The sequence below is a fragment of the Peromyscus eremicus genome, chromosome 9, assembly GCF_949786415.1.
Source record: "Peromyscus eremicus chromosome 9, PerEre_H2_v1, whole genome shotgun sequence".
Lineage (NCBI taxonomy): Eukaryota > Metazoa > Chordata > Mammalia > Rodentia > Cricetidae > Peromyscus > Peromyscus eremicus.
Window position 1 is genome coordinate 67,714,340 of NC_081425.1, and position 69,348 is coordinate 67,783,687.

The 69,348-nt window shown below is 48.5% G+C and overlaps 3 protein-coding genes, 1 non-coding gene and 1 pseudogene across 5 annotated transcripts in view; 1 reads left to right on the top strand and 4 right to left on the bottom strand.

Moving 5' to 3' along the window:
- Window positions 1-8,935: 8,935 nt before the first annotated feature.
- On the bottom strand, window positions 8,936-10,740 carry LOC131918981 (mRNA export factor-like; annotated as a pseudogene).
- A 4,023-nt stretch (window positions 10,741-14,763) lies between these two features.
- On the bottom strand, window positions 14,764-14,836 carry Trnar-acg (transfer RNA arginine (anticodon ACG)). Its single transcript has one exon. It is a non-coding gene; the product is annotated as a tRNA-Arg (tRNA).
- A 309-nt stretch (window positions 14,837-15,145) lies between these two features.
- Window positions 15,146-25,032, top strand: Prmt5 (protein arginine methyltransferase 5). Of its 2 annotated transcripts, XM_059273648.1 has the most exons (17): window positions 15,146-15,292; window positions 15,914-16,032; window positions 16,340-16,425; window positions 17,167-17,301; window positions 17,754-17,866; window positions 17,988-18,037; window positions 19,462-19,625; window positions 20,121-20,282; window positions 20,888-20,965; window positions 21,054-21,112; window positions 21,196-21,318; window positions 21,397-21,572; window positions 22,487-22,596; window positions 22,812-22,905; window positions 23,050-23,166; window positions 23,439-23,503; window positions 24,282-25,032. In XM_059273648.1, the coding sequence occupies exons 1-17, from the start codon at window positions 15,183-15,185 to the stop codon at window positions 24,432-24,434; spliced, it is 1,914 nt and encodes a 637-aa protein (XP_059129631.1). In that variant the 5' UTR covers window positions 15,146-15,182; the 3' UTR covers window positions 24,435-25,032. The 2 variants fall into 2 exon arrangements, with proteins under 2 accessions (XP_059129631.1, XP_059129632.1); XM_059273649.1 differs by lacking the exon at window positions 15,914-16,032 and having other exon boundaries at window positions 15,204-15,292.
- Window positions 25,033-53,516: 28,484 nt separating this feature from the next.
- On the bottom strand, window positions 53,517-57,091 carry Rem2 (RRAD and GEM like GTPase 2). Its single transcript, XM_059274439.1, has 5 exons — window positions 56,989-57,091; window positions 55,519-55,863; window positions 55,236-55,309; window positions 54,128-54,335; window positions 53,517-53,797 (listed from the first exon to the last, which is right to left on the bottom strand). Exons 1-5 carry the CDS (start codon window positions 57,089-57,091, stop codon window positions 53,517-53,519), a joined length of 1,011 nt encoding a protein of 336 aa, XP_059130422.1.
- A 6,623-nt stretch (window positions 57,092-63,714) lies between these two features.
- Lrp10 (LDL receptor related protein 10) overlaps window positions 63,715-69,348 on the bottom strand; it is a 6,221-nt gene continuing 587 nt past the window's right edge. The window contains exons 2-7 of the mRNA XM_059273651.1: window positions 69,151-69,195; window positions 68,402-68,537; window positions 66,359-66,549; window positions 65,229-66,246; window positions 64,899-65,028; window positions 63,715-64,769 (exon numbers count right to left, since the gene is read on the bottom strand). Coding sequence (XP_059129634.1) covers window positions 64,182-64,769; window positions 64,899-65,028; window positions 65,229-66,246; window positions 66,359-66,549; window positions 68,402-68,537; window positions 69,151-69,195 — 2,108 coding nt within the window. The 3' untranslated portion in view covers window positions 63,715-64,181. The remainder of the gene's footprint in view (window positions 64,770-64,898; window positions 65,029-65,228; window positions 66,247-66,358; window positions 66,550-68,401; window positions 68,538-69,150; window positions 69,196-69,348) is intronic.

The window sequence follows — 69,348 nt, forward strand, 5'->3', positions numbered from 1 at the left end:
GCCAGGTGTGGTCCACACCTTTAATCCCAGCACTACTCAGGAGGCAGAGGCAGGCAGAGCTTTGTGAGTTCCAGGACAGCCTGGTCTACATAGTCCCAGGACTCCAAGACATAGTGACAGCCTGTCTCTAGAAACAAAACAAAACAAAACAAAGAAGAAGAAGAAGAAGAAGAAGAAGAAGAAGAAGAAGAAGAAGAAGAAGAAGAAGAAAAGAAAATTCAAGGTTGTCCTTGGCTACATAGCAAGTTCTGCTTAAAAAGAAGAGGCGTGGTAAAGGAAAAAAAAACAACAACAACAACAAACCTCACAAGTGTATATGGTAAGAAAGATGGGTTGGAGAGATGGCTCAGAGGTTAAGAACACTGGCTGCTCTTCCAGAGGTTCTGAGTTCAATTCCCAGCAACCACATGGTGGCTCACAACCATCTGTAATGAGATCTGGTGCCTTCTTCTGGTGTGTAGGCATATATGCAGGCAGAACACTGTATACATAATAAATAAAAAAAAAATCTTAAAAAAAAAAAAAAGATGGAGGCACACCTGATAGCATTCCTTACACCCATTACACCCTTCTCCCCAGAATAACTGGAGTGATTGGGCACATATAGTGCCATACTTCTCTGCAAACATGCCTAACTATTATCTAATGCTAACCAAGTGTGTCTGTTTTATAATTTAACCATTCCCATCATGATAAATGTTTATTTAGATTGCTTCCAGTTCACCCTATTACAGAATGTTTTGTTGAATATCATTTCATATGTATCTTGCCCAATTGCCTTTCTTTATTCTTTTTTAATTTTTTTTTTCCCCCAGGTGGTGCTCGCCTTTAAGTGAGTTCTAGGACAGCCAGGACTGTCTCACCAAAAAAAAAAAAAAAAAAAAAAAAATTTTAGATTTATTTATTTTATTTTATGGGTATGAGTGTTTTGTTTGCATGTATGCCTGTACAATACGTATGTGCCTGGTACCCATGGAGGTCAAAAGAGGGTGTCTATCCCAAGGAACTACCTAATATGGTGCTAGGAACTGAACTCTGGGCCTCTGGAAGAGCTAGCTGTCTGTGCTTTTAACTGCTGAGTCATTTCTCCAGCTCCACATCCATCTTCTTGATTTGGGTGCTGCAAATTTGAACTCACACACTTGTACGTCAAGTGCTTTTACTGGCTAAGTTGTCTCCCCAGCCCCTGCCTTTTGCTTTTGGGGAGTATTATAAATTAATGTGTTCATTTATTTTACGGAAAAATAATTACCAAGTGTATGAATATGGTTGTTGTTTTTTTTGGGGGGGGCGTTGTGTGTGTGTGTGTGTGTGTGTGTGTGTGTGTGTGTGTGTGTTTGAGACAGGGTCTCACAATGTAGCTCTAGCTGGCCTGGAATTCTCTGTGTAGACTCACTGAGATCTTCCTACCTCCCAAGTGCTGGGATTAAGAGTGTATGCCACCATGCCAGACATGAATTCAGTTTTGTAGAAAAAAAACAAAACAAAACAAAAACCTTTCAGAAAAAGAAGAGGAACAGAAGGCGTGCCTACCCCTGAAGGAAACACTCTTTGCTTCCTGTCAGTCCTTCCATGCTTTGCGCATTTGGTGCTGCGGCGGCGGAATAACAAAAGGGACTTCGCAGGCAAGGTGAACAGCTAAGGTTTGGTGTTTTGGCTACCCTCTCCTCACACTGTTCAGAAGGCGTTACTGTTTCCCTTCCACTCTGCGGTGGTCCTAGCTCCCTTTATTCGCCTCCTGCCCGTCTGTTAAGTGAAGGAAATCACCTCCAGAAAGTGGAGTAAGATCACACTGGTAAGAAAACTCAGGGTTTTAGACACATAATATAGGCGTTCTCAAGGAAGGTTGAATTTGAAGCCTAGCCCTGCAGCATTCCCAGCCACCAAAGGTAGGAAAACATCGCCCCCTAGAGGCCAGCCTGGTCATCTTCAACGGTGAGCAGGCTTTCTGGGCACCCAGGAAGACACTGCAGCATCAATCCCGAGGGACCTCAGAGGGGTTTTAGGAAACAAGTAGGTTTCCTTTTACATTCTGGGTGAGATATAGAATTGCACAAAATGCAGTTTATTTGGGGATTTAACGACAAAAGTGTGGTCCAGAACCAGGAAGCCCAACTAGATCTTCACAGTTTGAGTCTGAAGGAGAGGCATTTTTTAGTGGGTTAGGACAAAAGGGATTTCGTCCTATCTAGAATGTACCTGGTTATCTTAAGCTACTATCAAAGAGGCAGGAGAATTTCTGGGCTGGGTGTGTCTGCACAGTTCCACATGCCGCTCTAAGGCCTCTGCGGTTTATAGTCAGCTTGGAAAACACACAGACTCACTCTGGGGCGAGCATGGTAGCTAGGATTCAAACGGCTGCAGTTGCCAGGCCTGGTGGCTCACGCTGTAATCCTAGCATTTGGGAGCCTGGGGCAGGAGGATCGTGAGTTTGGAGTTCAGCAGGGCTGTATGCAGAGACACTCAAATAAAAAGAAGGAAGAACGGAGCCGGGCGCAGGTCTTTAATCCCAGCACTCGAGAGACAGAGGCTGGCAGATCTCTGTGAGTTCAAGGCCAGCCTGGGCTACAAAGTGAGTTCCAGGAAAGGCACCCCCCCCCCCCAAAAAAAAAAAGGAAGAACGGAAGGAGAAAGGAGAGGTGAGAGAGAAGGATGGGAAGACAGAGGGAAAGAAAGAGGGAGACCGGAGAGCAGAATAGAAAGGCTTTCTGGTATTAGCACCAAGCGGTAAAACTAAGCTGGGGCTGGGTTGGGGGTGGGGCCAGTAGAAGCGGTAAGGGAAGGGCTGCTCCTCACACACTGTATGAAGGACCAGAAGAGGACCATGAAGTGCAGGGTTCTGCGGGAATTACCAGGAAAGGACTTACAACTTCCCCTTCCTGGGACTTCAGAACCCCAGGGAATATGGGCTGAAGGTTCCAGGCTCCCACCCGCCAGTACCGAGGATCCCGCGAGAGCCAGAGGGGCAGAGGGACTTTATCATTCGTACACAGGCATCCAGTCCATTAGCACTGCTTTCAGCCTTGGTCACAGACGCCTTTCTGTCCCAGTGTTGACTCCCGAGGGTCAAAGCGCTCAGAAGAAATGACTGCTGAGTGTTCAGCCTGTCACCCACCTCCCTGTCACCCACCTCCCTGTCACCCACCTCCCTGTCACCCACCTCCCTGTCGTCACCCACCTCCCTGTCACCCACCTCCCTGTCGTCACCCACCTCCCTGTCACCCACCTCCCTGTCACCCACCCACCTCCCTGTCACCCACCTCCCTGTCACCCACCCACCTCCCTGTCACCCACCTCCCTGTCACCCACCTCCACACACAGGTACCCTGAGGAAGAGCGTCAGAAAGAAAACAAGATGGATGCTGGGTGGTGGCGCACGCCTTTAATCCCAGCACTCGGGAGGCAGAGGCAGGTGGATCTCTGTGAGTTCGAGGACAGCCTGGTCTCCAGAGTGAGATCCAGGACAGCCAGGGTACACAGAGAAAAAACAAAACAAAAGAACAGCAGCAAAGATGGAGGCGTGCTGTGAAATGCTGTCATGATAGGACATGGCTCCTGAGCTTTGGTTACCTACACAAGACCTGCACAAGGTCACACCAGCCAACATTCCAGCATGCATGACAGAGGGGTTCATGAGCCCCACCCCTAGCTAAGGAGCTATTGGTAATTGATGACTGCCTGGGGTAGGGGGTGATTTTTCTTTGGGGATGTGGTTGCTGGTACATTACCCATCCTATAATGGATGGCCCCACACCCATGAGCGTGCAGGAGCCACTAATTGGACTCAATGGGCTCTTTAAAAAAATGAGGGTGGGAGGGGGGTGAATTCAGGGGTCCAGGGAGATTGGGAGGGAAGATGAAGGTTGGATATGATCTAGGTATACTGTATTCGTGGACCAAGTTGTCACAGAATAAATTTTTTTTTTTTTTTTTTTTGTTTTTTGTTTTTCGAGACAGGGTTTCTCTGTGTAGCTTTGCGCCTTTCCTGGAACTCACTTGGTAGCCCAGGCTGGCCTCGAACTCACAGAGATCCGCCTGGCTCTGCCTCTGGAGTGCTGGGATTAAAGGCGTGCGCCACCACCGCCCGGCACAGAATAAATTTAATATGTAAAGAAAGCAAAGGAAGCAGGCTGCACTTGTCATAGCTAAATCTGTACATTTTTGTATTACACGTTAGCCAACTCAGCATATTAAACATCATCACTCAGGGTTCTGGTTTTCATTTAATCCTAAATTTGAAAGGGACAGTGAGTTAGGGTCACTGGAAAAGTAGCTGTAATCACACTGGGGCCAGAACAAAGCCTGGTTAAAATCCCTTTCCATTAAACAAGGCTCCAAGGGGCTGGAGACATGGCTCAGCAGTTAAGAACACTTGTTGCTCTTGCAAAAGATCCAGGTTCAATTCCCAGCACCCACATGACAGCTTACTGTCTGTAACTCCAGTTCCAGGGGACCTGATGCCCTTTTCCGGCCTCCGAGAGTACCAGGCACACACATGGTACACATACACAATGCAGGCACAACACTTATACACATAAACAAACTAGATAACAAACCCAAGGCTTTAAAGTTTATTAGGTCCCTGATACTTTTCCTTTTTGTTTCTGCTCATGACAGTGTCTCTCTGTATAGTCTAAGCTAGTCTTGAATTTGTAGTAATCCTCCTGCCTCCGCCTACTAAATTCTGGGGTTACAGGCATGAGCCATCATCTCATTCTCATACATTTTATCAATAGACATTCCCCACATTAAAACTGAGCCAGGCTTACTTCTAGCACTCAGGAGGGTGAGCCAGGCGGGGTTACATAGTTTCAATCCTAATTCAAACAAACATAAACAAGAAGCTCACACAAGCATACACACACACCACCATCACCACCATAACAACAACAACAACAACAACACTGAGAACATTTAAAAATATTTGTAGGCTGGACATGGAGGTTCACACCTGTAATCCCAGCACTTGGGAGGCAGAGGCCAGACGATCATCAAAAGTCAAAGGCCAACTTTGCTACATACTTAGTTTCAGGTCAGCCATCACTACATAGCAAAACCCTGACTTAAAAAAACAAAGTAACTAAGATGTGTTTATTAATTCATTTCTCTTTTATCTGTGTTTATTTTTACTTTACGCATATGGGTATTTTGCCTGCCGCTATGTCTGTGCGCCATGTGCATGCAGTGCTGGAGGAGGCCAGAAGAGGGCAGCAGACACCCCACCCTCCACCCGGGGAAACAGCTACAGACCGCATGTGGTTGCAGAACCTGGGTCCTCTGCAAAAGTAACAAGTGCTCTTAACCACTCTATCATCCCTCCAGCCTCTTATTAATCCCCCCCCCCATGTTTTAAAAAAAGCCCATTGTGCCTTCTTCCTATTGCTACCCAGAGAGATGGTTGCCATTTTGGCATTGTGGTTGTCATGAGACCTCTTGTGAAGTCTAATTGTCAATAAGAGAACCAAGAAGTTCATGTGGCACCAGTTAGACCCATAACTGGTAAGCACCGAGTCATAGACATCAGGGTATGCAGACTACTCAAAGGACCAAAGACCAGTGCCTGACATCACTCCTGGGGGGACAGAGAACAAAGCGTGCATCGCCATGCCAGCAGCATCCAGAAGTTCTTGGTCCACAAAATCCAGGATGTCGAAAGTGCTGCTGATGTACTGAAAGTATTATTATTATTATTATTATTATTATTATTATTATTATTTATTATTATTATTATTTTCCAAGACAGGGTTTCTCTGTGTAGCCCTGGCTGTCCTGGAAGTCACTGTGTAGACCCGCCTGCCTGTGCTTCCCGAGTGCTGGGATTAAAGGCGTGGACCACTGTGCCTGATGCCTGGCTTTTATTTTTATTTATTTATTTAGCTTTGGTGACATTGCTTCATAGTTTAACAAATCACTCAGATGTCTAGCTTAATCAAAGGAGCTGGTTCTTCTCTCTGTGGCGACATTAAAGGAAATCTGGTCTCCATTAACAAAGGAGATCCTTAGGTACATTTTTGTTCCTGGATCACTGTTTTGTTTTTTGTTTGTTTTTTGAGACAGGGTTTCTCTGTGTAACAGTCCTGGCTGTCCTGGAACTCCCCTTGTAGACTGCACCAGGCCTTTTCCTTTAAGCCACCAACCAGCTCCCAAATCATGACACAGAGACTTACTATTAGTTTGGAATGCTTGGCCTCACTTAGGCTTGTTTATTGTTAGTTCTTTTAACTTAAATCAACCTGTTTCTCCTTATCAACTTTTTGCCTCAGGGCTTGTTACCTTTCTTACTTCTGTAGATTTTACTTTTATTGCTTCTGTAAGTCTGGCTGGCATCTGCCTGGCCTCTTGCCCTGGGTATGACCCTTGTTCTCTTCTCCTTCTTCTCTTGTTCTTTCTCTTAAGCCTAGATTTCTCCTGTTTATTCTCTCTGACAGCCAGCCCCGCCTGTCCTTTCTCCTGCTTAGCCACTGGCCATTCAGCTCTTTATTAGACCAATCAGGTGCCTTAGGCAGGCAAGGTGCAACAGATGCAACACATCTTTACATAAGTAAACACACATCCTTACATGATTAAACAAATGTAGCATAAACAAGTGCAGCACACCTTTATGCATTCAGAGTAACATTCTGCAGCATAAACAAATGTAACACATCTTTGCCTAGTTAAAATAATATTTTACAACAGTACACCAGGCTGGCCTTAAACTCACTGAGATCTGCCTGCCTCTGCCTCCCGAGGGCTGGGATTAAAGGTGTGTGCCACCACCACCCGGCTTCTTGGACCACATTTTGACAAATACTGTTGTTTAAAAAAAAAAGGAAGTGGGCTGGAGAGATGGCTCAGCAGTTAAGAGCACCGACTGCTCTTCCAGAGGTCCTGAGTTCAATTCCCAGCAACCACATGGTGGCTCACAACCATCTATAATGAGATCTGGTGCCCTCTTCTGGCCTATAAGCGTATGTGCAGATAGAACATTGTATACATAATAAATAAATCTTTAAAAAAAAAAAAAAAAGGAAGCAACGACCTTGGAATCAGAAACTAGACTCTTTTCCATCTGGCTCTTCCACAGTTAAGTATCACTTTACTCAAGATACACCTATCTCTGTTTTCTTACCTGTATAATGGACATTAATAATTCTTACCTTACACAGTTATATCTAGAGGACTGACGATATTTTGTAGAACACCTGATGTGCGGTAAAGCTTAATAAATGCCTGCCTAGGGGGATGGATGGTCGTGTTATTTACAGCAGAGGTTAGACATCCACAAAAACCTAGCGAGGAATAGGGTGAATGAGGCAGAGCAGCCAGGAGCCGAGCCTGGGCTTATACGTAACTTTTAGAAATGTTGTCAATGTAATATAAACATGCTCATCATTGAAAAATTGGAAAACGTTACTTTCTCCACACAACTGAGGTCATTCTGCATGCACAGTTTGTAATCTGTGTCACTTAGTGGTAATATTGTGAGCACTTCCCCACGTTATTCAATTTTCTCTGGCAACATTGACTTTAATGGCTGCTTAAGATGTCACTGCATGGATGATTTACTTACCCATTGCCACTCTCCGTTCTCTAACTTGCTTTGTGGTTTTAAAAAAGCCTTTAATGAGGGCCTGAAGGGATGGCTCAGTGGTTAGGAGCACCATGGCTCTTCCAGAGGTCTTGAGTTCAATTCCCCCCACCCCCAGCAACCACATGGTGGCTCTCAACCATCTGTAATTGTCCCGTGAGATCCAGTGCTCTCTTCTGGTGTGCAGATATATGTGGAGACAAAACATCCATATGCATAAGTAAAGCCCTCACTAAGCATTTATCTTGGTTAATCTTTTGTCCCAGTGTGTAAAAACTACCAAGGCTAGCTTTCTAGAAGTAAATTAAAGAGGATATGTGTAAACAGGGTTTCTTTGTGTCTCAGCAGCCGCTCCCAAATAACCACTCAGAGACTTATTATTAATTATAAATGTTCGGCCGATAGCTTAGGCTTGTCTTGAGCCAGCTCTTACAACTTAAATTAACCCATTTCTATTAATCTATGTGCTTCCCTGAGGCTCAGTTACCTCACCTATGAACTTTCCATGTTGCTTCTTTCATGTCTGGCTCAAGACCCTCTTCCTCTGCCCTTCTTATTCCCAACATTCTCTCTGCTCCGAAAATCCTGCCTAGCTATTGGCCAATTAACTTATTAACAATGAGAACAATGCATTTTCACAGTGTAGAGAAGGATTATTCCACAGTAGATATGTGTGGTGGGTTAGATAAGGATGACCCTCATAGGCTCATATATTTGAATAATCATCAGAGAGTGGAACTATTTGGAAGGATTAGAAGGACTAGGAGGTGTGGCCTTGTTGGAGGAAGTGTGTCACTGAGGGGTGGGATTAAAGGTTTCCAAAGCCTACCCCAGGTCCAGTTTCTCTTAGCTGCTGCTCCAGCACCATGTGAATCACTGTGCTCCCACCACGGACCCCATCATGACGGTAGTGGAGTAAGCCTCTGAAGCCAGCCCCAACTAAATGCTTTCTTTCATAAGAGTTTCCTTGGTCATGGTGTCTCTTCACAGCAATGGAACACTAACTAAAACACTATGTCTTTTTTTAAAAAAAATATTTATTTAGTTAGTTTTTAATTATGTGTATGTATTTGTGTCTCAGGGGGGATGTGCTCATGGTTGCAGGTGTTTAAGGAGGCCAGTGGCATCAGTTTCCCTGAAGCTAGAGTTATAGATTGTTGTGAATCACCTGACATGGGTGCTGGGAATCAAACTCAGGTCCTCTGAAAGAGCAGTATACGCTCTTAACCACTGAGCCATCTCTCTAGCCCCTGACAATATATCTTTTATTGGCCATATTCAAAATATTTTATTATACAACATGGTACAGGCTGATAGATGGTTTTTCAACGTTTTTGAGCTCACACACTGTTGAGCAATGCCCTGTCACAAGGACGTGGCGTTGGTGAGAATTTCAGTCACTTTAGACTTATAGGAAAGCTGTGACAGGGAGTGGAAAGGCAGGCAGGCAAGTAGCCAGGCATGTCTTTCTTCTAGAGGTGGAAACCCACATCCAACGTTGCTGGCCCATCCATGGCCGTGGACCCCAGTTCATGCAGAAATGAGGCAGAGTGGAGAGAAGACCCCAACAGCCCCCAGGGTCAAGACACTACTTTTGATTCCTTGACTCCAGCTCTTCGGCTGTATTATGCATGGAAATGTTCTTTTGGTGTTTATAAAGCTTCTATCATTGGACCAGTCATAGCTGGAAGTGATTGCAAATATGCTTCTCTTGTGATTGAAGCAGCAGGCCACTATGCATTGAGCTCACTGCTAGAAAGTCTTTAGTTTTATCTTGGAATCATTGTCCCAAAAGCTGACCCTACCATCAGACTCCACACCTGTCAGGTGCTGTGAGTCAGATGAAAGACAATTAACTGCTCCATTCATCACATATGTGTCTTTAAAAAAAATTTATTTATTTTTATTCTATGTGCATTGCTGTTTTGCCTGCATGCATATCTGTGTGAAGGTGTCAGATTCCTTGGTACTGGACTTACACACAGTTTTGAGCTGCCATGTGGGTGATAGGAATTGAACCAAGGTCTTCTAGAAAGAGCAGTCAGTGATCATAACCACTGAGCCATCTCTCCAGCCCCCACATAGGTATCTTGAGGAGCTGAAGTATTGGTTCCATTGGGCCAATGACATTGTTTGTTTGTTTGTTTGTTTGTTGATGTTGTTGTTTTTTAAGTTGGAGCATGGTGTTTTTATTGAAATGCCAAGACCGAACATGTTAGTGGGAATTCCCTTAATGCAATGTGCTCTCTATAGCAATAATCATAGCTTAAATCTCCACTCATTAATGGAATATTTGTTGGTCCCCTTTGCATGCTCTGAACTCTATTGCATCATTTATTCTCCCAGCATTCTTATAGGGTCTTTGGGGGACAAGACTTCCTCAGATGCTAACCAGAAATGAGGGTCAATGACATTTGAAGGTGAAAATTATCTTTGGCTGGATCTGGGGGGTTGATGTCATGAATAATAGTTCTCCAAAACCAATTGGCTTGTTCTGTTTGTCTTTAAAAATAGACACACGCGGGTGGTGGTGGCGCATGCCTTTTAATCCCAGCACTTGGGAGGCAGAGCCAGGCGGATTTCTGTGAGTTCAAGGCCAGCCTGGGCTACAGAGTGAGTTCCAGGAAAAGTGCAAAGCTACACAGAGAAACCCTGTCTCAAAGAAAAAAAAAAAAAAGACACACATGGATGCTGGCATTTCATGGAGACTGGCTTCCTGAATGTCAAAGGCTGATTCTCTAATAGATAGTCAAGTGCCTCTCTGCAGTGGCCACAACAGTCACCAGGTATATTACATGGTGCCTGCAAGGCCATCATAGTAATTGATAATCAGATATCCTAAACTTAAAAGTCTTATTGAAGTTCTTGGTCATCCCTGTAGTTTGGGGCTTTGATCCAGTGTATGGTAGGTAGTAACAGGAGCGTTATGCTGTGATCTGGATAGCCTTGGCCTGGATGCTGTTCAGGCCCCACATCTTGGCTGTCTTATCACACGATGCCATAAACACATTTCTCCTACCCTCACTCTAGCAGGTGTCCAGCAACCACCCCATGTGTATCTGCTGGACTTCCAGAATGGTCTGCCTGTTGTCTATATCTATATATATTCTAATATCAAATTTTGTATTAATTTTTGGGATAAGCACTATTTGGTTGTGTTGTGTAATCATGACAGCAATGTACTGATTTTCTTAATAATTCTAAATATCTCAGGGGCTTTATACCCATAAGACAGAACTGGTCTAGAGCCTTTTTGGGTGCTGCTCTTGACAGTTTTTGGTACTGGCTGTGTTTCTGCTTCATACATTAATTGAGTAGCCTTCTATCTTTTTCTATGTTTAGAACAGCTCCTGCTTTCTATTTGTCTTGGCAGATTAATACTGCATAATAGAGATGACAAGGAAGAAAATGCAAATCGGCACAGATTAGTTTGCCTCAGTAACTCGCCACTTTCATAGCCAGAGGAGAGCTCTGATTGTAAAAAGCAATTTGGAGCAGCGGGAGGGTCGACGGGCCATTATGTAGGTGTTGAAGAGTGCTGCTGGCCAGGCTGGTGCGGAGGTGAGTGAAGGTGGGTGGGTGGGGGGGTGAGCATGACAGAGGTGTTTAAACAAAGAACAAACTCAGTCAAATCAAACCAAGCCTGAAGACCGGGAACACTGGAAGGGAGGGAGCGCTGTCTGGGAGTGGGCACCCGCTCCCTTCCCTTCCCCTCTCTCCCCTCCCCTCCCCTCCCCTCCCCTCCCCTCCCCTCCCCTCCCCGAAAGTCTCCAATGCTCTGGTCTGTTGTCATTAGAGTCTACTGGAAAAGTAATCTTATTTATTATTTGTTGTTGTTGCTGTTGTTGTTTGTATTTATTTATTTTGGGGGGGTGTTTGGTTTCTGGAGACAAGAGTTTCTCTGTGTAGCCCTGGCTGCCCTGAAAAACCGTAGACCAGGCTGGCCACATTCATTGCAACCTTATTTCTTACCTAGACTGTTTGGCCTTCTTCATCCCAGCAAAGCCCCTTCCCTCCCCCCCAGCCCCGCCCCGCCCCTGCCCCATCCTGTTGTACAGCTCAGATCTGCAAGCTTCTGACGTCAGAGAGCAACTTTGGGGATTCTTTTTTTTCCTCTTTGATAAGGGTTCTGGGTCACCAGGCTTGTGTGGTGAGTGCTTTGCCCATGGGGCCACCTTCACTGACCTGAGCTCTGTGTCTCTCTTTTAGTCCTTCCCTTCTTGCTATACACAAACCTGTAGTTATGGGCTTTTTCCCCTCCCCAGTGCCATCGGAAAAGGTTGTAGGAAAGCAGGAGCAATGTGGTACAGAGTTCCCAGAGACTGCTCATTGGTGGCCAAAGCCAGTTAAGGAAGAACAAAGACAACAGAGATGGAAGAAATTCAGCCCCATAAATGTCCATACTCTTGAGAATTAGTTTAACTAGTGAAAAAACAGTATTTCACAAGTTTTCCTTGTTTCTCTCCCACCTATGGATTTTTAACAGCCAATGGAGCAACCACTACCTTGCTATCAGGAATGAGACCCCAAAAACAGATGGTCCACAACTAGACACTTAGCGTCTCAAGAACAAACACCTACCGAGTCTTCCGTGGATGTAGTTTGCTGGGCACAGCTGAGGCGGAGAGAAAGGAAGCCTCCCCAACAGCTTTTTTATTGGTTGGATTGTGGGCAGAGCATTCACTTCCCATAGACATCCACCTACTGAAAAGATCTGCGGGGAGGGAGGAATTGCAAATAAATTCTACAGATCCGCTCCCCTACAGAAGAACTGTAGCTCTCCATTCCCAAGGTGTGGGCAGGGGCGTGCAGGGTGACATCCTTCTGAAAAGTATAGTATGGAAAATTGTCATTGGTGAAGGAAAGAAATCATATCTGTGTGTGTGTGTGTGTGTGTGTGTGTGTGTGTGTGAGAGAGAGAGAGAGAGAGAGAGAGAGAGAGAGAGAGAGAGAGAGAGAGAGAAGAGAGAGAGAGAGAGAATTTGTGTGTGTATGAGCTAGTGAGTGTGTGTCTGGGCTGGTTTCAAGAGATCTTCCAGACTCAGCTTCCCAAGTAGCAGGGCTATAGATATCATGACTGTCCTGGTAGGAGAATTCGTATATTGTTGAGAAACCTGAGAAATCCCCTCTACCAGATGATAACATCGACAGTTATAAGCCATGCTGATAGAACGTATCCTTGATGTGTGATGAAAATGTCACCAGGCAGGATGATTGTTGAAAGTCTGAGGCCAATCTGGGTTATTCCAAGCCGGCCTCAGCTACAGAGGAGAACCCTGTTTCAAAAAATCAAGAACGGGGAAAGAAAGGAGGGAGGAATGGAGGGAAGGAGGAATAGAGAGGGAGAGAGGAAGAGAGATGGGGGGCAGGAGGGAGCGAGAGAATGACAGCTTGTTTCTGATTTTCTTTCCCAGTCTAATCATGAGAAAAACACGAGACAAGTTCCAACAGACGGGCATCTTATAACATGCCTGACCAGCACTCATCAAAATGAACAATCATTGGCAACAAAGAACATCTGAGAGACAGTCACAGTCCATAGGAGCCTAATGAAGCATGAAACCGAATGTAATAGGTTTCCTGCATGGGATCCTGGAGCAGCAAAAGGGGTGGTGGTGATGGGTGGTGGTGATGGGTGGTGGTGGTGGGTGGTGGTGGTGGTGATGGGTGGTGGTGATGGGTGGTGGGTGGTGGGTGGTGGTGGGTGGTGGGTGGTGGTGGGTGATGGTGATGGTGATGGTGGTGGTGGTGGGTGGTGGTGGTGATGGGTGGTGGGTGGTGAGTGATGGTGGTGGTGGGTGGTGGGTGGTGGTGGGTGGTGATGGTGATGGTGGTGGGTGGTGGGTGGTGAGTGATGGTGGTGGTGGTGGGTGGTGGTGGTGATGGGTGGTGGGTGGTGGAGGTGTTGGTGGTGGTGGTGGATGGTTTTGTTGTTGTTGTTGTTGTTGGTGGTGGTGGTGGTGGGTGGTGGTGGTGGAGGTGGATGATTTTGTTGTTGTTGTTGGTGGTGGTGGTGGTGGTGGTGGGTGGTGTGTGGTGGTGATGGGTGGTGGTGGTGGTACAAAAGCATCATCAACCCCTCATGGTACATTTTCTTAGTTCTCTGGTTTCCTGACTGTCCTTCTTGGGTAGGGGGATGGGGGAGAAGTCTTACTTTACCCAGGGCTCCGCAGAGCACATCCTATCCACATCCTTCCTGTGTTGCTAAGAGCACTGTCCTCCAGAACCCATGGTGATCTCACTAGTCAAGACTTCTTGTCTGGAAACTTCCAAATATTGTCTGGTTCAGATCATGCAACTCTCTCTTACACAGCACTCTCTAGATGAACTCTGCACACCCGAACCCCAAATCCGATTCTCCCTGAACGTTCCCACTGCAAGGACAAAATGCCGACCCTATTTTTCCCCCTTCCTGTGTCCCTGAATTCTGTCAAGGCCTCCTCGTCCTGGTTAGGTATGTTTTTAAATTTTTGTTTATTTGTTTGTTTGTTTGTTTGTTTGTTTAGCACTCTGACACAAGCAGAGGAAACGTCAGCGGAGAAAAAGCCTCCACTAGATTGGCCTGGAGGACCCTCGGCATCTGTGGGCTTCCTGCCTTCAGGTAAGTGTTCCCCATTTCCCTTCCTAGGTCCTTCCTTGTCGCCGTCTCTGCCTTCTTTTCCAGCTGTTAACGGGAAACGCAGATTTTCTTGGTCCTCGGCGGCGAGGCAGCTTCACGATTCCAGGGCACTGTAATCTCTCTCTCATGAATCCCTTTTCTCTGAGGGGGGTGTGTGCGCGCCGGCAGATGTTTATTTACATCTGTGTTGGAGACCGAATCACGAGGAATTAGTGGCTAAATTACTACAGTCTATTTTTAAGTGTAGCATAGTAATGAGACAAAGCTCGTCTTAATTGACGAAATTTCACCGGAATTTTCACGTTCAGATTCACTTGCCCAGATACAAGACACAGCTTTGAAAAGAGGAATGAGAAACGCCAGCATAGGATGGCTGCAAATCCGAAGCAGGTTAAGACCTGAAAATAACAGCGTGAGGAGATAATGAAAGAAATAAGGCGGCTGAGAGACGAGGGAAGAAAAACAAATACTTTAAGAAATAAGGCGGCTGAGAGACGAGGAAAGAAAATAACTTTGTAACTAGCAGCTTAGTCACCGTTAGCAAGAGATGCAAATAAAGGAGTACCAGTCCCAACGAGCCAGCCAGGAGTCGAACCTGGAATCTTCTGATCCGTAGTCAGACGCGTTATCCATTGCGCCACTGGCCCGCAGACGTTCTGGTGTGGCCCAATGATGCTACTTCAGGCTTCGCCTGCAGGGTTGCATGGGACCTGTAGTCTCTCTGGAACTCTTCAGACGGACAGGGCATTCTGGGAGATTGCAGAGCGTCACCAGTGAGAGTCTGTCATTGGTAGAACCGGGGAGCCACGCCGACGTCACCGTGCGGCCTGTGGATTGGCGGGAGCGGCCGCTCGGTCCCTCCGCCTCCGCTCCGGAGCTGTGAAGACGCTCTGGTTGTTAAGGCGACTCGTCCCGCCTCCCGGGGACTGTTCTCAGCTTTGTGATTGGTCCCCAGGATCAAGGAATCCCGGCGTGGGCCGCGCGAGGGAAAAGATGGCGGCGATGGCAGTCGGAGGTGCCGGTGGCAGCCGCGTGTCCAGCGGGAGGGACCTGAATTGCGTCCCCGAAATAGCTGACACACTGGGTGCTGTGGCCAAGCAGGGGTGAGGGCTGAACCTCCGCCAGAGGAATATGGGATCCAAATTTGGGGACCAAGGAGGGCAGACTAGTTCCCCGCAGGGGATGAGGGCTTGAGACACCATGACTCCTTGAGTGGGGAAGACTTCGGCCCCAAGAACGAGAGGCTGAAACTCTGGGAGGCGTGTGGTCACCGAGTTCAAAAGTCAGGGGAGTTATTGGGTAAATTAAAGAAGAGACGCAAGGCAGCCCACCAAGGGCCTTGAGGCTGAGATTGTTTGAGAGTAGAAGGAAGTGTAAGGGACAAGCGAGAGAAGAGGTTCATCTGGCGGGGGGAGGCATGGGCAGTGTTGGGACAAATCTGGATTTGACATTCCTGGAAAGCCAGTGTTATCAGGGAAGAACGAATGCTACGTGGCCTGGATGTCCGTTTTCTTCTCATTCATCTTTCTCATGGCTGTGTGTTGGGAAGAAATGGATGCACAGTGTAGTGAAAGTGATGTGCCCCAAGATGGGCTGAACTCAGTAGCCCGTGGGGTGACTGATGGCGTTATAGAACTGTGCAAAATCATGCTACTTTAAACCCGGTTGGTTGGATCTCCGGGTCCTCACTTGACATGATAATTCTGAGTCTGTCGCGGTTGTAGGTTTGATTTCCTCTGCATGCCTGTCTTCCACCCGCGTTTCAAGAGGGAGTTCACTCAGGAACCTGCTAAGAATCGGCCTGGCCCCCAGACACGATCAGACCTACTGCTGTCAGGAAGGGGTAGGGACCATCCCATGTGCCCCTTATTATTAGAGGCAGTAATAACTATTGCTTTATAGGTCTTCATTTTTCTTCTTTTCTGACTTGGTTATATTGGTTAGCCCCTGTGATATAGGTAACTCTTGTTTCCTCCTCGTTTACTTACTAAAAGTCGCAGTCCCCCATTCTCCATTAGGCTATCCCTATATCTGAGAGAAAAAGGCTTGTTTTCATCTCTGCTCTTTATTTCCTGCTGAGAACTAGAAATTGAGCAAGAAAATGCCAGACCTCATTGAGTCTTTGTCTTTTCTTGGGTGGGGGAGTACAGACTGGAATACGCTAATTGTGGGCAAGCTTTCTCCGTGGATTCATCCAGACTCAAAAGTGGAGAAGATCCGAAGGAACTCTGAGGCGGTAAGGCGGTTGGATTTCTCTGTGGGGTCCTTTTAAAGATTAGGTCTGTCTTAGGTATTGTGGCATCTACTTGTAACCTCAGCATTTGGGAGGCTGTTCCACATCAGGAAGATAATGGAGGAGGATTGAGTTCCAAGCCAGGAAAAGAAAAGGGGGGGGGATTAGTTGTGTCATCAAACTGGGTTAGGACAGTAATTCCCATTCCTCCAGAACCTGGTAAATCAGAGTACAGTTAAAAGTGTCTAATGCTGGGTGTGGTGGTTCACATCTGTAACTCAGCAGAGGCAGGCAGATCTCTGAGCTGGACACCAGCTTGGTCTATATAGAGAGTTCCAGGCCAGTCAGGCTTACATACTAAGACCCTGTTTCAAAAAGAAAAAAAAAAGTTTGAGTTCAAGGCTAGCCTGGTCTACATAGTTCTAGGATAACCAGGAGTTTGTATCAAAAAGACAAAAATAGGCTGGGTGGCGGTGGCCGTGGCCGTGGCCGTGGCCGTGGCCGTGGCCGTGGCCGTGGCCGTGGCGGGTGGCGGCTCACGCCTTTAATCCCAGCACTCACAGAGCTAGTTTCAGGACTTCGGAGGCTGAGTGAGGATTGCCTCCAATTCAAGGCCAAACTGAGTTACATAGTGAATTCCAGAACAGCCTGGGCCACAATGTCAGGTCATTGTGTCCAGTTTTAGCTTCTCCAGAAGTATTTGGTTCCCAGCCCTTAATGTTTTTCTCTTTCCCTGTGTTGCAGGCTATGTTACAGGAGCTGAATTTTGGGGCATATCTGGGCCTTCCAGCTTTCCTGTTGCCTCTGAATCAGGAAGATAACACAAACCTGGCCAGAGTTTTGACCAACCACATCCACACAGGCCACCACTCTTCCATGGTATGACTTCTTTCCTGCTGGGTATCATGATGGTCAGCTGTGTGAAGTTTGCTTAGTTATGCCTCAGTGTATTTGGCCAGATTGAAATGTCAGTACTGCTCTCCCCTGTCCCCCATCTCAAAGTGCTGTGTAGAGAGTTTCAGAACAGAATCTCTGGGGCTAGAGGTGCAGCTCAGTTGTAGATCACTTGCCTAACATACTCTGGGTGTGAGTCTTAGCACTGTAAAACAAAACCAAATCATAGAAAAATACTTCATTTTTCTAGTTAAAATAAAAGGTAGGTAGGTATTTGCATATGGATGTATACAAGATATTAAACACAAGTGTAATCACGTTTAGAAAAGCATATAAATAGATTAACTTGAGATCTGGATCAAGATCTTTTGAGGGAAGCTTCTGGACCCAATTAGTTCAAAACAGTGTTCTAACTAACAGTCCCTGTTCATATGCAGTTCTGGATGAGGGTGCCCTTGGTGGCACCAGAGGACCTGAGGGATGATGTAATTGAGAATGTACCAACTACACACACAGAGGAGTACAGTGGAGAAGAGAAGACGTGGATGTGGTATGTCCTCTTGCTGCTTTGCCTGCATGGGGTGGGATGAGGAATATGGGGGACTGGGGAGAGCTCCCTGAGTGATAAGCCGCATGCATTTGACGGTATTTTTGTTTCTGACTCTGGGCAGGTGGCATAACTTCCGCACTCTGTGTGATTATAGCAAGAGAATTGCAGTAGGTGAGTCCACAGGGTCTTGGGATAGCAGGAACCTCCTAGGAGCAAGAAGCAGCAGGTTCATCCCTGGGCTTGGGAGGCAGAGGCAGGTAGATCTCTGAGTTCAAGGCTAGCCGGGTCTAATTAGTGAGTTCTAGAATAGCCAGAACTATGTAGACAGACTCTATCTCAAAAACAAAAAAACCAAAAAAGCAAACAACAAAAAATAGCTGATGGGTGGTGGTGTACGCCTTTAATCCTAGTACTTGGGAGGCAGGCAGATGGATCTCTATGGGTTTGAGGCCAGCCTGGTATACAGAGCCAGTTTCAGGACAGCCAAGGCTACACAGACCCTATTTTGGAAAACAACAAAATCAAAAAACAAAACAAAAAAACAGAAATAAGAGTTATCAGTTTAGAAAGTTCCAGGACAGGGCTACATAAGTGAGACCATGTTTTAAAAACAAAACAAAACAAAAACAGCCAGGCAGTGGTGGTGCACGCCTTTAATCCCAGCACTCAGAAGGCAGAGGCAGGCGGATCTCTGTGAGTTTGAGGCCAGCCTGGTTTACAGGGTGAGTTCCAAGACAGCCAGGGCTACACAGAAAAACCCTGTCTCAAAAAAAACCAAAAACAAACAAAAAAACAAAACAAAAAACAAAAAACCCCAACCCCCCAGCAGTTTCAGGGCTAGAGCTATGGCTTAGTGGTTAAGAGTACTTGCTGCTCTATCATGAGGACCAGAGCTCAGATCCCAGCACCCATACTGGATGTCTCATAACTGCATATTAACTCTAGCTCCAGAGGATCTGATTCCCTCTCTGGTCTCCATGGGCACCTCCACACATATGGTATATGTGCACACACATGTGGCACACACATAATATGTACACACACATATAGCACACACATGGTATATGTACATACATACATGTGCACATGAATAAAATTTAAATCTAAAAAAAAACAAGGATCAACAATTTCATGAGACTGGGGGTGTAACTCGGTAGAGCACTTGGTTGCCTATATACACATGAAGCTCTAAGTAAGATCCATAGCACACGTAAAACCAGATGTAATAGCACATGCCCGAATCCCAGCACTTAGGAAGTGGAGGCAGGAGGATCAGAAGTTCATGGGAAGTTCAGTGCTATACTGGGCTACTTGAGACCCACTCTGAAAATAGAACCAGCACTGGCCATTCTATTTCTATGTACCTTTAATCCCAGAATGTGGGTGGCAGATCTCTTGTGAGTTCGAGGCCAGCCACGACTATACAGTGAGAACCTGTCTGAGAGAGGGAAGAAATAGATGAGTTCTGTGTGTGTTTTGGCTGCTTTCTCTGGGCTCAACCACCAGTTTTCAGCAGAAGGAAAAAACTTGCATCCCAGTAAGGCAGGGCACCCTGCCTAACAACAGGTAGTAGGCCTTTTTCTTCCTTTGTGCAGCTCTTGAAATTGGGGCTGACCTCCCATCCAGTCACGTCATCGATCGTTGGCTCGGAGAGCCCATCAAAGCAGCCATTCTTCCCACCAGCATTTTCCTAACCAACAAGAAGGGGTTTCCTGTTCTTTCTAAGATGCAGCAGAGGCTGATCTTCCGGCTCCTCAAGGTAGGTGGCCCAAGGGTATCTCCTGACTTGTTCACTTGTACAGGACATTTTCTCTCTGCAAGAGGCATAGGTGATTTTGTGTGTGTGTGTGTGTGTGTGTGTTTGTGATTTCTGGAGAAGGAACCAAACTTCATGAGAAATTTGTTGTATTATATCAGGAAACTTTTTCTCTAATTCTACTGTGTTTAAATATGCTGGCATAAGTCACCTGGCATTAGACTCAAAGTTTGATCCAGCCTAAGTCAGGCTGAACTGAGTTTCCTGCCTGCCATGAAACCTGCAAGGCCCCTCACTTGTGGCCATTTGAGTCAGGATGATGCTTATATGGCAAAGGAGGCCTTTATAGACTTATTAGAGCCCCACCTTTTTTGGTCCCGGACTGCTGCTGGAGAATTGTTGGTGTGGGTTTTATTTCATGTCAGGCTTTTGGTCGTAAACCAGAGTTTGTGATAGTCCTGGTCTGTGGGCTGGGTCTAACGGTCTGACTTCTCACAGTTGGAAGTGCAGTTTATCATCACGGGCACCAACCACCACTCAGAGAAGGAATTCTGCTCCTACCTCCAGTACTTGGAATACTTAAGCCAAAACCGCCCTCCACCCAATGCGTACGAACTCTTTGCCAAAGGCTATGAAGACTATCTGCAGTCCCCACTTCAGGTAGGTTTGGGGCACATTCACAAAGGTGAGAGAAGGGACTGGAGAGGTTATTCAGCAGTCAAGAGCACTGGCCTCTCTTCCAGAGGACCTGGATTTGATTCCCAGCACTCCCATGGTGGCTCACAACTGTGGTCCCAGGAGATCTGATACTTTCGGTGCCCTTTCCTCAAGCACTGCCTGTGTGTGGTGTGCAGACATACATGCAGGGAAAAGACCCATGCACAATTTTTTTTTTTGTATTGTTTTTTGAGACAGGGTTTCTCTATAGTTTTGGTGCCTGTCCTGGATCTCACTCTGTAGATCAGGCTGGCCTCGAACTCACAGAGATCTGCCTGGCTCTGCCTCCCGAGTGCTGGGTTTAAAGGTGTGCGCCACCGTCACCTGACAACATAGATATTTTTTAATTGAAAAAAAAAAAAAAAACTCAAAAAGCCACAATAATAATAAAATAATAGTAATGATAATAGCAAGAGATGGGGCAAGAGCTATCTCTTGAGAGTAGGTGGTCCAGGATCCTATGAAAATTCAGGAAGCAATGGGAGATTTTTGATATCTTGGCCATTTGCCAAAAATCTGGCCAACTTGTTCTTTTTCTCATTTATCAGCCACTGATGGACAATCTGGAATCTCAGACATATGAAGTATTTGAAAAGGATCCCATCAAATACTCTCAATATCAGCAGGTATAGTGTTGGCTTCAGGGTGGCAGGGCACAGGGTAAGATCAGTGAAGAAGGGGTCATAGCTATGAGGTTTTCTGTCCTTCCCCCAGGCTATCTATAAATGTTTGCTAGACCGAGTACCGGAAGAAGAAAAGGAGACCAATGTCCAGTGAGTGCTTTCCTTATGGTCCCAGGGAGCTGTACGCCTGTTTCTCCATCTGCTCAGTCTGCTTGACTCTTCCCTTCTCTTAGGGTGCTAATGGTGCTGGGTGCAGGCCGGGGTCCCTTGGTGAATGCATCGCTCCGGGCAGCCAAGCAGGCTGACCGGCGGATAAGGCTGTATGCGGTGGAGAAGAACCCCAATGCTGTGGTGACGTGAGTAGCAGCCTGCTTGCTGGGCAGCTTGTGGGTCCCCGTTTCCAGCCCCGGTTCTTATTCTGTTCCCTGTTTCAGGCTAGAGAACTGGCAGTTTGAGGAATGGGGGAGCCAGGTGACAGTTGTCTCATCAGACATGCGGGAATGGGTGGCTCCAGAGAAAGCGGACATCATCGTCAGTGAGCTGCTGGGCTCCTTTGCTGACAATGAGCTGTCACCTGAGTGTCTGGATGGAGCACAGCACTTCCTGAAAGGTTTGTCCAGGCTGGGTGTATGAGGCAGTTGATGGCTGGTCCAGGAAGCAGCCTTGGAAGTCAGATTATTCAGCTGTGAATTGCTGCTTGCTAGATTAGAAAATGATGTCAGGTATCAGAGCTGGAGAGATGGCGTAGCAGTTAAGAGCACCAGTTGTTCTTCCAGAGGTCCTGAGTTCAATTCCCAGCAACCACATGGTGCTTCACAACCATCTACAGTGGGATCTGTTGCCCTCTTCTGGAATAAAGACACATATATACATAAAATAAATAAGTCTTAAAGAGGAAAAAAAAAAAAAGAAAATGATGTCAGATATCAAAACTTCTGAGAGAGCCATAAGTGGGTGGACTACCTAAGGTCTGTGAGCTCCCTGAGTTGGCATAATATGGATGCACTTTGAGGACCATGGGTAGAGCCTGGCCACAGAGCATTTACTTAAAATGAGGCTCTGGGTACAATCTCTGCCATAAGGGGTACTTGAGCTTAATGTTCATTGGGAACATTCCTGGGGTGTTACGATCCCCACAAAATTTCAAAACCACCAGATTGGAGTCCTGCCTTGCCTCCTGGTAGTCATCAGCGGTGGGCTGTGTACATGATGTGGTCCCGTAGGATTATGTCATCGGGACATCCATCATAGTCATCTTGGTGTGTGTAAGGACTGTTGTTTTCACATAGTAGTTTAACACTCATCCAGAATTTGTTCTGTTGCTAAGTATGCATGACTACGTTATGTTTCTTTACTTTTAATCTGTGGCTCTAAATTAGCCTCAGAGTGAAATCCCCATGGCAATCAACCTGTCTTCCTGCCGTGCCCCGGGCAGCCGTGGCTTGTTCCATTGTTGGGGCTTCAGTTAGTGCAAATCTGCCGTCTCCCTCCCTTTGGAAACTAATTGTCCCTCTTGCTCTGTAGACGATGGTGTGAGCATCCCTGGAGAATATACCTCCTTCCTGGCTCCCATTTCTTCCTCTAAGTTGTACAATGAGGTCCGAGCCTGTCGGGAGAAGGACCGTGACCCCGAGGTAAAGAGCTGCTTTTCTGGAAGGTGGAAATATTCGTTAGTCTTCTCTGTTTTCCTCCTGTGGAGCAGATGAAGAAGTAAAAGAGAAATTGGCACTGAAGGAAGTGTTTGAAGTGAAGCGGTGTTTTTGTTTGTTCTTTGACCTGGGGTTTGAGCTTTCTCTGGGGAAGTTGGTACCCCTGTCTGTGTCCTCTAGCTCTGACTTTCTCTGTACAGGCCCAGTTTGAGATGCCGTACGTGGTTCGGCTGCACAACTTCCACCAGCTGTCTGCACCCCAGCCCTGCTTCACCTTCAGCCATCCCAACCGAGGTAGGCTCCTGCACGGCCGTCCTGCTTCCGCCCCTCGCTGTCCCAGTCTGCACGTCTAGTCCTCTTGTGCTAGAGCTTATTCAAGTTTTACCAAGTTCTCCGGGGTTCCGGCCCCTGGTCATCCAGCCACACCTTTCCTAACAGATCCTATGATTGACAACAACCGCTACTGTACCTTGGAGTTTCCTGTGGAGGTGAACACGGTGCTGCATGGCTTTGCCGGCTACTTTGAGACTGTGCTTTATCGGGACATCACTCTGAGTGAGTGTCTGGGAAGGTGTAAGGGCACCACCGCACTGGGGACATTCCTTCAGTCTGCACATTCTTGAGACTACTCCAGAAAGCTTGACTCCTTCGAGCTTTTGAGGCTGGGGCTGAATACGAGTGGATGTTACGTTAGGGTCAGCACACGAATTTGGTGGGGAACCAGGTCAGGGATTGGGGATCTTGGATTCCTCCTTTTTATGGTCACAGAAGATCACAGGTAAGAGGGAAGGCAGAGACCTCTAGGTTCCATTATTCTGTCTCCACAGGTATCCGTCCAGAGACTCACTCTCCTGGGATGTTCTCATGGTTTCCCATCCTCTTCCCCATTAAGGTAGGCATCACCTGTAAGGCTGTATGTTGAGGGGTAACTTTGCTCGTGGTGTTCTGCTCCTGTCCCTCAGATAGTTGGCTGTAACCCACGTTCTGCTCTGTCACCTGCTCTGAGAAGTTGGTGCATCCAGTTGGGGTCACCTAAGTGGACTCCCCACATCTCAGAGCACTCTTGTCCAGTCTTTTACCTGGGACAGGCATCACTTTTACAGTTCTCATTTGAATTTGCCTCACCATTTAAACCCTCAGTGCCTTCCCACTGCCCCTCGGTGACGGTGTTGTGAGAGTTGGTTTGGTGGATTTTTCCTGCCTTCCAGCTGCTGTCTCCAGCTTTTATTCCTCTCTGCTTTGCCTGTGAGGGTCTTTGCTCATTTCCCCACCCTGCTGACTAACCTAGGTTTCCTGGAAATTCCTGCTGTCGGGTCGTTTTCCGGCCCTCCTAGAGTAGGTTGGCTTCCTCTTAGGTGCTTTCATGGAATCTTGTACATGCTCATAGATTCACCAACCTTTGTTCACCCCCTGAGTGTTCTATATTTTGACAGAGTAGGTAAGGTCAGAGTACTTTTGTGTTTATCTTTTGTTGTTTGGTTTTGAGATAGGGTTTGGAATTATGGCCCAAGTTGGCTTTGAATTCCTGATCCTCCTGCCTCAGCACTCTGGGGTTATAGGTTTGTACCCTCCACTTGGCTGTTTGCCATCTAGTCTCTGCCTACCCTAGTCCATTACCAAGTATAGTGCATCAGCTCTACCTGAATCTCCCTGTCTTCTTCCTATTCCAGCAGCCCATCACGGTGCGCGAAGGTCAAAGCATCTGCGTGCGTTTCTGGCGATGCAGCAATTCTAAGAAGGTGTGGTATGAGTGGGCGGTGACAGCACCAGTCTGTTCTTCTATTCACAACCCTACCGGCCGCTCCTATACCATTGGCCTCTAGCCCCGTGTGCAATGTCAGAGCCTTGGAAACGCTTGGAGTTCTGTCCCTACAGCACAGAAGGTGCAGAACATCTGCTGGTACAGTTCATCTGAGAGACCCTCACCCGTCAGAGAGGAATGTTTCAGTCTGCTTTCCTACCTTATGTCGTGGTGGGCAAGGGTGGGCATTCCAGGACTGTCAAGCATAGTGGTGCACACTTTTAATCCCAGCAGTCTGGAGGCAGAGGCAGGTGGATCTCTGTGAGTTCAAGGCTAGCCTGGTCTACCTAGTGAGTTTCAGGCCAACTAGGGCTGCATAGTGAGACCCTGTTTCCAACAAGGAAAAAAAAAAAACCAGACGGGACACAAGCCACCAATCTTCAAAGGCCTCTGACTAGGGCATGAGGAATTAATAGTGCTGGATATGAAGCAACATGAACAAGTACTCAGCCTTCAGAGCAGGGGTCTGGAGAAAAAAGAAAAGGTTTGTGGAACAGCCCCGAGAACATGTGCATCGAACAAATTTCCAGCCTTTGCCTTGCCTTATTCTGTTGTTGTTTGGATGGTTTTGTGTAAGAAGGAAATACAAATAAAGTGAAGTTATGGCCTCTGCTGCTTTACGTTGCTGTTCCTGCCTGTTTTCCTCCACCTCACTTAAATCTGGACATGTTCGGGTCTGTGCTCTTGCCTTACCTAAGACCCAAAGGGACCTAAGAGACTGAGAGCCGGTGCTGTTGGGTAGTAGAGTATGTAGTACTCAGTGGTAACCTGTGAGGTCCGGAGTCATGTCTGTGTCCACCCCCTCACCCCCCACCCCGAGACTTCTGGATGTAGGCTTTTTCTGACTGGTCCATTAGGTCCGTTAGTCTGTTCTCTAGGAAGCATGATATGAGTAAAGCTAGCTAGCTTCTGCCTGCCTTAGATGGATTGCCGGGCGTCTCCAGTAAAGTCACAGAGTAGTTAGTCCGGTTGTCCATTTTACAGAGGGCTAGTTGAAATCAGTACAGTGAAATGATGTTGCTACATGTTCCAATTAGTACTGTGTCTCTAATAGCCAGTCAATTTTGGGGTAGTGCAGGATTGGGCAGCTGAAGTCTCCAGGAGTTATGAAGTGAAAGATGGCATCATCAGTTCCTTTCTTTTAGAAGAGAATACTTCACAGTATGTGTCACCGAGAAGTGATCTCAGTTTACATTTGCAGTAGGGGGTAATGTGGGATGCTGATGTGGACAGCAGTGTGGCCTTGGCATTTGGCAATATTCAAGTCCCAAGTGGTGAGGTCAGGAGGGGACAGTCCGGAGGGTTGGGTAGCTGCCCACCCAGGATGGAGGTGTGGGGCCCTACAAAACCATCTCCGAGAACACAGATCCTACCCTCTTCTAGTCAGTAGGTCCATGTGGTCAAGGATGTCCTCTGTTGGCTCTGCCCAAGGTTTTGAATGAGGTACCATCAGCATCTATATCGAGGGAATAAAGCCTGTTCTCCCTTCTTTCTATAAGTCACTTAACCAAGGACTGAGTGGTGAGCACCTACCAAAGACTACTACCAAAGCACCTGCCAGAGCACCTTAGACATGTTTGGCCCAGGTCAGTGACTTCACCCAGGTGCTGCCATCATCCCTCAAACTCCAATATTTGGTAAATTCTTCCTGAAGTGGCTGATTGGTTTTTAAGCATTCCTCTGCCCCTCGGCACTGTGGTCTCATCTGACAGCCCAGGCACTGCTATGCCTGTGGGAGGTTAATATGATTTGGGGGCAGGGATGGAAGAATGGCCTGCAGTGCATAGTGGATGGGATTTAATGCCCTTGAAGGGCTGGAGAGATGGCTCTTCAGTTAAGAATACTAGCTGTGCCTGGCAGTGGTGGCGTACGCCTTTAATCCCAGCACTCCAGAGGCAGGGGTAGGTGGATCTCTGAGTTCGAGGCCAGCCTGGTCTACAGAGTGAGTTCCAGGACAGGCTCCAAAGCTACACAGAGAAACCATGTCTCAAAAAAAAAAACAAAAACAAAAAAAAAAACAAAAAAACTTTTCAGAGAGGAACTGGGTTCAATTCCCAGCATCTATATGGTGTTCACGACCTTCCAAAACTCCTGTTCCAGGGGATCTACTGCCCTCTTCTGAGCTTCATGGGCAGTAAGCACACACATGGTGCACAGACATGCAGCCAAAACATCCTGCACATAATTAAGGGATCTTGACCCATAAGTTAGGACATTGAGAGGTTTTGACAATTACCACCTTAAAATGCATAATATTTGGAACATTACTGCTTTTAGAACTTCTAGAAAAACCCAACTAAACCCAATGAGATTGTCAGGCCTGGCAGGGCAAGGCTGAGAGAGGAGGATTGGTTGAATTCTGGAGTTCAGGGCCATAATGCACTCTGCCACTGATCACCACAAGTTCCAGTATCAATTTGGTGGTGACTTCCTGGGAGTGAAGGACCACTAGAATTGCCTAAGGAGGGATGAGTGACAGAATGGATCAGTAGCGGTTTGAGTGAGAATGGCCTCCATAGGCTCATACATTTGAATACTCGGTCCCCAGTTGGTGGAACTGTTTGGGAAGGATTAGGAGGTATGGCCTGTTGGAGGAGGACAGTGTCATTGGGGGAAGGCTTTGAGATTTCAAAAGCTCATGCCATTCCCAGCCAGCTCTCTCTGCCTCCTGTTTGTGGATCAGGAAGTAAGCTTTTAGCTACTGCTCTAGCCCCATGCCTGCCTGTCTCCTAACATGCTCCCCACCACGATGGTCATGGTCATGGACTAACCCTCTGTAAGCCCCAATAAACTCTTCTGTAAGTTGTCTTGGTCATAGTGTTTTATCATGGCAATAGAAAAGTAAGGTTCAAAATTCCGCTGTGGAATTCACAGGGGCTGTGCCTGTGAATAGCCACTAACACTCCAGCCTGGGCACCATAGTTGCCTCCTCAAAGGCACCACCTCCTCAAAACAAAACCAAAACAATCCGAAGAGTTTGCTCATTTATTTTTTTTCCAAGATGGGGTTTCCTGTGTAGCTTTGCTTGTCCTAGAACTCACTGTGTATACCAGGCTGGCCTTGAACTCAGAGATCTACCTGAAAAAGACGTGTTCCACCACATCTGACATGCCATTTTATTCAAATTAGCAGCAGAAGACTGCCTACTCATTGGAACATCATAGTGTATTTATTTCTGATAGCTCTTTCATTAAACAACATGATCTGGGATCACTCAGGTATATATTACCCATGGTTGACAGAAATGTCATGTGGTACATGACTATATATGTCTGTACTTAAATGGCTATGAATGAAGACTTCATATACGCAGGATTGTCGACTTCAGTGAAAGATCTTTTTGGGGGATTGCTCATAGAGCCTCAAGCATACTATACACAAAGAGAGTTACATCCCTATCTCCTTAAATATTTACAGACAAGGTCTCTTGTAGTACAAGTTAGCTTTGAACTTGGTATGTTATGGAATACCCAGGGGCTGGGGAGAATCTACAACCAGCTGATAATTAATCTTTGAGGATAAGAAATGAATCTCTGTACACAAAACTCCTTAGTCCATATTATTCTGTGTCAGTTCTCTCTCTGCACAGCTTCTATTCTGCTCTCATGCCTAGCTCCTTTCTTGCCTGATTTCTCTCTACCTTTATCTGCTGTCCCCTCTATGTTCTATCTCAATTCTCTCATCTTAGCTCTGCCCCATCTAGGTCCTCATCTGTCTAGTTCTTTCCCATCTTAGCTCCCCTACATCTCCTTCTTTCTCGTCTTGTTCTTCCTCATCTTGTTCTTCCCCACCTGGCTCTTCCTCATCTTCCATCTTGTTCCTCTAGTAGTCTCTTTTAGCCCTTCAATCTAGTTCTTCCCCATCTAGTTCATTCCTCTCCAGTTCTTACCCATCTAGTTCTTCTGTTCTCTTGTCTCTGCCTTGTCTTCAAGTTCTCTCCTCAAAAATCCTCCTCTCTCTCTTTATACCTCTCTGATCCCCCAAGTCTCTCAGGAATCCAGTTATAAACCCAAGCAATAGCAATCCTCTGGCAGAGCAAGGTCATCAGGCTTGAATTCTTACAGGGTCATAAAGGCAGGTAAGAATTTTCCTCAGGCAGTGACCACCAGGCTTTCTTTTACAACCCAAAATGGGAGTGGCAAAAGAGGAGGTCAACTGAGTGCTAATGACCAGTTAGTATATCCAAAAGGGGAATCTATGTGCTCAGTCTACATTCCTAAAAGTGGTTAGGTAAGAAGTAAGGTTGTATAAGAAAGGAGGGTCTCACCCTAAATTGCACAAGAAATAAAGCTATTCGCCTGACCGAGACAGGTGTTGTTTCGTTTGGTCTTGGATGCTTGATAGGCATTTTAGATAAATACACTGTTAGGAGTTCTTGGAAACATACATAGCATTACAAGAAAATCATTTTAGGAACCAGCTAATATTAGCTAAAATATCACCAAGACTTCTTAAGCCATGGCTTGACCTTTGGAGAAGTCCTTGACTTTTCCTAGTAGCTTTTGTGATAGTAGCTGAATCCCATTACGTTTTCCTGTGGCTTGCAGCAGTTTGTAGCTGCCCATGGCTTGAACTTAGGATTCTCCTACTTCTACTTCTACCTGTTGGGTGCTTGATTTTGTGGGACATGGTGTCCAATTTTCCTCAGTGTTTGGGATGGAACCTAGGGCTTCCTGCCTTGACTGCTGGACAAATACTCTGCCAGCTGAGTCTCTAGCCCCAATCTGTCTTCAGCTCCTTTAATTGAAAGCTTTGTGCATGTGTTAAGATATTCTCATGCTGTAGCAAAAACTGCAGAGTTCTGGGAGTCTAGGCAGGAGTCACCATGGCTGACTAAAGATGAGCAATACTTGAAGTCACAAGCATTTTATTTAGAGAGGAAGATAAACTTGGTTTGCTTTGTATGTGTTGTGTGTGCTGTTTGCACCAATAAGATGTCCTAGCTGGTTTTTACTGCTCCCTCCCTACCTAATTGCTTTAAGACAGGGTCTCTTGATAAACTGGAAGTTCCCTGCTTTAGCTAGGCTGATGGGCTGGCCATTGGGTTCTCAGGATCTTCCTGTCTCCATTTCTCTGGTGATAGAGTTACAGGAGAGTGTAGTCATTGAAAGACCCAGACACAGTTCTCCCAGAAACCCAAAAGAGCTGAGGGAAGAGATATCTCCCCTTCCTGGAGAGGGTGAAGTCAGGTGTTTTCAAAAGAACAAAGTCAGGATGTCTGGTGGTAACCGATTAACCACGAGATGCCCCTCTCCGGAGATAACATGACCAGACCCCGGAGATGGGTTGTAAAACGCCTAACAGGGCAAACAGATAAGCTAAAATAAGACAAAGTCCAGGCCCGGGAAAAACTAGACCAATCAAGGATGGACCCGTACTAACCCCCTCCCCTCTAAGAAATTTTATGGGTTTCGCCTATAAAAACTAACTTCCCCAAGAAAGAGTAACTCCTCCCTGCCTCACTGCGCTGAGGCCAGTGAGTGCTTGAGATGAGTTCCCTGTCATGCAACTTGTAACAAAAGTAACCCTTGCTTTTGCATTCTGGTATGCTCGTCCTGGGTGGTCTCTCTGGGGGTCACAATCTGGGCACAACAGTCATGTCAGCCATTTTATGTGGGTGCTGGAGACTTGAACTCAGTTCCTCAAGCTCGCACAGAAAGCACTCTTACTGCTGAGCTACCTCACCATCACTCCTGTTTTGTTGTTGTTGTTGACAGGATTTCATGACCTTGAGCTTGATGCATAACTGGTGAGACCTTGAATTTTTTTTAATTACTTTTTTCCTTTTGTTCTTTTCTTTGTTTTTCAAGACAGGATTTCTCTGTGTAGCTTTGCACCTGTCCTGGAACTCACTCTGTAGCCCAGGCTGGCCTCGAACTCACAGAGATCTGCCTGCTTCTGCCTCCCGAGTGCTGGGATTAAAGGCGCGCACCACCACCCGGCTTTTAATTACTTTTAATGAGCTGCAGCAGTGGCTGAACTAGTCGCAGGCTCCTTTAATCCCAGCACGCGGGAGGCAGAGGCAGGCAGATCTCTGTGAGTTTGAGACCAGCCTGGGCTACATAGTGAAAACCAGGACAACCAGAGCTAAGTAGAGAGACCCTGTCTCAAAAACAAAACAAAACAAAAAGACTGGTTGCTATTCCAGAGGACCCGGGTTTGATTCCCAACACCAATCTGAGGACATGCTTGGTGCACAGACACACATGCAGGCAAACACCCATCTATCTATCTATCTATCTATCTATCTATCTATCTATCTATCTATCTACCTACCTACCTACCTACCTATCTATCTATCTATCTATCTATCTATCTATCTATCTATCTATCTTTCTTTTATTTAACTAAAAATTTTTTTTGAGATGGTCTCTCTGTGTAGCCCTGGCTGTCCTGGAGCTCCCTCTGTAGACCAGGCTGGCCTCAAACTCAGAGATCCACCTGCCTCTGCCTTCTAAGGGATGGGATTAAATGCATGCGCCGACACCTTTTAGGTGGTTTGCTTTGGTTTTGAGACAGAGTGGCTCCAATTCCTGGAGATGCTCATGCCTCATCCTCCACGTGCTGGAATCTCAGCTTCGAGGATCCGTGCCAGCTCTGAGCTGTGGTTTTGTGTGTCAAGTTCTGTGAAAATCACTGCACATTCACAAGAACCCCGTGACAGAGGAACGATGCGTTCTTCCAACAAGAGGGAAGGAAATGATACGTAGAAGACTAAGCTGTTGCAGACCACGGTCAACTGACTCCAGAGCCTTTTATCTGAACCTTAAGACACATCACTCCCACCTTGTTTATTTTTAGTACAGTGTGTATGTACATGTATGTGTGTGTGTGTGTACAAGTATGTTTGTGTGTACACATGTATGTGACCACATCTGCCACAGTGCGCCTACAGTCAGAAGAGGACAACTTCCTTTCCTCTGTGGGTCCCACAGATGGAACTTAGGTTGTCAGGCTTGATTGTTAAGTGAGTCACTAGATGGGCCAGTTTATCAACCCTATTTACTTATTTTTTTGAGACAAGATCTCATGTAGTTCAGGCTAGCATCAATTTCTCCATGTGGTTGAAGGAGACTTTAAATTCCTGGTCCTGCCTCTCCCTCCCAAGTGCTTGAATTACAGGTTGGCACAGTCAAGACCAGCCTCATATTCTCATATTTGGAGCTAGGATCTTTCTGGAGCTAGGCCTTACTATGTAGCTCAGGCTGGTCTCAAACTCTCTATCCCCCCCCCCCCCCCACCTCAGTCTCCTTAGTGCCTGGATTACAGGCATGCCCACCAAACCTAGTTTACTTCCTCCCTACCCCAGGGTAGTTGGCATACATTAAAACTTTCTATAAAGTCTGTAATTTATTTTAAATTCTTGTTTATTCATTTAAAGACAGGGTCTTACTATGTAGCCCTGGCTGGCCCAAAACTCGTTATGTAGACCAGATTTACTTCAGATTCATAGAGATCTGCAGGCTGGAATTAAAAGTGGAATTAAAAATTAAAAGTGTGCACCGTCAAGCCTGGCCAAAGTCTACAATTTGATGGACTTTAATGTATAGAAACACCCATGAAACAATTTCTTTAGAAGGTTTTCTTATGGCCTTTTAAAATCCTTTTCTCCCGGCCCTGCCCTCCTTGCTCACATACCTTGGCAATCACCAGTCTGCTCTCTGAGACTATTTTCTAGAATTTTGAATTGATGAATCATTTAGTGTTGTGGTTTGAATGAGAATAGCCACCATATCTTAGTTCCTGGGGAGTCGAACTGTTCGAGATTTAGAAGGTGTGGCCTTGTTGGAGGAGGCGTGTCACTGGAGGTGGGCGTGAGGTCTCAAAAGCCCAGGATAGGCCCTGGTCTCTTGCTCTCAGCCTGCATCTTGAGGACCACATATGAGCTCTCAGCTTCTTGCCCAGAACCCCGCCTACCTGCCTGGGGCTGTGCTCCCCACCGTGAATGACAATGGACTAATCCTCTGAAACTGTAAGCAAGCCCCAATGAAATTCTTTTTTCTATAAATTGCCTTGGTCATGGTGTCTCTTCATAGCAACAGAAAAGTAACTAAGACAACTATGTACTCTTATTTTGGTCATTTTTTTTTTTTAAACTCAGCATACTCATTTTCAGATTTAACTATGCTGCATGTGTTGATAATTCCAGACTAACAATTTATTTTATTTTATTTATTTAATTCCATGTATGCGTGCTCTGTATGTATACCTGCATGCCAGAAGAGGGCATCAGATCCTATTATAGATGTTTGTTTGATCCACCATGTGGGTGCTGGGAATTGAACCCGGGTCCTCCGGAAGAACAGCCAGTGCTCTTAACTGCTGAGCCATCTCTCCAGCCCCAGACTAGCATTTTTTAAATGTTATCTTATTGACTTTGTTTGGCACCTTTCATTTTTCTTAATTTGACAGCTCTGTGACATTTGGAGAGACAGTTGCTGGACAGAAACACTTTGATGACTTAAGTAGCTGTCACCCGTCCGTCAGAGAGAAAGGGTACAGCAGGATTGGTTAAGCCCACCTTAATCATAATATATAATTCTGGGTTCCATAAACTCTGGTTTTCTCAGACAGGAAGTAACAATGAGACTCCAATTGTTGATGATATGTGGGGAAGGGCTCAATGCAGATTTGTATCATTCTGGTTGCTCTGTTTTCTAATTTTTAGTTTTGCATGTTTTCTTTTTTTATTGAAAACTTGTGCCTTGACTATAAAGATAACTCAGCTGTTAAAAGCACTGTCTGGCCGGGCAGTGGTGGCACATTCCTTTAATTCCAGCACTTGAGAGGCAGAGGCAGGTGGATCTCTGTGAGTTTGAGGCCAGCCTGGTCTACAGAGAGAGATCTAGGACAGGCACCAAAACTACATAGAGAAACCCTGTCTTGAAAAACCAAAATAAATAAATAAATAAATAAATAAATAAATAAATAAATAAAAGCTCTGTCTGCTCTTGCAGCAGAGGACCCAGGTGCAGTTCCAGCACTCATATGGCTGCTCACAACCATCTGTAACTTCAGTTCTATAGGGTCTGTCTTAGAGTTTCTATTGCTGTGAAGAGACACCTTGACTATGGCAACTGTTATAAGGAAAACGTTTAATTGGGGTGGCTCCCTTACAGTTTCAGAAGTTCAGTCCTTTATCATCATGGAGGGGAGCATGGCAGTGTGCAGGCAGACATGGTGCTGGCTACATCTTGATCAGAAGGCAGCAGGAAGTGGACTGTGTGACACTGGGAGGTATCTTGAGCATAGGAAGCCTCAAAGCCTGTCCCACAGTGACACACTTTGTTGTGGGATATTTGTACACTGTGTGAAGATGTATTGCTGTGATTGGTGTAATAAAAAGCTGTTGGCCAATAGCTAGGCAGGAGATACAGGTGGGACTTCTGGGGAGAGAAAGAAAGAGGAGGAGGAATCTAGGCATGTAGGGGAAGCCAGGAGACATGCAGAGGAAACAGGGGGTGCAAGATGGAAGAGAGGTAACGCCATGTGATAGAATGTAGATTGATATAAATGGGCTAATTTAAGTTATAAGAGCAAGTTAGTAACAAGCCTAAGCTACAGGCTGAGCTTTCATAGTTAAAAGAGGTCTCCAGGTCATTATTTGGGAGCTGACTGGCAGGACAGAAAAAGACTCTTACAATGCTTCCTACAACAAGGCCACAGCTACTCCAGCAAAGCCACACCTCCTAATAGTGCCACTCCCTATGAGCTTATGGGGGCCAGTTACATTCCAACTACCACAGGATTCAATGCCCCCTTCTGACTTCCTTGGCACTGTAGCTTTGCTCCTTTCCTGGAACTCACTTGGTAGCCCAGGCTGGCCTCGAACTCACAGAGATCTGCCTGGCTCTGCCTCCCGAGTGCTGGGATTAAAGGCGTGTGCCACTACCGCCCGGCAAAAATCTTAAATTTAAAAAAAAAAAAAAAAAAAAAAAGAGGAGGTAACATTTCCCAGCTCCCTCCTGGAATCAAGTTTTAATCAGAGCAGTTATGGGTCATCAGTTTGAATGTTTTGTGAATCCTCTTTTCCCTGTTTATGTATTATGTCCAGTGACCTTTTTTTTTTTTTTTTTTAACTCTTTGCTCTTTATTGAGCCTGCCACCCAGCTCCCAAATAAATACATGGAGACTTATTCTTACTTATGAATGTCCGGCCTTAGCTTGGCTTGTTTCTAGCCAGCTTTTCTTAAATCATCCTGTCTACCTTTTTTCCTCTGGGCTTTTACTTTTCTCTATTCTGTATTCCTTTCTTTCCTTCTTACTCCGAGTCTGGCTGTGTGGCTGGGGAGCTGATCCCTGGAGTCCTCTTCTCCTCCTTTTTTCATTCCTCTCTCTTCTTGTTCTTCTACTTATTCTCTCTGCCTGCCAGCCCCACCTATCCCTCTCCTGCCTTGCTATTGGCCGTTCAGCTCTTTATTAGACCAATCAAATGTTTTAGACAGGCACAGTAACACAGCTTCACAGAGTTAAACAAATGCAACATAAAAGAATGCAACACATCTTTGCATCATTAAACAAATATTCCACAGCGTAAACAAGTATAACACATGTTAAAGTCAACCGTTCTGATCTCTTCCTTTGGGGTTGTTTTAGTTGGGAGATCCAGCTGTTTGAAAACTTGTTAGGTAGTTGACAGCATTGATTTCTTTCCTTGCCCATCTTTGTTCTTTGCTCAATGATGCTTGGGTTAGGCACCTTGTACCTTGTGAAACATCCTTGGCACTTTTCTTAGAATGAGCAACAAAAGCCAGAGCTTACAAAGGGCTTTCCACTGATACCAGCAGCAGCACTGGTAGCAAGGGCAGTACTGTAAGCATTGCAGCTTGGATGGAAAGATATCCTGGTAGCCGGGAGCCAAGGAATACCACAAAGTCACACTGCACAAAGAAACCTCACTGGCCACTCGTGTGGTTCCAGGGACTTACAAGTACAGCTAGGGGAGCTCCACTACTGAGGAGACAGAGAAGTGAGTGTGGCTGAAAAAATGGGGAAAGGGGACCACTGTGGCCCTGGAGAAACAACTAGAACAGGGAGGTGGGTGGTCTTCTGAGTCATCTCTTTAGCCCTTTCCTATTATGAGACAAGATCTCACTAAATAGCCTTGGCTGGCCTGAACTCTCTATTTAAACCAGTGTGGTTGAAAGAAAATGACCCCTGCCGGGCGGTGGTGGCGCATGCCTTTAATCCCAGCACTTTGGGAGGCAGAGGCAGGCAGATCTCTGTGAGTTCAAGGCCAGCCTGGTCTACAAAGCAAGTTTCAGGAAAGGTGCAAAACTACACAGAGAAACCCTGTCTCGAAAAACCAAAAAAAAAAGAAAAAAAAGAAAGAAAATGACCCCTAAAGGGACTGACATTTCTAGGAGGTGTGGCTTTGTTGGAGTGGGTGTGGCCTTGTTAGAGGAAGTGTGTCCCTGTGGAGGCAGACTTTGAGGTCTCATTATATGCTTAATCCACATTCAGTGAGACAGTTCACTTCCTGTTGCCTTCCAGTCAAGATGTAGGACTCTCAGCTACTTCTCCAGCACCATGTCTGCCTGCTCGCCACCATGTTGCAACCTCTGAAAATGTGAGACATCACAATTAAATGTTTTCCTTTATAAGAGTTGCTGTGGTCATGGTGTCTCTTCACAGCAATAGAAACCCTAACTAAGACAACCAGGCTGGCCTAGATCTGCCTGCCTCTGCTTCTCAAGTGCTGGCCTTAAAGGTGGTCACCACCACACCCTGCTCTAGGGGTGTTTTGTTTTTTTGTTTTTTTTTTTTTTTGGTTTTTCTGAGACAGGGTTTCTCTGTGTAGCTTTGCACCTTTTCTGGGACTCACTTGGTAGCCCAGGCTGGCCTCGAACTCACAGAGATCCGCCTGGCTCTGCCTCCCGAGTGCTGGGATTAAAGGCGTGCGCCACCACCGCCCAGCTTAGGGGTGGTTTTTTAAAGACATGTTTTTATAGAATTGGTATATTGTGGGGCTCGAGAGATAGCTCAGTGGTTAAGAGAGCTCGATGCTCTTCCAGAGGACCTGGGTTCAGTTCCCAGTCCCCATGTCAGATGGCTCACAACTGCCTGTAACTGATTGAAGGAATTCAGTGCCCTCTTCTGATCTCCGTGGGTGGCACACACTCAGACACACACACACATCTGAAGCAGTCCCTTCATCCTGAGGACCTTTTTATGAGAAGAGCATGATAAGGAGACGAGTGAGACAGACCAGCACTGGACCCATTTCATATTCCCCCAACACCACAACAGAACTGTTTTCATGTCTGTTGACTGATTCTTCTAGCCCCATGTGACTCCAGGCTTATCACTGGCTGCCAGCCACCACATCTGTTTTCTGGGTTTAATTCAGGGAGTGTGTATCTCTATAGCTGTTTACCAGTTTAAGGGTTGGGAGACAAGGTAGGCCATGTGGCACTGTAAGGCTTGCTCACCTCAGAAGTATCCGCCGGGCTAGCCACATATCCCATCTACCCAGGAACTGTCAGTACCACGTGGCAGCCTTTGAACAGCTAATACCAGACTAAACACGACCATCTGTTGGGTTAATTATTCCACAGTGACAAGGAGCGCCATGTCTAACTCTCTGTGTGACCCAGATGTGGAAAGGCTTCTGTCGTTACCTCTTGGGTCAACAACCTTGACACAGCAGCAGGAGTCCCAGTACGACGACGTGCTAGGTTGCAGCTGCTGCAAGAAACTAAAGAGCAAAAGCTCTCAGGAGTCGCTTCATGGAAGTGCACGTGTGTACGTGTGGGGGAGGGTTCTGACTGCACCCAAGAGTACTGCTAAGCCTTGCTTCTGGCATTCTCCAGTCTGGGATCTTGAGTTGGGAGAGTCCTAATACTTGATTGAGAACTAAAACTTAATTGTCCTTAGGCATGAATTAAAAGCTTGAGAATTTTTTTGGCTCTTAGCTTGTTCCCCATTTATATGTGTCAGTGCTGGGATTGAACCTGGGGCTTTGTGCACTTAAGGCAAACACTCTACCCATATGCCGCTATACGTCTCTCTCCTTTAATTTAATTAATTAATTTATTTATTTATTTATTTATTTTTTTCGAGACAGAGTTTCTCTGTGTAGCTTTGGAGCCTGTCCTGGATCTCACTCTATAGACCAGGCTGGCCTTGAACTCACTATGTAGACCAGGCTGGCCTTTCATTCATAGAGATCTGCCTGCCTCTGCCTCCCAGTTGCTGGGATTAAAGGCTCATGCCTCCACATCCCAAAAACGATTTTATTTTATGTGTGTGAGGATTTTGCCCGTATATATGTCTGTGTACCAGGTGCTCTGGGAGGGCATCAGATCCCTTGGAACTAGAGTTACAAATAGTTGTGAGCCACTGTGTGGGTGCTCAGAACTGAGCTCTGGTCCTCTACAAGGGTCTTAGCCTTTGGGCCACCTCTCCAGCCCCAAAGATTTGCCTTCTAGTCATGTATATATGTGTGTATGTGTCTGTGTGAGTATATGATGTGTATTGTGTGGGTGCCCTAGGGGGTCAGAGGCATCAGATCAGCTCACTATGGAGTTATAGGTAGTGATGGAAATTGAACTTGGGTCACCTAGAAGAGTGATATGCTCTCTTAATTTCTGAGCCATCTCTCCAGCCCTATATATACCTACTTTTAAAGCAACCCATCAGACTAGATTTTCTTGCAGTGACAGTCTTTTCTCATTGTTTAGGGTCTCGGTGGAGCTGGAGGACTGGAAAGTGATTGTCACTGTATTGGTTAGACAGGTCCTGTTCAGAGAACTATTTTGGAGCAATGGGAACTTTAGGCTACATTGCCTGGGAATGAAAGGTTTGTGCCATGGCAAGCATTTGCTTAGGTAAGCAGTTCTGCTGGGGATAGCGGGACCGAGGAAAGTTAAGTAGGCATGGGGAATTCATGTGGCCAGGGAGATGAGAGTCGTAGCCTATGTTTCTCATGGTTTCCTGACTCCTGAGTGTGCCCAAGGAGCGCTGCGACAATCGAGCTTGCTGGTCTACCTATGAGAGTTGGCCATATGACTAAGTGGGTGGATGATGGCACAGATAGCTCTTCTCCTGATGGGGACCAGGAGCCGGATCTGGTGTCAGCAGGTGGATATTTGTAGCCTGTGGCCAAACTGGCAGAAGGTGGAGTGTCCCTGCCAGGTGAAGAACACGGAGGAGGGTTGTAGATGGGGAACTGGAACTTAACCCCCGCTGCTGCTTTATATCTAAATGGAGCAGCTCCCTCGGGGCCCTGACCCCAGCGCTTCCTTTTGAGTCACAGTCTCTCAATGTAGCCCTGACTGTCCTAGAACTCTCTTTGTAAGCCAGGATGACCTTAAACCCACAGAGATCTGTTGTGGCATATTTGGACACTGTGTGAAGCTGTATTGCTGTGATTGGTGTAATAGAGAGAGCTGAATGGCCAGTAGCTAGGCAGGAGAGGATAGATGGGATTTCTGGGGGGACAAAGAACTCTGGGAAGAAGGCAGGACTAGCCAGCAAGAGACAGGAAACAGGAGGTACAGGACAGAGAAAGGTAACGCCACATGGTGGAACATAGATTAATATAAATGGATTCATTTAAGTCTTAAGAGCTAGTTGAGAACAAGCCTAAGCTAAGACTGAGCTTTCGTTGTTAATAATAAGTCTTTGTGTCATTATTTGTGAGCGGGTAGTTCAAAGAAAACTCCGACTACAGAGATCCTCCTGCCTCTGCCTCCTGAGTGCTAGTATTAAAGGTGTGCGCTACATCACCTGGCTTATTCAAATGGTTCTAACTGGCGGATTTACTAGACTTGGGAAAGGGAGAGAAAGGTTGGGCCTAGACAGAAAGGATGCTGTGTTCTCACTCTGCCTCTCTTTGTTCTAGCTTTGAGTCAGCTCTGAACCTTGCGAATCAGGCAGTTCCTTCCAAGGCTTCCAGCTCTCCAACCTATTAGACCCCAGACATGGGAGTCTCGAGGTCTGAGTCATTTACTCTGGCTATTCTCGTGTTCATTCTCATTCTCATGTTCTCTCTCTCAGCTCCCCATCTCATTGTGTTTCTTTTTTCCTTTTTCTTTTTGGTTTTTCGAGACAGGGTTTCTCTGTGTAGCTTTGCGCCTTTCCTAGAACTCACTCTGTAGCCCAGACTGGCCTCGAACTCACAGAGATCTGCCTGCCTCTGCCTCCCAAGTGCTGGGTGGGATTAAAGGCGTGTGCCACCACCGCCTGGCCTTGTTGTGTTCCTTGCTGCAGGTAAAGCAGGCACTGCACACCACCTCCTAAGGTCCCTTTTCATGGACTTTTCTATTGTCCTTCCTTCCATTTCGTGGGCCAAGCCATTCTGAGAACAAGGCCACTGACTCTAAAGAATGGGGCCACTTTTATTTATTTAGTATTTAGATTTATTTAATTTTATGTGTATGATGTTTTACCTGCATGTATGTCTGAGTGCCACATGTGTGCAGTACCCACAGAGGCCAGCAAAGGGCATTGGATCTCTTGGGACTGGAGTTACAGATGATTGTGAGCTGCCATGTGGGTACTGGGAATCGAACCCTGATCCTCTGGAAGAGGATCTATATAGTTTTAATTGCTGAGCCATCTCTCCAGTCCCATGGGGCCACTTTTAGACACCAAGAAGAGCTTCTGCCATGCACCTCTGGGAATGGACTCTGCTAAGCACAGTGTCTAGATGAGGAGAACGGGATCTCCACCTATTCTAAACACCTTTATCCCTGTGTACTATCTCCAAAGATGACTTTGCCCTTCCTCAGCACCCTAGTAATTTCTTTATTCTTTCCCTATTGGTAAGGCCACGATCAGTAACTAAGGAAATTAACCTTTATCCTACAAGCTATCAAGAAAAGCCTGTAGGACTTCTGAATGGAAAAGACACTGGAACATGGGGGTGGGTGTGCCTTGAAGCTTTCTGCTTCAGGAGAGATACCATGGACTTACGCATGGAGCCTGCTGTAGGCCCTGCTTCTTGCGGGGAGGTGTGGAATTGTCTTTTCTGCCAAGCACCTGGGATCCCTGGGGGCTTTGAGTTGTTTGGTGAAAGGTGGGATGCTGTTACTCTTTCTGTGTATACTAAGCCTTCTCCACCAGCCTTCATCTGACCCAGAGTCAGAGGACAGAGTGGGGCTGCTACTCTCCTCTATGTCTGTGTCTCTCCCGTGGCCTCCATCCTAGCAGTTAAAACGGTTCCTGTCTTCTCTGTGCGCTCTTCTCACTGGATTTCATACCAGGTGTCCGCATACAGACAGACAGACAGACATACAGAAGCTTCTACAAAAGGCAGGCCACCTTCCTCTGGGATGGCTATTGTCCACTCGTGTGTCGTCTTAGTTGGGACACCTATGTGATGTTAACTTCTTTTTCTTCTTCTTCTTCTCCTTCTTCTTCTTCTTCTTCTTCTTCTTCTTCTTCTTCTTCTTCTTCTTCTTCTTTTGGTTTTTCGAGACAGGGTTTCTCTGTGTAGCTTTGGTGCCTGTCCTGGATCTCGCTCTGTAGCCCAGGCTGGCCTCGAGAGATCCGTGGCCTCACAGAGATCCGCCTGCGTCTGCCTCCCGAGTGCTGGGATTAAAGGCTTGCGCCACCACCGCCCGGCGTGATGTTAACTTCTGAGCTAAAACCTTGGTGGTTAGGGCTCGAAAACTTTGCTAATGCCCTTTCACCCTCTGGGTTGTGCCTCTAGGAAGAAAAGCAGACAAAGGTTTCACACCCGCGTGGAGTTTCCCACTGGTATCTGGGTTACATTCTCAACCGCCCGGCTCCCTCCATTATCCTAACTGTCTTTGTAGCTCTCTGCACACTTGGCCACTTCCAGTCTCTTGCTCCGCACCTTAGGACAAATCTTGTCTTTCCACCAGATGGCAGTGTGAGAGCCTTACCACCTGCTGGGCTGTGATCTAGAGCCGCCTCTTAGCTCAGGCTCCTTACCCAGCCGGCCTTTAGGCCCGGCTTTTGACCTATAGTGGGAATCCCAGTTCAATATCCAAAAAGGCTTGGGCATTGTACATCAGGGCTCCCCACACTTGATTGATGTCTACAACTGTTTCCTCTTTTTATCAAGTTTGTATTTGTGTGTGTACTGTAGAAGAGCACTAAGTACCCTTCATCATTTACCCATCTCTCCAGCCCCCTGCCACTGCTTACTAACCAGATGGAGAATCGGAACCTAACCCCAACCCTTACTTTTCAGGTAGCTCTACCTGGGATAACAGATTTGGGGACCAGTAAATTCCAGAGAACTGAGTATTCCAGGAATAGGTGTGCCCAAGAGAAGGCCACCCTCCTCTGCCCGCTCTGCATAGCGGGGGGTTAGAAAAGAGCGTGGCTCCAGGCCTAGGAGCCAACCTAAAGGAGAGGACCTGAATTCAGGGGCAGGGCTCTGTAGGGATCCTCCATTCTTTACTGATCTCTATGGCAACAGAATGCTAAGACTTTATCATGCTAAAAATATGGATAATTGCCGTTGGGTTTTAATTTGTCAGCTCTCAGGCTTCTAGGTGGGGTGATGGTTGTGCGGAGATGTTAGCCTCTAGAATGGCTTTCTACACTAAATCACGCAGTCCTGGAGGCTGGGTGGTGACATCAGCGGCCACTGGACTTGGCTAGCTCCCGACTCTTGGCCAGCAGTTTCCCCTGTGGCTCTTCTTCTCTGCCACCCCCTCCCCTTCTCAGTCCATCCTGCTTTACTCTGTGGGCCTATGGGAAGGGAACTAAAGAATGAGAACTCTATTTTTAGGTAGGAGCTGCTGGCTATGGCCCAGTCCCCTATAGTTATTGATTTGGCTGCTAATGTATCTTGAGCGGTGCAGGGAACCATTTTTTGTTAGTCATCCTGAGGCCATGAACCTGAGCCGTAGCTGGCTTAGACTCTTCCAAACTATTATACTCACAGGGCATGTTCCCTTCCCTTCTCAGATGAGCCTCTATTTCTGTTTGGTCTCCCTAATATCTCCACCCCCAGCTAGCTGTCCTTTCTGAACCTTGCATCTTCTACCTCAGCTTTTTATTACTCCGTCCTTAACTCATCATGCAGCTTCTTGCTGAAAGAGAACGACCGGTGTGAGGAAACATGTAAGACACCTTTGGCTGTACTTTTACCCCATATAAGGTGGCAACATCTAGTAGGTAACAGCTGGTGTCACTGTGTGTGACTCAGCGTTGTGTTACTCATCCCTCCGTAGGGGGTGGTTAGAGTAGAGAGAAGCAGGCAATGAACAGTTTCTGTCCAGGCTAAGATGGAAGAAACCACCCTCCCGCTCTCCCACCTGAGCATGGGTGAGTGGGAGGGTTTGGGTGAGACTGTGACCCAGATCCCGACCCTCTCCCAGCACAGTTAGCATTTTCCCACGAATCCTCAGTGCTAAATAGGCTTCTCACTTGACTTTGGGCTCTGTTGTAGGTTGGCTTACTATTGTTTTGATTAAATGCGATCCAAAAACAACTTGGAGAGGAAAGGCTTTATTTCATCAATGATGTCGTCCGCCATTGAGGGGAGACAGGGCAGGTGCTTGAAACAGAAGCTGCCGAGGAACCTCTTACTGGCTTGCTTCCCCTGGTTTGCTCAGCTACCTCTCTGGGGCAGCCCAGGCCCACTGCCGAGGGATGACCTACAGCGGGCTGGGCCCTCCTGTAAACCAGCCATTGAGAAAATGCATCACAGAGATAACTAGAGGCCAGTCTGATCCAGACAGGTCTTCAGTTGAGGTTTCCCCTTCCTCGTGTGTCAAGTTCCTGGCAAAGCTAACCAGGGCAGTCCCATCATCTGTGTTTATGTCTCCTCTAAGGCCGTGACAATGCCTTCCTTTGATTGGCTGTGTTCTGGAGCTGGAGGGCTGGCTCAGTGGTTAAGAACACTTTTCATTCTTCCAGGGACCTGAGTTTGATGCCTAGCACCACGTTGAATAGCTCACAACTGCCTGTAACTCCAACTCCAGGGGATTGGATGCCCTTTTCTGACCTCCTAGGGTACCCACACACATGTCACATTCACACACACACACACACACACACACACACACACACACACTAATAATAAAGATAAATCTTTAAAAAGCTATGTTCTTTTATTTGAGACAAAATTTTGCCTGGTAGCTTGGCTGGCCTCACACTCACAGCAGTCCTGCTTCTGCCTCTTTTAAAACTTCTTCATTTTATATGTTCAGGTGCTTTCCCTACACGCATGTCTGTGCACCATGTGTGAACCTGGTGCCTGAAGAAGCCAGAAGAGGGCATTGGATCCTCTAGAACTGGACTTGAAGATGGTTATGAGACACCATGTGGGTGCTGGGAATTGAACCCAGGTCTTCTGCAAGAGCAGCCAGTGCTCTTAACTGCTGAGCCATCTCTTCAGCTTCTGGAGTTCTGGGATTACAGGTGTGGTTCACTAGGCCAGGCTTCTAGTGTGTGTGTGTGTGTGTGTGTGTGTGTGTGTGTGTGTGTGTGTGTGTGTGTAGGTCAGAGGGAAACATTGGGAGTCAGTTCCCTCCTTCCACAGACATCAAACTCAGATCCTCAGATGGCAGCAGAAGCTGTTATCTACTGAACCAGCCCAGCGCCCCCTCTGCCCCCGCCCTACGCAGTGGATTTAATCCAGGGCCTCAGCACACGATCAGTGGGAATTCTCCCACTAAACTTTACCCAGCTCTGCTCCCGCTGTTCAAAAATCCAGTCCTGTAAGAACATAACTCCTGTGAGGCGGTGGTGTCGCACGCCTTTAATCCCAGCACTCGGGAGGCAGAGGCAGGCGGATCTTTATGAATTCATGGCCAGTCTGGTTTACAAAGTGAGTTCCAGGACAGCCAAGGTTTCTACACAGAGAAACCCTATCTCAAACAAACAAACAAACAAACAAACAAACAAACAAACAAGAACATAACTCCTAGTTGAAGTTAATATGCCTTCCTAGTGTCGTCCTACTGTGGGTATCATTCTGTCGTTTTGTTGGTGGTGAGTTTTGTTGTTTTATTTGTGAACCAATGAGTCTAATGAGGGTTACTTAAAAGTGGGTGGGTGAGGGCTTATTTACAGAAGCACAGGTGTTTCACCATTAGCTATACCACTGAGGAAAATGTTTCCTTTCCCCAGCAACTACTATCCACCGATAGCTCCCCTCATGAGGCCTTTTCTGTGTTTTTTCTTTTCAGTGTGTGTGTGTGTGTGTGTGTGTGTGTGTGTGTGTGTGTTGGGGGTGGGGTGGGGGACATGTGGGGGGGACAGAAGACAACTTGTGGGAGTTAGTTCTCTCTTTCCACTACGTCGGTACTGGGCATCGAACTCTGGTTGTCAGGCGTAGTGACAAGCAACTTTACCCACTGGGCAGACTCGCTGGATGTTTTTGGATTTTTGAGGTAGGGTTTTATGGTAGCCCAGGCTGGCCTTAAACATTTAGAAGGTGTCCACCTTGGCCCCTGAGTGTTGGGATTACAGGTATGAGCACATGGCTCATTCTGCATTTACAGTTCTTTGCAAATTATTCTTCAATAATTTTAGTTTGGTGACGACATACCAATCTTTTTTATTATGTCTTTTGCCTTGCACACAGGATATGTCTATTGAACTAATTTCCTCTCAAAGTCAGAGGCAGGTTTTACAAAAACTCCCTTCTAGCTTAACCCCTCCTACCCCCCCACCCCCAGCGTCATCCATTCCTTTCTCCTCCAGGAGAGAGGATACAGCTCTACTGTTTTTTGGTGTTACCATGGTAGCTCGTGATACTTCTAAAGTGCCGCTTGCTATCCACCAGAGACTGATATTTCCATAGCAACCAGGTGAAGGCACTTGCTGGATGAGCTGGATACAAGAAGAAATTTTGGTCTGAGTTGTGTGTCAGAATCTCCCAGTTCCAGTCTTCCTTTCTCGTTGCTTGCAGGGTTTGGATCCAGCATCCAGAGCTGGCTTGCTTTTGAGACTTTTCCCGACTGAGAGCTCTGTGAATATGTGAGGTGAAGCTGACTGCCAACTTACATCATGTGGGAGAGTGGAAGTGAGGGAAGTCTGTTCCAAGGCCACTGGTTTTTGTTGTTGTTGTTGTTGTTTGTTTTTAGAGACAGGGTTTCTCCGTGTAGCCCTGGCTGTCCTGGAATTTGCTCTGGAGACCAGGCTGCCTTGAACTCAGAGATCTGCCTGCCTCTGTCTCCAGAGTACTGGGATTAAAGGTGTGGACCACCACCACTGGCTTTCAAAACCACTTTTAAAGTTGGGTGCTCTGCTGCCTGATCCAGACATCTGTACTCAAGAGCCCTGGGCAGTTGGCTGAAGTCACTACAGAGCCATTAGGCACTTTTGTTTTTAGAGCGATTGGTAGATGGATGAGGCTGCCTGAAGACTGGAAAGGAGCCAGGCAGTGCTGGGCTTCCAAAGGGGAAACCATGACCTTGGAAATCAGACACTTGTCAAATGTTTGCCAGTGTTCTAGAAAGGATGTGTCCCCGTCAGTGCCGAAGCATGCGGAAGCCCAGTTGTTTAGAATAAAGGGTGCTGGAATTTAGCCTCCTCTTCAACCTTACACTGAAGAAAGCTAGCAGATGGCCACCCTATAGTCCAATGTTGACTACAGGGTCATTCTGCAGGCACATGGAACTACGTGTTTCAGATTCCTCTTCTAGCACCGGTAGCTGAGTAAGCTCAAGTCTTCCATTTACCTCTGATTTTCCATCTGTGAGAGGAAATGATGGTAGCGCCTGTTTCATAAGTGTGTCCCGAGGATTAAATGAGCTGCTAAATACAAAAGAGTTTAGAGTTGTTAGTCTGGCACTGTCATCATCCCCACTCCTCGGGATGCTTAGTCAGCTGACTGCCCACCCAACCTCATTCTCATTTTAGAAAACACTCAGCATTTACAAGGGGAAAAGGGTGGGTGGGAAGTGGGAAGTCAATGAGTTCCTGGTTAAAGTCTCAAGTCCTGTACGTGTACAGCCGGCCTAATTGACAGGAAAACAAATGTCACTAACCGATCCTTCTTACCTGAAACTCTGTACAGGCAGATCACAATGAAGACGGCTTTGAAAACTCAAGGTGAGCGCCACCTAGGAAGAAGCCTAGAGTAGTACTTAGTAGTGTTACAGTCCTTTTCTGGTAACCTCTGCGCCTTCCACAAACACACAGCGCCTGCCTGTGGCTTCCCAGAGCCTGGTCCTATCCTGGCAATTTTTTTTTCCTAATAAGTATTTTTTTGTTTTGTTTCGTTTTGCTTTTCAAGACAGGGTTTCTTCGTGTAATAGCCCTGGCTGTCCTGGAACTCGCTCTGTAGATCCGACTAGCCTTGAACTCACAGAGATCCACCTGCCTCTGCCTCTGCCTCTGCCTCCCAAGTGCTGGGATTAAAGGTGTGCCCCACACACCGTGTGTGTGTGTGTGTGTGTGTGTGTGTGTGTGTGTGTGTGTGTGTGCGCACACACACACACAACCATAAGTGGAGGCCAACGGTCAACCTCAGATGCTGCTTCTCAGACGCCACCCATCTTGACCTTTGAGCAGGGTTGCTCACTTGCCTGGAGCTCACCAATAAGGCTGGCTGGCCAGCAAATCCCACAGATCCACCTGTCTGCCTCGTTCCTTCCCACTCCACCCTCCCAACCGCCCTTGTGTTTAGTCCTCACGACTACCCTTCCAGCAGGTCCCTTACCATCTTCATTTCATACCTACAGTGGTATAGATGAAGTTCAGAAAAATAAAGAGGGCAACATCCTGAGTGCTAACTAAAAAGCCTTCAATGTCAAACTGAATTCATATTTAAAGCTTGAGTTTTACAAAGCCAGCAAGTTATGGCTGCCTGACTTCTGTATTCAGATGCGTGAAGTCAGGCTGATGGGTTAGGCCCATAATCCCAGGGATTGGAAGATGAGACAGAATGTTTGCAAAGTCAGAGTTTGTAGCCTGGTCTACAAGGTGAGTGAAAGACCAGCCTGGGCAACTGAGTTAGACTCCGTCTAAATTTCTTTTTGAAAAATTAAAAGTGAAAAATTAGAAATTAAACAAACACATGTGGGGCAGCAAGATGGTCCAGCAGGTAAGGTATTTGCTACCAAGCCTGATGCCTTGAGTTCCGTGCAGGGAACCACATGGTAGAAAGAGAACAGACTCCTACAAGTTACATTCTGACCTCCACATGTATGCCAGGGCATGCATGTATGCATACATACAGCCACGCCCACACATATAAATGTAATAAAAATAAGCTTTATTATTTAAGGTTTTTTTTTTCTTTATAACAAAAAGGGACATCCAGATTAGTGGCAGAGTGCTTGCCTAGCATGTCTCAGACCCTATGTTCAAAAGAAAAAGAAAAATTTAAAAACATGGAAAGGACCTTGGGCATATCCATCAGTGGGCCAGGAAGAAAGGACCGGGAAGCAGGATGCTCCTGCCTGCTTCTCAGGCTTCTGGACCACCTGACACCACCATCTACCCAGATTTGATTGCCTTCTGCACAGGGATGAAGCGAGCTCCTCCCTGCATTTTCTTAGGTTATTTTGTTTTGTTTTGTTTTGTCCAGACAGGGTTTCTCTGTGTAGCCATGGCTGTCCTGGAACTCACTCTGTAGACCAGGCTGGCCTCGAACTCACAGAGATCTGCCTGGCTCTGCCTCCCTAGTGCTGGGATTAAAGGTGTGTGCCACCACCGCCCGGCACTCTTATGTTGTTTTATGACTGTTTTTCCTTCTTTTGCCAATCTATAGTGTGTGTGTGTGTGTGTGTGTGTGTGTGTGTGTGTGTGTGTGTGTCTGAGATAGTATGTAGTCCTAGTTGTCCTGGAACTCACTATGTAGACCCAAATCCTACATATCCTTTTAGGTCCGGTTCCTAATTCTAGAATCCCAGAGCACAGAACATGGCCTGCAGTTAAGGGTGTGCTTTAGGGGCTGGAGAGATGGCTCAGAGGTTAAGAGCACTGGCTGCTCTTCCAGAGAGCCCTGGTTCACTTCCCAGCAACCACATGGCAGCTCACAGAAGTCTGTAACTCCATTTCTAGGGGATCTGACACCCTCATGCATGCAGGCAAAATGCCAATGTACATAAAATAAAAAAATACATAAATATTTTTAAAAAAGAGTGTGCTCCAGTGGCTGCTGGTTTTGACCTGTGTTAGCACAGTCACCAACTCCCCACGTTTCCAGCTTTAACTGAAAGCTCCTTGAGGCTCTGAGATTGTACCATGCATATGTCTGTCTTCCCAGCAACAGTGCATGGCATATTGCACATGCTTACTACTTGAGGGGAACAAAACGTCTTCAAGCATTTATGGTTGAAATATGAAATTCCCAGAAAAATAGACTCAAGATTGGTGTGGATTGAAACTGCTAGATTAACAAAGAAGACGTGTAGGCTTCCTGGGATTCCCAGAGGACTTCTCCCCACAATGCTGGCACCCTTTCAGAAAGGAGAGCCCCTATTCTAGTCTCTAGATGGGGTTAGACACCGCCGAGCCTCAAGTCACAACTGTAGCAGAAGCCTGAATGGAAAGACAGCTTCCTTGACAAGAATTGTCCTCTTTCTTTGGCCCATCAAGGGAAAGCATACAGGGTCTGGACACTGAGGAAGCCTGTGGACAGAGCTACAGGAATGGCAGGAGATGGTAAAGGAGCCTTGTGGCAGAGCTACAGGAATGGCAGGAGATGGTAAAGGAGCCTTGTGGACAGAGCTTCAGGAATGGCAGGAGATGGTAAAGGAGCCTTGTGGACAGAGCTACAGGAATGGCAGGAGATGGTAAAGGAGCCTTGTGGACAGAGCTACAGGAATGGCAGGAGATGGTAAAGGAGCCTTGTGGACAGAGCTACAGGAATGGCAGGAGATGGTAAAGGAGGCTTGTGGACAGAGCTACAGGAATGGCAGGAGATGGTAAAGGAGCCTTGTGGACAGAGCTACAGGAATGGCAGGAGATGGTAAAGGAGGCTTGTGGACAGAGCTACAGGAATGGCAGGAGATGGTAAAGGAGCCTTGTGGACAGAGCTACAGGAATGGCAGGAGATGGTAAAGGAGGCTTGTGGACAGAGCTACAGGAATGGCAGGAGATGGTAAAGGAGGCTTGTGGACAGAGCTACAGGAATGGCAGGAGATGGTAAAGGAGGCTTGTGGACAGAGCTACAGGAATGGCAGGAGATGGTAAAGGAGCCTTGTGGACAGAGCTACAGGAATGGTAGCAGATGGTAAGGAGCATGAACTTCAAAACGTAACTACAGTGGTTAAGAGCTCTGTGGGCATCTGACTCAGCCACAGGCAACTTAGGCCCCAAGACAAGTTGCTGACAGCTCACCTCAGCCCAGGGCAATACTTCTACTTTGCCTTGGGCAGTGGGGAGCCTCTGGGCTCTCCGAGAAGACCTTACCTCTCCCAAGTCTGGTGGGAGCCTGGCTTTAGCTTCTGTCTGTTCTGAGCTCTTTCCCGTAGGCGTCTGGAGGGAACACAGATGGGTCTGGCTGATGGGACTGGCTGAGTTGGAGGGAGGGAGGCTTGTGCTATGTGGCTCTCCTCCTGGGGGAGGTCCTGCCATCGCCTTCAATGTGCGACATTCATGCTTGAAGCATCTATCTCATGAATACTGGACCTTTGTTGTTCCTTATCCCTTCTGGACATCTGAAGAGAGACAGTCTTCCTGTGTGCTCAATCCCAGCTCCTCTACCACATTATGGTAATGGCTTCTTTGCCTTCTCATCTGCCTGTGCCCAGGACTCTCCTCGGTTCTCCTTTCTCTGTAACATTGACAGTTTACTGCATTTTTATATTACTTTTTGGGTTTTTTTAGACCAGGTCTCTCTGCAGCCCTGGCTGTCCTAGAACTCACTCTGTAGACCAGGCTGGCCTTGAACTAAGATTCACCTACCTCTGCCTCCTGAGTGCTGGAATTAAATGCATGCCCCGCAACACCCAGCCTGACAGTTTATGTTAAATTATTATTATTATTTATTTGTTAGTTGAGACAGGGATACCTTTCAAGTCCAGGGACTACGGGCATGCACTTCATGCCTGGTTTTATCTTTATTTGGTTTTGAGCAAGCAATAAATGCCATGGTTGAAAATCCCAAGCCAGGGGGCTGGTGAGACGGCTCAGCAGTTAAGAGCACTGGCTGCTCTTGCAGAGGACCTGGGTGCTATCCTTAGCACCCACATGGCGGCTCACAACTGTCAGGAAACTCCAGTTCCAGGGCATCCAGTGCCCTCTTGTGGACTCCACAGGCATTGCATGCACACGATGCACTGACATACATTCACAGAAGGTAAGAATATTTTTTCAAAAAGTTCAAAACTCGATGTGGTGGTTTATACTTGTTGTTTCAGGAGGCTGAGGCAAGAGGATTTCTGGAAGTACAGGGCAGCCTGGAGGGCAGTGGGAGACCCTGTTTCAAACAAAACTAGAGTCTGCTGAGGTGGCTCAGTGGGTAAAGGCCCTTGCCGCAGCCTAACGGGCCATGTTCAATCCCCAGGACCCTTATAGTGGAAGGAGAAAACCAGCTCCTACAAGCTGTTCTCTGGTCTCCACATGCACGCCGTGGCTTGCTTATACCCCAGCACACAAATAAATGAAATAATAAATTTTATTAGTTTATTATTTTATGTGTATGAGTGTTTTGCCTGCATGTCTCTCTGTGTACCACTTTCGTGCCTGGTCCCCCCAGAGATCAGACAAGGGTGTCAGATCCCCTGGAACTGGAATTACAGACAGCTTTGAGCTGCCATGTGGGTGTTGGGAATTGAACCTGGGTCCTTTGGAAGAGCAGCTGGTGCTCTTAACTACTGAGTTATCTCTCCAGTTCAAATTTTAAAAAAAAAATTAAAATAAACCAAGGCCGGAGATGCAGTTGAGAGAATGTTTTCCTAGCATGCATGAAGCCTTGGGTTCAATCCACAGTACCCAATAAAGCCAGGCATCGTAGTTGAGATCTGTAATCGAAATACTCGGAGGTAGACACAGGAGGATTGGGATACTCCTGCCATCCCTAGCTCCGTGTAGCTCAGGCTTGGTTTAAACTCATGATCCTCCTGTTCAGTCTCCTGAGTGCTGGACTAAGTCCCATAATGTCTGACCTTCCAGCACGTGCTTCTTGTGCTTCTTGGGACACACAACGTCACCTCCATGTGTATCACTGTTCCTAGCCCCTGAAGTCAGTTCCACAGCTCCTACCACTCACTGCTGTCCCAGCCCATGCACAACTCTCTCAGCCTCCTCATCTCAAAGGACCATTGCTAACATGCTGCACATGCGGGGACCGTCAGTGACTCACTCCCTGCAGTTAGGCACAAACTCCTTAGCTGACATTTAAGGTCCTTTGTGGTCGGGCTCCAAATCTTTTCCGTGCTCATCTCTTACCCTCCTCTGCACGTCCCTGAGGTTTCAACCCAAATGCACAACCATCTGGTCCCTTATTGGCCCTGTGTGTTTTCCTACATTTGAAAATCTGAACTTCCTCTGTTCATGGGCTCCAGAGTTCCAGGCCTTCTTACTGCACTATTGCCATAGCCAGGTGATACCCTGACTTTCACCACGGCCATCACATGGCTCTGCCCATTGTGTCCCTGCATCTCCTCTGCTGTACTTCTCCCCCATCTGTGTTGAACTGCAGATTTAAAGCTAGAACCAAAGCAGCTAAGAGGTAGAGTCCCTGCCCCGTTGTTTGCTGGGTAACTGCAGGCAAGCTGCTAAAACGGTTTCCTCCACTGTAAAACCAACAGCAACACCTTCTAAGGTCTTTAAGGAATTAACAAACACAGTTCAATCTAGTCCTAAGGATAACTCCATCATTTGTATTCTCGTCTCATCCTCTGCTGGGGCCTTGCTCCCTAGTTACAAAGACTTAGGAAGCACCTCATCTCTCTCTACCAGGTTCTACACGCTGCGTGTGGTGGGTTGGAGGCTTGGCTCGCCAGCATTCAGGTAGCTGATCTAAATGTCTAGAGGTGAGGAGAGCTGCTGCCTCTGCTCTCTTTGTTCAAACTCACGGCTCAGGCAGCAGCAGGCGTGGGTGTCCCCAGGGGAGGCAGTGACAGCTTCAGTTCTCACACGGGCTTTGCAGGTGACAGCTGGAGCTGTGGGGCCCTGCCAGGGAAGGCACAAGCCCACCCTAGCATGCCCCAGCTAATGGGCATCTCTAGGGGGCATAGTCTCTACCTTGAACCAACCCAAGTCAAAACTGGGTGACTCTGGAGCGAAAGGTCGCCTCTCCAGCTGCTCCCTGTAAGGTGGGGTAGGATAAAGAGTTAGGACCCAGAGCTGGAGCCTGGGACTCTGGTATCTCACCGCTTCTCTCCAGACCTGTTGTCTCATTGTGGAGGGCCTGCCCCAGGACCAAGTCAGCTCCGGATCTTTCCTAAAGATGTCCAGTCCTGGCTTCTCAAGCCTCCCACTTTTCCTGCCTGTAACAGAAGCATCCCCTCACGTCTCCTTTTCTGGGAACTTCCAGAACAGAAAGCCAAGATGAACACAATGCAATAGAAAAACATTTTTATTGGAAAGGAGAAAGGGGGTTTCCTTGCTGGTACCTCCCAGGCCCTGGCCAAAGGGGTTGCCAGCACTCAGCTCTACTTTAGGGCACCTAAAGGCAAGAGTCTGCCTACACCTTAACTTCAGTAACCTTAAAGGGAGGGGACGTGCCATAGCAGAAGGGTAAATCAGAGTCCGATCTCAAGAACAACTTCCAGGCCCCTTCCTTTAAGAACTTCTTAAGGGCAAAGTGGACCTGGGTGGCGGACAAGAGAACATTTTCAGTTATCTCTGGAAGAGTCATCTCTGGGTTTTTACCTTTAAAACTTGCTTAAAGGTAAGGCATGTTCAGAGTACCAAGGAGGTCAACTCCATCCAGGAGGCTACAAAGCACTTTTCCAGTTCTAGTTTTTTGGAGTCTCTTGCCAGGAGAGGTGGCCTCTTGTGAGTTAATAATAATAATAATAATATAATAATAATAAAAAATACCTTGCAGCACGGATTTCTTCCCTGACTCGCAGGTCGTGAGGTGCTGTGGGTGGTCAGCAGTTCAGACCAGGCGTGGAGGCGGTGGACAGACCAGCCACCCGGCCCCGCCTCCCGCTCACACCAGGGCATCCTGGGAATATTTGGTTTCCTAGACCGACAGGAGTAGGGTGAGGGGGCGAGCAGAGGGCATGGTGACCATGGCGACTGCTGTGGCCATGGCGACCGTGGCTCAGAGCACGGAAAGGTCGTGACACGACCTGGAGCGCTGCTTGAAGAACTTGGCGTTGCGCGGCACCAGGTTGGCGAGGAAGCGCTTAGCCTTCTTGGTGAGGCTCTCGCGGCGCGTGGGCGGCGCGGGGCCGTCGGGGCTGCCAGGCTCGGCTCGCTGGCCCCGGCGCCGCAGCCTGATCTGGCGCACGGCGCCCTCGAAGAGCTCCCGAGTGTTGTGGTGCAGCGCGGCCGACGTCTCGATGTGCTTGCAGCTCAGCGTCCCGGCCAGGTGGCGACCCTCTGCAGGAAGGAAGCAGCAGCTCAGGCACCCGATGGCTAGGGCTCTGCCCGGTGGCTAGGGCGGGAGATGGGGTGGGACCACTGAATCCCAACTCAGAACTGGGTTGGGATCCTATGACGGAGGTGCTAAAAGGGAGGGCGAGGTGCCTGGGGGGGGGGGGATCAGTGAGGGCTACTGAAGGACCCCAGGAGCTGGGTAGTGGGGCTCCTCCCTGACCCAGGGACTAAATGTAAGAACGCACCCGTAGGGGTAAGAGGCTTCCAGGAGAAGAATAACCTGGAAAGGCATCTCTTGAGATTTCGAATACAGAATGGGTTCAGGATACACACCCTCTAGTGACACCTCCCTGGAGCGGGCCAGGTCACTCTTGTTGCCAACAAGGATGACAGGTATGTCATGGTGGGGCCTTCCAGCCCGGAGCCGAAGAAGGGTTTCAGGAACTTTGGAGAAGCTTCGTCGATCTGTGACCGAGAAGACGATGAGGAAGGCATCCCCCGTCTGAAGGCAGTGGTCCTGCAGCCATCCTCCTGCATCGCCCTGCAGATGAGCAGAGAGCCACAACATGCTAGAGCTGGAGGCATAGAGACTGGAACCTGCATCTCAACCAGGAGGAATCCGGACGTGAGAGAGGCCCCTTGCTTAGGACTGGGAGCTAGTTAATGGCAGAATTCCGATACCCAGGGGCCTTGTGGAGGATGGAGAAGTTAAAGTGATGTGAGTCTCACGTGGGAGAGCTGGGGAAATAGGATCTCAGGATAGGTTAACCGTCTACGTTCTTAGGTTTAAGCTCCCGATTTAGAAAAGAATGTTGTTGAGGAAGATGTAAAGGCTTGGGATGTAGCATTGGTAGAATGCTTGTAGTATGCCCAAAGGCCCGAGATGGGTTCCTGGCATGTTGTAAACATGAAATCACCCAACAGCAGTCCGGGGCAAGAAGGGAGTTGTGCGTTCCAGGCCACTGTGGGCCACATTGTGAGACTCTGTCCCCCAAAATAAAGAGCTAAAAAATGTAAAAGTAACAGCACTTAGTCTCTTCTTTCTACATAGTAACATTGTGTTCAAGTATTCAGAGGCCTGGAATTCTCCTCCCTTTACTGATCCTGTGGAGCCTTTTTTTCCTGTCACATTAGACTGTCAGGCTGAAGTGTTTACCAGTGGGTCAGTGTTGGTGTGTTTACCCTGACTCGAAGCTCAAGAGTGTCAAATTCAGATTCTAACTTTTGTCTGAGCCAGAAGGTCCTGAAAAACGGTGGGTATCACAGCCACGAGCCATGATAGGCACACCAAGGTGGGCCTTTGCTCCTGGAGATGCAACAATGCAAAGTCATGTTCTAGCCCATGTTGGAGCCAAGACCGGCAATGTGAGCAGCTTCAGCCAGACTGCCCTTCCCAAGTCCCTGCAGCTCCATCGGCTCTCGGCCACATCTCCGTCCTCACCTGCTCCCAGATGTCATAAACAATTAAAGTCACTTCTTCTTTGTCCACTATGATCCGCCTCTCATAAGTATCCTCTGTTGGGAAAGAGAGAATAAAGCCAATGAGGAGGTTCCCCAGCACTTGGGAGACTTGGTAACCAGGAACACCTTGGCTCCCAGCAGCAGGGAATCCCCTCTGGGGAGACTGCCACAGAAAACATTGGGGAAATTTCTCTTAGCTTCTGTCCTCCAGTGTCTGTTCACACCAGAAACACTTTCATCCCTACAGGGTGCCCCCCAAATACCTGAGTTCTCCATCTCATGAGCACTGTCTCCCTGGAGACCTCCAAAAGTGCCGGCTAGGGTGCTCTTGCCTACGCCACTCTCCCCCACGAGCATGACCTTAAAGACACCATCCTTTTGGGTGGGGGCTGCATCCCCTGAGCCCACAGAGTCAGAGGAGCCAGAGGATGAGGCCTGAGGTGGCCAGTCAAGTTCATCGACAGCTTGGCCCCGCCGCAGCTGGTGTTTATAGGGTACAGGCATACTTCCTCTTCGTCTGGGGGCCCCAGGGACAGGAGGTGGCCCACTCCGGTCCAACTCTGCCAACAGTTTCTCTGGCTTCTGTTTCAGAAGTGTGGTGTCTGCTTCTAGAGAGGGAGAGAAAAGGAAGCCGTGAGTGAGGTATATCTAGATACCTCCTGAGGGGTTAATTTAGGCTGCTTCTTCAGAGCAGATAAAGACCATGATCCCAAAAGAACTGAGAATCATTAGTCCAGCCTCTTATACTAAAATTACACAGAAACCCAAAGTGATGAGCTCCCAAGGAGCTAGCATAATGGTTTCCTCCTTGTAGGTCCTGGCCACAACCTGTTCAAAACATGTGCCAGGTAAGGGAGGCACTTGTGTTGTGCACAGGGTTACACACCACTCACACCTTACACTGCCACAGGCACACCCCTAGACTAGGCCCCTGGACCAGGTGGGTTGGGAAGCGATCTGTCTCTCCACTAACGGGCTTATTGCTTCCTGCATCTCAGTTCTCAAACTGAGAGCTGCTGGCAGATGTTGGCAGAATCAGAAACTTTCCAGGAGCCTTGTTCCTAGGGCTGGGGACCCGGGGCTGGGAGCCGGAGAAGGGGAGTGTGCTGTTTCCTGTGTCCCCGTAGGTAGGTGAGCACCCCCAGTGCATGCTTGTGTGTGAGAGAGAATCCTCCTGGATTTTTGCCTTGTCCCGGTGAGTGGGAGAGAATATTGTGTTCGTGGGGAGGTAGCGATGATGGAGAGAGTGTGTATGCGGGGACGATGACAATTCAAGGGTTGGGGTGACTAGAGGAACAACAACAGACACAACAAAGGGGGATGGAGCCAGGCTATAAATAGCACAGGATCAATATTTGGCAGGCAGCCAAAGATGGAGCTAGAAGAAACCCTTACAACAGGTCCTTAGGGAAGCCCCCTCGGCGGGTGATTCCTGGGTTTGTGGGCTGCCACTTTCCTTCCCCCTTCCCTCCTGGCCGGCTCTGCTCATCAGGGATGAGGTTAACCTAGGGGCCAAGTACCCAGTGTCTCTAGCAAAGCCCGGAGCGTGTTGGGGGAGGGGCACCTGGGCGGCTTTCCCCCTCCCCCTCGGCTGTCCAGACCTCCAAAGTGCAGGGGTCTCCTTGGCTGCGTCTGCTCTTCCCTTCTCAGTGAGCCCTGGCACTGACCTTCCCACAACGCTTCAGCTCCCCCACCCATGGCTTCGGCCACGTCCTACCCCGCTTAGCCCTCACCTGGTGTGGGTGTCCCTGGTGGGGAGGCCTGGCGGCTGCTGGAAGGACAAAGTGCCGTGGTCTCTGTGTCCGTGTCCATGTTGCTGTCAAGGTCCGTGTGCATCGGCGTGCATGTGCGAGTGTAGCCCAGCGGCTCACAGCACGGGTTCCTCACTCAGCAGCACTGTCAGCTTTTCCCTTTAAATACTGCCCCCCCCCACCCCCCGCTCCCCCCCCCCCAATCCCATCCCAGACACCTGGAGAAATTGCCCCGCCTCCTGATGAGGTCACATATGCTAATGAGCAGTGATGTAAGCGGGATTCCCTCCTTCTGTCCCCCTCCTTTTTCTTTGTGTCACTTCCCTCTGGGAGTCTGTGCCGCACGGGCACAGCCTGGTGAAGGCAGAACGGACCAGTCCTAGCGTCCGAAGGGCTTTCAGAGGGCAGCGTGGAGCGAGGGGGCTGTGGATAAAGGAGTTGAGAGTGGCAGGAAGCAGGGACCCTGGGAGCCAGAGGACTTTTTGCTCCGGGGTCCAAGACTACACGCCTTGTTTGTTGTTTCCAGCCCCCATCTCGCTGTCCGGCTTAGGGTGGGTGCTCAGTGGCTAAAGAGAGGGCGGCAGACTGACTAAAGGCTAACTTGACAAAACGAAACGGGCCAAGAGATGGCGAAGCTGGGGGATGGCCACCCTATTACTGCCTGCCTCCTTCACTCTGCCTCGTCTGGAGTAAGAGCTACAAAAGTCCGCAGGCAGATGAGAACGCTGAGGAGGCTCTTTGTGCAGCTTCATTTTGTCTTCGCCTCCTTCGCCGCTAGGTCCACGCAGCCAGCGCTGGCCAGCAGCAGCCGAGCTGGCGGTGACGGACAGCGTCTAGGGGAAGCCCGCACAAGCAACTCCTTGACAGCTCCGTGTCTGCCCAGCTCCCTTCCATTCAGGTTCTGCATACCCTTAAGCACTCAGTCACCTCTCTGCCTCGCCCTGTTTCGCCAAGTACCCTTCGGCAGCGTTAACTCTCTTCCTTTTCACGACAAAGGTTTAGAGTGGTTGGTGGGTGGCCTGTCCCCAGAGCACTCAGGCAAGTGTCGCTAGGGTTCCCACCCTTATCTTCCCAATGCCACGACAACTCCCACCCCCCACCTTCTACACAAAGCTGCTTGCCTTCTCTTAAATATCCACAACCATTTTAAGTATTTTTTTTTTTTTGAGACAGAATTTCTCTGTGTAACAGTCCTGGCTGTCCTGGAACTCTATTTGTAGACCAGACTGGCCTTGAACTCACTGAGATCCACCTGCCTCTACCTCCCAAGTGCTGGGATTAAAGGCATGCGCCACCACCGGGCAAATTTATTTATATTTCATGTGCATTCATGTTTTGCCTGCATGTCTGTGTGAAGGTGTTGGACTCCCTGAAACTGGAGTTACAGGCAGTTATGAGCTGCCATGAGGGTGCTGGGAATTGAACCTGGCTCCTCTGGAAGGGCTATCAGTGTTCTTAACCACTGAGGCATCTCTCTAGCCCAAAATCCTGCAGTTACATAAAAACTTTAATTATATATATGTAATTTAAAAAAATCTTAGGTGCATTGGTGTTTTCCCTACATGCATGTTTGGTAAGGGTGTCAGGTCCCCTGGAATTGGAGTTACAGACAGCTGTGAGCTGCCAGGTGGGTGCTGGGAATTGAACCTGGGTCCTCTGCAAGGGCAGTCAATGCTCTTAGCCACTGGACCATCTCTCCAATGCTCCTTGCAACCTTCTTTTATTGGTGATACACTTTGTCATTCTCAGTGGACTTTTCCATGGAAGAGATGAGTAGTAATCCTGGGAATAGGTGTGGTGCGGCTGATGTGCAGATGAGCTCGCTCCAGGGCAGGATCTGAAGGAGCTAACATAACCCATGCACTCCACTCTGTAGCGCCTTCAGTCTCCAATCACAGCTTCTCATTCTAGTTTGCTTCTCCCTGCTGTGATAAAACCCCAAAACAACCCCCCGGGGAGGAAAGGGCTTATTTGGCTAGCAGGTTAGAGTGCATCTTCAGGGGAGGACAAGGCAGGAACACAAGACAGGAACTTGAACAGAAACCATGGAGGGAAGCTGCTTCCTGGATTGCTCAGCTTCCTTTCTTCTATAGTCCAGGGCCCCTGCCCAGGACAGCACTGTCCATGTGGGCTAGGACCCCACAGCAACTAGCAATCAAGAAAATGTCCCACAGATGCGGCCACAGACCAAACTCACAGAGGCAGTCCCTCAGTTTAGGGTTCCTCTTCCCCGGTGTCATTCTGACAACTGAAATTAATGTGACACTTATTTTATCCACAATTTTGATATAAGAAGTATATTCTGTAGTAGAAGCACACTTGGGAGCAGTGACCTTGGTAGCCATGTGTTTCTATGAGTGACCCTTGGCCTTTTGGAAAACCTTACATTTCAGATGTGAGTATGAACGTGTGTATGTATGCGCCACATGTATGTAGGTGTCTGCAGAGGCTGGAAGAGGGTGTCAAATCCCCTGGAGGCAAACCCAGGTCCTCTGGAAGACCAGCAAGCACTCCTAACCTCTGAACCATCTCTCCAGCATCCCCCTCCGCTACCCTCCCAACCCCGGGGTGTGTGTGTGTGTGTGTGTGTGTGTGTGTGTGTGTGTGTGTTTGGTTTTTGACACTGAATCTTTGGCAATTCTGGAACTGTCTCCTAAGCTGTCATTGAATTCAGGATGGTCTTTTTGTCTGAGCTTCCTGAGTGTCGGGGTTAGACACACGTGCCACCATGTCTGGATTTCTTCTTTCTGCACTTATTTTTTATGGATGTCTATGGACACACGAACGCAGCTGCATTCATGGAGAGAGGTCAGAGGACAACTTGGGAGCTGCTCCCTCCTTCCACTCTGGGTCCTGTGTTTTGAACTCAGGGTGTCAGACTGGGGAGCGAGTGCCTTTACCCTCTGAGGTGCCTCTCCAGCTCTGTTTTATCTATTATCATCTTGCAGTTCTGGGGATCGAACCTAGGCCGTCCTACATGTAAGATAAGCCTGAGACCACGGATACTTCTCTTTGGTTTACAGTTTTAAAGGAGTTGTAATCTCTGTAATTACATCTGTAATCTCCCCTAGAGCAGTGGTTCTCAACCTTCCCAACGCGGCAGCCCTTTCATACTGTTCCTGGTGTGGTGACCCCCAACCATAAAATTATTTTTGTTGCTACTTCATAACTGTAATTTTGGTACTGTTATGAATTGTAAATACCCATGTTTTCCAATGGTCTTAGGCAACCCCTGTGAAAGGGTCATTCAACACAAAGGGGTCACGACCCACCGGTTGAGAAACACCAATCTAGAGGCTGAGGTAGGGTTATGGAGTTGGAAGACCAAGCCTGGCCTATCCAGCAAGACCCTGCCTCAAAACTAAACTCAGAAGACACCCTAAAGATGTAAGCTTTACTTACCTGCAGAACTCACTTAGGTGCTTGGATTCAAATTTCTTTGATATTGAGATAGAGTGGGTCAAAAGCTGCAAAGCCTGGCAAGTTTCCTACGGGGACTTTGCCTCTTCATACCAGTCTTGGACCATGGACGGGGAGGGAGGTCCAGCTGTAGGGCATTTCCTTTCCTTTTTTTGTGCGGGGAGGGGTTGAGACAGGGTTTCTCTGTGTGGCCTTGGCTGTCCTGGAGCTTGCTTTGTAGACCAGGTTGGCCTCAAACTCCTGCCTGCCTCTGCCTCCCGAGTGCTGGGCTTAAGGGTGTGTGCCACCAAGGCCCAGCATAGGTCATTTTCTTAGTGATTGATGGGGGAGGGCCCAGCCCATTGGGGGTGGTGCCACCCCTGGGCAGGTGGTCCTGGGTTCTCAAGAAAGTAGGTTGATCAAGACATGAGGAGCGAGCCAGTAGGCAGTACTCCCACATGGCCTCTCCATCAGCTTCTGCCTCCAGGTCCCTGCCCTGTTTGAGTTCCTGTCCTGACTTCTTTCAATGATGAACAGTGATGTGGAAGTGTAAGCCAAATAAAGCCTTTCCTCCTGAACTTGCTATTGGTCATGGTGTTTCATCACAGCAACAGTAACCCTAAGTAGGACAGCCTGGGGGGGGGGGGGGCTGGCCTCTTCCTTGCCCCTACAGTTCACATTAGTGAGTGATTCTAGTATACCTCAAGTTTCTTCCATGACATGGTGCTACCCCCACCAAGCAGCATTATGGAGCAAAATCTCCAAAGATTACTGCGACCAAAGTAACTGTGTGAGAAGGGTCTTGCTTTGTAGCTTAGGCTGGCATTGAATGCATGACAATCCTGCCTCAGCCTCCTTAGCATGAGCTAAGATTATAATTCATGCACTTTCCTCTCTTACCTTCTTTTTGTAAACTGGTTGTCTCTCTGGTTTGCTGCAGTAACAGTAACACAACTTTTTTTTCCCCCCTTGGGCCTTGGTCAAAGTAAATTTGAGCTGTTGGTAGAGGGTATGCCTAATGTATTTATTAGTCAGGGTTCCTGGAAGGAATGAGTTCCCAGCCCAGATGAACCGTCAATCACCTAGCAGGTATGAAGCCCCGGCTTCAATCCCCAGTACTGCATAAACCTGGAACGGTTAAGTACCTGTAATTCCAGCACTTGGTGGGTCAGAGCTAGTCTTTGTTTGTTTGAGACAGCGTTTCTCTGTGTAGCTTTGGTGCCTGTCCTGGATCTCGATCTGTAGACCAGGCTGGCCTCGAACTCACAGAGATCCGCCTGGCTATGCCTCCCTAGTGCTGGGATTAAAGGCGTGCACCACCACCGCCTGGCTTTTTTTTTTTTTTCTACTTTTTAAAATTTATTTTTCTATTATCAGCTTGATACCGTATAAATTCTTTTTTTTTTTTTTTTTTTTTTTTTTTTTTTTTTTTTTTAAGATTTATTTATTTATTAGGTATACAGCATGTATGACTGCAGGCCAGAAGAGGGCACCAGATCTCATTACAGATGGTTGTGAGCCACCATGTGGTTGCTGGGAATTGAACTCAGGACCTGTGGAAGAGCAGTCAGTGCTCTTAACCTCTGAGCCATCTCTCCAGCCCGATACCGTATAAATTCTTATCCTAATTGTGAAATGTTTCATTGAGGCTTGCTCAGTAATTGAGTAAAACCAAAACTTAATTATAAGCCACAGTCATCCTAGGGTCCCCCTTGCTATATAGCCTCCCTGGTTCTGTGGGTTGCAGTTTGATTGTTCTTTGCTTTATATCTAGAATTTAAAGAGAAAAAGAAAAGAAAAGAAAAAGGGCAGCAGGAGTGGAGGAGTTGCTGGAGAGATGGCTCAGTGGTTAAGAGCACTGGCTGCTTTTCCAGAGGACCTGGGTTCAATTCCCAGCAGCCATATGGTGGCTCACAACCATCTACAGTGGGGATCTGATGCCCTCTTCTGGTATAAAGTCAGTATGGTATTCATATCCATTATACATATATACTTTTTTTTTTTAAAGGGAACTTAGTGTCTGGATCTATTTCCCTATATTGTCTGCACAAGGTCAGTTCCCCTTCCCACCAGCGCTGGGGCTCCACTGTGACTGACCAAATGGAAAGTTCCTGCTTACACCAGAACAGGATAAACTTCCATGTACGATGATCTAAGCACAAGCCTCCCGAGTGATTGACTCTGCTTTCAAGAGTTCCAGCCAAGATGTTGCTGCATCCAACCATGAGCATGCTCACCTTCATCTCCACCCATTTTTGCACTGCAAATACCCCAGGAAGGGACGTTTGGAGGCCGGGGGGATTGAGGTGTCAGTCAGCAGGGTCTGAGGGGGCTCTGGCAGGAGACCAGGCAACGGAAGATGCAGTGAAGAACACCGCCAGCCTGACTACTGTCTTTTTTGAGGCAGGGTTTCTCTGCCTGAACCTGGCTGTCCTGGACCTTGCTCTGGGCAATGTTCACTTGACATGTACAAGGATTATTTTTGTGGGCAGGAGGAGGGTGAGGGCAAAGCTTAGTGTACTCCTGATCCAAGTTGTGGAGGGTCCTAAGAGGGGAGATTCTGGAGAAGCCAGTTCCTTGGGGGGCTTTGAAAACTCTGGGGCAGCTTGCTCCCCAGAGGCAGGTTCCAACACTTGCCCCCAGTCTCCTCCCCTCAGCTGCCATCCCCAGAGCTTCAGCTCTGCCCACTGCTTGGGCTCCACTGAGGCTGGGTCTCGCCTCCGTGTTTAATTTGCTTGTCCTGCCTAGAATTCAGCCTACTGCTGACAGCATGGTTGAGAACTCAGCTTGGGCTCTCCTCCGGGAAGACCTCCTGGATTTGGCCAATCATGCCAGCACTCTCACACCTCAGACTGACCCTCCTTCAGCCTCTCCCTACTGTGAAGGGCCTAGGCTGAGACCTCGCCTCCCTTGCCTGGCTGGTGGAGCGTGAGAGTGGGTCCTGGGTTTTATCAGGGAACAGACTGCTGCTGTGATCTGTTCTGAGAGTATTCCATAAATGGATCCCTTCTTCTTCAGGGCTCAGCTGGCTCCGACTTCTGGCCTGCAGTGAGTTCAGGTTTGCTGCTGAGCCTCACGTCAGTCAGTGCAGAGCGGGGCCCGAGAATGAAGATGGAGATGGTTAGTCCCCAGGGCTCCTTGGATGGTCCTGCCTCCTCAGCAGCATAAAAATGAAAGGCAGGCAGTTGGAAAATAAACAGGAAGAGGGAAAAGTGGAGGCTGACCCACAGCCTCTGACGAGGAGCACAGTGAGAGGGAGAGATGAGCAGAGCCAGGCAGAGTGTAGCTCACGGCTAATTTACCAGGGGCTGAAATTTATGATTTTTTTATTTTTCTTTTTCCTTGATTTCCTGGGCAATGATGCAGCTGGGGGACAAAAGCACTTGTGTTCTCTACGTGGGCCAGGCGCCACAGAGATGGAGGCTGGCAAAACCATCAGCCTGGCCAAATCCTCCCCCGGGGGACTAGACCATCTCTAGCCAACTGTAGTCTGGTACTTAAGGCCACTTTTGGGTGGGGAGTGGAAAGGAGGGAGTGTCCAAGCCTATGATCCTTTGGGAACCTTTCTTAACAAAGCCACCTGGACAGCAGCAGGGCGGGCAGAGGCTGGTGGTCGAGTCTCTAGTGTCCACTCATACACAGAAGGGGCGCTCAGGGAGCACTCTCCCTGCCTGAGGGACACCTAACTTTCTGCGCTACGTAGATCAGTGGAGAAGCCAAGCCATTTCCAAAGGATCACACTATTGTGTCTGGAGCCCAGAGGGGACCCAGCTCCCTCAGGCAAGCAGTGGTTCATCCTCTGCCTCGACTACCCAGACTTCTGGCTCAGCCAGTGGCATTAACAATACATCATCCTCATCCTCTGGGTCCAGGACTGCTGTGTGAGGTCCAGCTGGGGTCCAAGTGGGTCCTGAGGGCCACAGGCTGGGTAGGAGGCGGCCTCGTAGGACCTGTACAACTCCAGTCAGCAGTGAGGGCTCTAGAGGCACTGAGAGTAGAGGGCCTGGGGGCTCAGAGGCAGTGGCAAGGGCCGGAAGTGTGCTCGGGGTTGGGATGGGGGACTTGATGGGCAGTGGAGGAGCCTGCTCGCCATCCTGCCCCCCTACTGCTCCACCCTCACAGGTCTGGCCTGTGCTGTCATCCAGGGCCTCGGAGGGAGCAGCAGACGTTGTGACCTGGGATCTGGTCTCAGGAGCCCGAGCTGGGGTACTGGTTCGAGGAAGCAGGCCCCAGCGACGGAGACGGCGAACCAGACGGCGCACTGAGCGGCCACGCTGGCGACGCCGGCCTCCTGAAGGGCCTCCTGGAGTCATATCTTGGCGCAAGATCTGGAGCAGGGAACGCAGGTTCCCCAGCACAGAGTTCTGCAAGGAGAGGAGGCAGGCATCAGTCAGGGGTCCGAATGGCTGGATGAAGCTCCGTGCCGTGATGCAGCCACAGCAGGGTACAAAGCCGGCACCGTGAGGCCCAAGGTGGGAGGAACAATGACTTACATCGTTCGGGTTCTCTGTAGGGAAGTCTTCCACAGGTGGGATGGCACCCTGGGCAATAAGCTGCCCGTAGGAAGGAGGTGCCTGCTGCTGCACAATCTCAGCCTCCATGCGGGAGAGGGGGGCAAAGACGCTAGAAGGAAGGCAGGCCGCGGTCACTTGTCACTCCAGTGAGGGCAATGTGCCTCCGCCTAGAGGGGGCCTCTTCCCTCCAGACCCAGGCCAGGGCAGACGGAGTCAGGCCAAGGTCTGTCCAAAGTCACGTCCCTTCCTTCCTTGCCCCATCTCCCCCTCAGCCCCCATCCCGCCGCGGGCAGCCCGACTCCAACTGACCTGTACTCCTGGGTGCGGATGGCATAGAGTTTGCAGGTGCAGCCCAGAGCGATGACCAGCAGCAGGCCACACACTAGGCTGCCAATGACGGCCGCTGTGATGACCTTCCGGGGCAGGGCGTAGGAGCAGTCCCACTCGTCACTGCCGTCGGTGCAGTCCGGCTGTCCGTCGCACACCCACGTCTCATACACACACTTCTCATCCCGGCACCGGAAGTTGCCCGGCTGGCAGTGCCGGCAGCGTCTCTCGTCGGCTCCGTCAGCACAGAACGTCTGGTAGTTGCAGCGGTCGGCGGGCAGGTAGCAGGCTGTGGCACCGGGGGTGCCGGCGGCTCCACAGGGGAAGTGCCCAGGGGGGCAGCCGGGGCAGCCCTCCTCGTCCGTGCCATCGGCACAGTCCCACGAGCCGTCACAGCGCTGCGCCTCACTGTAGCAGCGCTCGCCCAGGTTTTCACCAGCCCCCAGGCCTGAGGCCAAGCCACAGGGTCTGTCCCAGGGCAAACAGTATCCCCGAACGTGGTAGGTAGCATTGAAGCCCCGGCCGTTGCTCCAAGCAACCGTGTGGTAGGACACAACAGCCTGACCAGACAGGGTCTCCACCGTGACGGCCTTGCCGTTGCTGAAGTGGGTGAGACTACGCAGCAGGCGAGGGGTCTCAGGGGGCCCGGCACCATCATAGACATGCACTGCATCTCCATAGCCCAAGTCCAGGGCTGTGAAACGCACGGCCAGCCTCCTGCCATCATGGGGGTCCAAGAGCCACAGGCAGGACTGGGGGTGGGAGACCGAGGCCAGGTGGGAATATCCAGGGGAGGAGAAGACCCCGTAAAAGTCCTCCAGCGTGAGATTGCAGGGGGGAGTTGGGGCAGGGGCTGGGTTCAGGCGAGGGACCGGGTCTGAGCTACAACCTGCCTCATCAGAACCGTCGCCACAGGCATCAACCCCATCGCAGCGCTGGGCCGCTGGTATGCAGCGGTGGTTCAAGCACTGGAACTCTTCCCGCAGGCACAGCAGCCAGTCTGCAGAGGCATCAGAGACACTGGGAAGCACCGGAGCGAGCTCCCGGGAGCCTGGCCTCTCCCCTGGGACTCCCACGTCCCAGGGGCCCAGGGCATGCCCCATTCAGCCTACCTTGACTATAAGACAGCAAGAAGCCCTGGCCCATGGGTGCCCTGGACCCAACATAGATGTAAGTAATGGTGACATTGCCCCCTGGAAGCTGCAAAGGGCTGGCAGGAGCCTCGCACAGGGAGACTGGTGGCTGGAGAGGGGAGCGCAGGGTTAGGTGCTCTGAGCCACAGGCCAGGTGCAGCTTCTGGAACCTGTAAGGATCAGGAGAGCAAGACATGAGGTGTTCTGCATTTTTGCTGGCACCCTCCCCTCCTGATGACAGGTCCCCCGTAGCCCAAGAAGCAAAAGCAAAACACTTGCTTACCCATGATTCAAAGATCCAAATGAAAAACTCAGCCAATCCTTTGGCCGTAAATATAATCAATGGGAAAAGTTCCAACAGAGGCCAGTGGCACCGTCAGACCACGGGACCCCTCCGGGAGCCCTCTGAGAGAACTGACTGTGCTCAGGGACCAACCAGGCTTATTAAAAGGAAGAAGTACTAAGGCCAGGTTTATTAATTTCCAGTTGCTGCAACACCGTCACCCAAGTGCAGTGGCCAGCAGTTCGCTGACCAAATGTTGTACCTGTAGTTCATCAATGACAACGGCTCAGCTCTACAACCCAAATGGTAAAATCTGAGCTCTCCATGGCTGTCCCCTGGGGCGCAACGGCCTTGTGAGATTGTTCTCTCCTTCACGCACCTCTCTGGATCTATTCTTTTTATCTTTTTTCGAGACAAGGTTCTCCTCGGTGTTGCCCTGGCTGTCCTGGAATTAGCGCTGTAGACCAGGCTGGCCTCAGACTCACAGAGATCTGCCTGACTCTGCCTCCCGAGTGTGGAGATTAACGGTGCCACCAGGCTCTGGGTAAACTCTTAACAAGTGAAGTGTGTGATGCAAACTGCCAGTTGACATGGGCCCCAGTGAGGAGACTTAGATCCTTAGTAGATTTGGGGTAAGGGGCTGGGATTGTTGCTTAGAGGTACTCACCTAGGATGTGTGAACCCTGAGTTGTACCTAGTGCCGAGAGCAAAATAAAACAAAAACAACCAGGAAAAGAAAGGACCAAAGAAAAACGAATACTGGGCCTGTGGTGATTCCACAGGAAACCCCAAAACTTGGAAGGATGAGATGGAGCACAAGCTTAAGGCTAGCCTGGGCTACATAGTGAAATTCTGTTTCAAAAACAACAAACAGAAAGGAGAGGAGAGCCAAGAGGGAGGAGAGAAGTGAGGAGAGAAGAGAAGGAAAAATAGGGAGGAGAGAGGGGAGTGGAGGAGAGAGGGGAGGGGAAGAGGGGACAGGGGAGGGGAGGAGAGAGGGGAGGGGAGAGGGGAGGAGAGAGAGGAAGTGAGGAAAGAGGGGACAGGGGAGGGGAGGTGAGGAGAGAGGGGACAGGGGAGGAGAGGAGAGAGGGGAGAGGGGAGGGGAGGGGAGAGGGGAGGAGGGGACGAGAAGGGGAGGAGGGGAGGAGAGAGGGGAGGGGAGGGGAGGGGAGAGGGAAGAGGAGGGGAGAGGGAAGGGGAGGAGAGAGAGAGGAGGGGAGGGGAGGAGAGAGGGGAGAGGGGAGGGGAGGAGAGAGGGAACGGGGAGGGAAGAGGGAGGAGGGGACAGGGAGAGTAAGGATGGAGCAGGAGCCATGCAGAAAGGTAGGCCTGGGGAAGGTTTGTTTTGGTAGGGGCTGAACCCGGGACTTCTGCACACCCTACACAAGTGCTCCACCAATGAGCTAGTACTACAGACCCAGCCCCCGAGGAAGAGTCTAAGCCGATGAACAAGTAGGCTATGCTACGGATTAAAGGATTCATCACAAGTCTAGTTGAGCCCAGAATAATTTCTAGAGTCCTTTGGACATGGCCAGCGCCCAAGCTAAACATCTCCACCACAGCCCAGCTCAATTGGCCATCACTGACCTAGGAGCCAAGCTATGGAGCAGACCCAACCAAACCAAATTCTATTCTTCTGCTGACAAGGATGGGAATGCCACAGGGAAGTGACCTGACTTTTCAGAGGGAGACGGAAGAGACAGTAGAGAGCAATGGGGACTTGCCTTGTTTCTCACCTGACAGTTACTGTCTGTTCCTTGCTGCCCAGGATAACCCAGGTGCAGTTGGCAGGGGAGCTGCGGCTTTCCCTGCCCAGAGGCCTCTGTAAAGTGCCCTGTACCTCCAAGAGCACTGCTGGGGGTGTCTCACAAGCTGGAGGGAGAAGGTGGGGACACTGGTAGAGTCCTTTAACACTCTGCCCCTCCCCAGCCTTCCCACCTCGGAGACCCCTGCCCACCAGTTACAGCCCACCGATCCCTCTCTTCCTCTCCATTCTTTTTTTTTTTTTAAAGACAAAATCTTATGCAGCCTAGGATGTCCTCAAAGTCACCATGTGGCTGAGGCTGGCCTTGTACTGATCCTCCTGCCTCTGAGTGCTGGGATTACAGGAGTGGGCCACCCTCATTCCTTTCCATATTTTTCATACTTCGTCTTAAATATCAACACCGTAAGTAATGTTAAGGTAGGCTCTGTGCCAGCAGTAGGCAGAAAGAAATACTGCCTCTTTTCCACTCTCAGGAAGACCTTATCCTAACTAGGGAGACAAAACACGGAAATTACACATAAAAATTGAGATGGTTCATAACAACTACCAGGTGCGTGCTCACGCTGGGCCTCATTCTCCTCTCTTGGAAAATAATGGATGGTGCCCATTCTAAAACTACAGTCTATTTCAGAATTCAGGAGTGAGAGTCTTTTTCTTGGGTGGGTGCATCTTCATTCCCAAGCCCCAGAACACTAGGAAACATTAAGAACTCCTACTCACCAGTGTTTGGGAAAGTGATCCGGTCTGGACGGGCCAGAGCACCTCCTAGAGGGGGATCGAGAAAGGGCAGCAAAGTCACAAGTTTTCTTCACCTGGGCAACTCCAGAGGGAGGCCCATCTGAGACTTCCGGGTAGTTTCTGGGAAGAGGTAGAGGGGCCGGAAGGAGGTGCGTGACCTCGCCGAAAGGTCGCCTACCC

Bases quoted from the DNA above. Each gene is read 5' to 3' on its own strand.
- Rem2 (XM_059274439.1), bottom strand. From the start codon at position 57,091: ATGCACACGGACCTTGACAGCAACATGGACACGGACACAGAGACCACG. The intron at 54,336-55,235 runs GTGAGGACGGAG...GCTCATCTGCAG, and splicing joins TTTATGACATCTGGGAGCAG to GGCGATGCAGGAGGATGGCT. The intron at 53,798-54,127 runs GTGTGTATCCTG...TCCTTCCTGCAG, and splicing joins CAGGGAGGTGTCACTAGAGG to AGGGTCGCCACCTGGCCGGG.
- Prmt5 (XM_059273648.1), top strand. From the start codon at position 15,183: ATGGCGGCGATGGCAGTCGGAGGTGCCGGTGGCAGCCGCGTGTCCAGC. The intron at 21,573-22,486 runs GTTTGTCCAGGC...CTTGCTCTGTAG, and splicing joins AGCACAGCACTTCCTGAAAG to ACGATGGTGTGAGCATCCCT. The intron at 22,597-22,811 runs GTAAAGAGCTGC...TTCTCTGTACAG, and splicing joins AGAAGGACCGTGACCCCGAG to GCCCAGTTTGAGATGCCGTA.